The sequence below is a fragment of the Tenrec ecaudatus genome, chromosome 6 (genome assembly GCF_050624435.1).
Source record: "Tenrec ecaudatus isolate mTenEca1 chromosome 6, mTenEca1.hap1, whole genome shotgun sequence".
In the NCBI taxonomy this organism is placed as follows: domain Eukaryota; kingdom Metazoa; phylum Chordata; class Mammalia; order Afrosoricida; family Tenrecidae; genus Tenrec; species Tenrec ecaudatus.
In genome coordinates, this window is record NC_134535.1 from 45,427,984 (window position 1) to 45,500,072 (window position 72,089).

Consider the following 72,089-nt stretch of genomic DNA (forward strand, 5'->3'; position numbering starts at 1 on the left):
TGGCAGAGCTCACTGTACAGCCCTTTAATTTTGGGGAAAACATCGTTGCTGACCTTAGAGAGGAGGCTCACCTGCGAGGCATTGTGAGCTTGGTCCCAGACCACAGCAACAAAAGAGTCATTTGATTTACTTTGCTTTGCTTTGTTTTGTTTTCCAGGACATATAAAAGTTATGTTCAGAGTATATACTATAATACATTAAGTATGCAATCACATTTTGAAAAATTGACACAGAAACACAAAAATGAGTCCATGTTACTAGAAAAATGATAGACTTGTCTCAATACAAGGTTGTCACACACACACACAAATATGCGATATCGGCAAAGCACAATAAAGTGAATTGGAGTAAAATGAGCCATTTCTGCATTATGAAAGAAGAAGAAAAATCCCATCTGCCAGTCTTTGACATTAGATTGAACTCTAATACTAAAAAACAAAAAGAAATCTGAGTGAACTTATTTTATATTTCCAGAGTGTGGGTAGACACAGAATCTTTAAAAACTTGGACTCATTATATACACGGATCCTAACCCAGACATCATTCCATGTTTCTAAATATGGTTGTTCAAGTTGTTTTACTTGGAACAAGAAGCTCGTCATCAGAGCTGACTTACATAAATATGAAAACAGTCACTCTGATCAAGATTATTCAAACTCGACCAATATATATCTCGGCTTTATATTAAAAATATACAATTCAGGTCTACTATATCTAAGTAAATTAGCTTTCCTGCTAGAAATCTTTATTCAGAAATGTATAAAGAACATTTATTCCAAGGTTGTGCTGCTCCACAGACCAGTTAAGTTTCCCAGAGCCTCACAGCCCTTTGAGAGTCACTAGCAAGAAAGTATTGCCAAAGAGGAGGAAAACTTAAGAAGTTACTGATGTGTGGTGTCAGGGAACTCAAGATAAACAAGAAAAACAAAGATTTATAGAGCAACCACGGAAAGAGAATATGTCAGTGTGAAAAATAAAATTTACTCCTGAGGTTGCACTACAAATACATTACCATCAATTTTTCCAGAAAGGAGGCAGACAATTGCTTTCTGACACTGAAATGAGTGGAAAATGAAAGCAGAGACTTTGTAGAAGACCAAATGACTCTAAATCCCACCCTATTCAAAATGCTTGTCCTGTATCTATATACCTATTGGCTAGCAGCCAAGTTGCCAACCAAACTTTCCTTTTTTAACTAGATGCTGTGTATCTTACAGACATCAAATTCTATCCAGAATTTGGATGTACAATTTTCCAATTAGGTGTTTATATTATAGAACACAGAAGGTTATGGTTGGCTCATGCACCACGAATATAAAACAATCATGCAACCATCCAGGATATAAAATACAGTGGTTGCTGTGAAGATAAAATATACCTGAATATCAAGCTAAGTATCCAGTGAGCCAAGTTATCTAGACTCATTACAACTTGTTAAACAGTGTTTCTTATGTCTTAGTTTCCATTTTTGTAAAATAGACAAACTTGAGGACTATTCCCGTGAATTTGATTGCTCTGAAATTGTGATTCCAACTCCTTGTTTAACAGTAAATAGCTGTTAGACCCTTCGACCAGAGAAAAATAGTCAACCTTTTAACTTTTTACCTCGTTATTGATCATTCACAATTGTTCCCCTTAGAATATTTCCCAAAAAGAAAATAAAGAAAGCCACATTTGTTTAAAACAAAAATTAATCTTGTGTGAAATTCTCGTAAGAAGCACAAATAGAATAAGCAATCACAAAAACAGTAAATTTCAGCTTGTGGTAACCCCACAAATGGATATCAGGATCCTATAAAGCAAGTGCCTCATCCAACGATGCCTGCTCATCTCATAAATATTCCAATCTCCACTCATTGCTTCTAGACCAAAAATATGGAGCACATTTCATTATGGCTTCATTAGGTAAATAATGCCTCTGTGTGTGCAAGACGGGAGACAGGACAAGTAGATTTTATTTTCTTCTTGGGTAGGTCTATGAAAGGGAAGACCATGAGGCATTACACCACAGCAACATGATCATATCAAATAGCTAAATCTGTGTTCCTGAAATCCATTCTCCACTAAAAGAAGCCAAGTGTCTTCAAAAAAAGACTGATTTTAGGGCTGCGGAACTGACCAGATTGAAACATATTGTTGTGACATAAAGTAAGATGATACTCCAAGAATAAGGGGTATGTATCAGAGATATAAATATGTTTTTATGAGGCTAATACTAACCATCTAGGACAATTTGAGCATCAAAATAAATAATTATAAGAAGAGATTTTTAACTCAACAATAACAATAAATAAATCCATGGTATGAATTATATGAAAGAATTCATGTATTACAGAGAATAAAAACTAGAAATTACAGAATCTGTATTCACAGTGCTGCAATATATACACATGACCCAAGAAGAGAAAAATAAAAGTTTCCAATGAAAAATTTCCTTAGAACAGTATTTTTACCAAGCAACTAAAATATCAATATCAATATTAGAAAATTTTCTGTTATATTATCATAAAAAGTAAGTATTCCACCATCGTTCACACATTGCTGAAATATTCACAATTTGAGTCAGTGGTACAACAGTGATTAATGTGCTGTGGACTTTTTAGCCTTTGAAACCCGACCAAACAAGGAGGTGTATTTCCTCTTTGCTTGATGTATTTGGGTAAGGGAAGGTAGGAGAAGATATTGACGAAATTGCAGAATTCAATGGTGAATAACTCTTACCAGTATAAACTGTGATTGCCAACATTCGGAAATCTAACAAGGGCTTGGTCAACTTTCCCATCATGGTGTTGTTAGCTGCTGTCAAGTCATTTCCAACGCCCAGTGAGCTCGTGTACAGCAAAGGGAAACATTGCCTGTTCTTGTGCCACATTCAAAATTGTTATTTATTACATCTGAGCCCTTCGTTGCAGCCACTGTGTTAATCCATCTTGTCAAAGATCTTCCTCTTCTTTGCTGCCCCTCTGCTTGAGCAAGCCTTTCCTTATCCCTGAACTGGTCGCTCCTGACAGCATGTGCAAAGACGAGAAAAAGTCTCAATGTCCTTGTTTCTAAGGAGCCTTCTTCTTGCACTTCTTCCAACATTGATCTGTTCATTTTTGGGGCAGTCCATGGTATTTTCAACGTTCTTCATCAGCACCATAATTCAAGTGCATTTATTTTTCAATTGTCTTACGTATTACATGTTCAATTTTTGGGTGCATATGAATCTATTGAAAATACCATAGTTTGAGTCAGTTGCACCTGAATTGTCTATATAATATCATTGCTTTTTGGCACTTTCAAGAAGAGGCCTATTTAGCAGATTTTCCCAATAAAATGAGTTATTGGATATCTTGTCCATTGTTTCAACGAGCATCGATTGTGGATCCAAGCAAGATGAAATCCTTTGATAACTTTAATATTTTCTTCATTTACCATGATGTTATCTTTCCATTATGCTGGTTATTAAATGGCCATTGAATGAGAAAATTGGAACTATGAAGATGGGGATCACATGATGAATTTAGAAAAAACAACAACTTAGTAATAGCAAATACTTTTTTTCAACAACACAAAAGGGATTATGTACATGAACTTCCCAAATGGAGTGAAGAGAAATCAAATCGACTAGACATGATGGAGAAGCTTAATATCAGAAGCTAAATTCAAACCAGTAGCCGGCTGTGGAAGAGACCATTAATTGTCCATATGTAAGTTCGGGATAACACAAGAAAATTCAAAAAAGAAACTCCACAAGATTCAGAGAATGACCTTGAGTCTATCCCAACTGAATTTGAGAACCTCTCAAGAACAGAGTTGACACATTGAACACATGGTTGAAGACCTGATGAGCCATGGAGCCCATGAAGACTATCATTCTGGAAGAGACACTAGTATTTAAAAAGACAGTAAAGAAAGGAAATGTCAGAGTCGATGTCAGAAGACACTCTGAAACTTGCACTTAATTGTAGAGTAGCTAAAGTACAAGGAAGAAAGGATGACGTCATGAACTGAATAGAACATTTCAAAGGGCAGTTTGAGAAAACAAAGCTACATATTATTATAAAATACGCAAGGACCTAGAATTAGGAAACCCCAAGGGAAGAACACATTAAGCATATTTGAAAGTGGAACAACTAGAGGAAAAAAATTCAAGCCTTAAATTGCAAATTTGAAAGACTCCCTAGACAAAATATAGAATGCTGCAGGAAGCATCGAGAGAAGATGGAAAGAGTGCACAGTCACTCTACCAGAAAGAACTGATAGTCATTCAGGAGGTAGCATGTGAACAAGAAACAATGGTGCTGAAGGAAGAAGTTCAAACTGCACTGAGTGCATTAGCCTAAAACAAGGCTCCAGGAATTGACACACTTCCCTTTAAAATGTTTCAGAAAACTGAAAAACAAAACAAAAACAAGAAGAACCACTGAAAGCATTTACTCTATGCCTGGAACTTTGGTAGTCAGCTACTTTGCCACGTGACTGGAAGTGATCCATATTTGTGTCCATTCCAGAGAAAGGTGACCCAACAGAATGTTCTAACTATGGAACACTATCGTTGGTATCGCCTACATGTAAAGCATTAGTTAAGATTACGCAACCATAATTGAAGCAGTACATTAACAGGGAAGGACAGAAGTTCAGGCCGGATTAAAAAGAGGTCACAGAACAAGGGAAATCACTGCTGATGTCAGATGGATCTTGGCTCAAAACAGAGAATACCAACAAGATGCTAACTGTGTTTCATTGACTACGTAACCGTGTTCAACCTGGCTGTGCAGACCAAACTAAACTGCCAGTAACCTTGAGAAGAATGAGAATCCAAGAACACGTCATTGCACTCATTCACAACTTGAACGTGGATCAAGAGACAGTTGTGCCAACAGAGCAGGGGAGCACCGCAGGGCCTCCAATCAGGAAAACCGCGCATCAAGCATGTATCCTCTCACGATACTTGTTCAGTCTACGTGCTGAGCAAATCATCAGAGAAGCTGGATGATATGAAGAAGAGTGCAGCATCAGGATTGGAGGAAAGGTAACAGCCCACGGTGTGCAGATGACACCACCTTGCTTGCTCAAAGTGAGGAGGAGTTGAAGTGCTTGCTGATGAGGACCTAGGATTGCAGCCTTCCTATGAATTGCAACTCAATATAAAGAAGACCACACTCCTCGTAACTGGACCAATGGGTAACATCAAAAAACAATGGCGAAAGGCTAAAGTTGTCAGGAATTTTTATCTTAATTGGATCCACAGTTAATGCTCATGGACGCAGAAGTCAAGGGTTCAAAAGACAAATTGCATTAGGTCATTCTGCTGCACGAGGACCCTGCGGTGTCGAAGAGCAAGAAGGTCACTTTGAGGACTGAGGTGCCCCCCGTCTCGCCATGGTAGTCTCTGCTGCGTCATATGCACGTGAAAGTTGGCCATTGAATAAGGAGCCACTAACAAGAATTGATACACTTGAATATTGAGAGTTTGATGGACTGCTAAAATAACAAACCTATCTGTACTGGAAACAATGCACCCAGCGTTCTCCTTAGAGCCCAGTGTGGCAAGACTTCATTTTGCATACTTTGAACATGTTATCAGGAGAGATCAGTGCCTGAGAAGGACATCATGCTTGGTAAAGGGGAGGGGTGGCAAAAAGAGGAAGGCCCTCTATGAGATGGACTGACATATCAATGGGTTCAGGCACAGGGACAGTTGTGAGGGTGGTGCAGGGCTTTAAAGTGCTTCTTTCTGTTGTGCATGCTGTTGCTATTGGCCAAAGCCGACTCCATGGAACCTAACAACAGCAACATCGGGATAATAACAGCTATCGAAATAGGAATTATTAACCTCTACCCCAGTTTGGTACCTTCGAAAGCAAAAGCAACGAAAAGCTTTACTTGGAAGGGTTAGTCCAAGAATCCCTCCGACCCACACATATGCACAACAGAAGGACACACTGACCAGTCCTGCACCAGGCCCATCATTGTTCTTCTACCTGAGCCCCTGGTTGCAGCCGCTGGGTCAATTGTCCATGTTAAGACTCTTCCTCTTTTTTACTGACCTTCTCTCTTTACCAAGCACAATGTCCTTCTCCAGGGACTGATCGCTCCCGCCAATATGTTCAAAGTATGTGGTAGAAGTCTTGCCATCCTTGCCTCTGCGGAGCCCTCTGACTGTCCTTCCCAGAGAGCTTGGCTTAGTCAATAGCCACCATAAAGTATTCAAACACCACAGTTAGTGAAGCTGGTCCCAGACTGGAAAATCTTTCACTCTTTTGTGCCTAAGGACACGATACGTTGAAGCTGGATCAATGGCAACTAATACCAGGGAACAAGTATTCACTCTTTTAAAAATATTTTTTAAGTACCTAAAATAGGGCAACCATGTGTTTGTGCTACACTTCAGAAGAGGTTCATGTATTTTTGCTCTCATCATATTCTCAAACAATGAGCATTCATCTCTGTTTATGTAGAGATAATTTATTAACGCAAATATAGTCTATTATGAGTGCCTGCAGTATACCTTATATATTTAATTAACAAAGTCTTATCTAATAAAGAAAACAAACAACAAAACACAAACAAATCATAGTAGAAGGTATTAAAAAGATGGTAATCCCTAATAATGATGCAAATATTTCAAAATCAGCATTAGGACATCAAGCCTTTTCTTAAGAATTGACATCAGACAGTTACACTCCAGGGGATCATTTATAAAAGGTTGTATTTTCCCAATTGGAAATCTCTTATATATAAGATACAACAGTAAATGCAATAGATAATTTATAGAATTTGGCACTAAAAATCCATACCATCTATTTCTTTAATCACTCTATGCATCTGAGTAATTACTCATAGAATATATTTATCATCTAGCTACTCATCAAAAATCTGTGTGTGTTGCTAGATTTCATTTCTTATAGGTAATTGTCAATTCAGCAGGATTAAATTGATGTTCACTTGGATGTGCTGCTCAGCCTCCCCAGGAAGAGAAAGAAAGACTTTCAACACCAATCTTCTCTGATCTTTCAGAGAGTTTAACTAAGTAGCCACTGCCCTGGGGTTGACTCTGACACACAGGACAGTAGTTTACAGAAGAAATATCTGATATCTCAGGCTGCTCCAAAGTTAATCATGGCCTCTTGCTTTGACACACCCCAAAATATGGCATGCATACTATTTTAGTTAAATCACTTGCATAAACTTCAAGGAAAACCTTCAATTTCTATACTGTAAGCAATATTATTGATGTTGGGAATACAGCAGATCCAAGAGTCAAAATAGCAGTAATAGTAACAAATATTTGATTATCTATCATCTCTTTGATAACTTCTCCTTAAATATTGTCTACTTAATCCTAAAATATAAATTTTCAAAATCAAGGCACAGAAAAGCCATATAATTTACCCAAAGTCACACAAATTTAAACTTGAACAAACTCACTTCAGAACCAGGAGTAAAATTTGGAATCTTATAAGTGAAAATATAGATAAAACTTAGGTATACAATAAAATATGTAGGCCCTTTTTGTTCTTTTCTAATTAAAAAGATTCTGTGTAGGAGAGTAGAAATGATAGGGAAGAAAAGTTGGTTGTCTTCAAATTATGGAGAACTAGTATTCACATATGGGAGATACTGAGTGAATAGATATATTTTTAGAAGAGAAAGAATTTTAAAACATTATGCCTTAAAAGGGAGATTAATGATCAATGTGAAAGTAATTCTTAAACTTCTGTTAAACTATAACCTTGGCACCACTTTAGATGTGGGAGCATTGTGTTTGTTTTTAAGAAATACCATAAATCCATGGCTCGGCTCACAGATTTATAATGAGGAACAGATTGTTTTCTGGCATCTGTCAGATGTTGTGTGAACATTCTAGGGCTGGATTTATTACATGGATGTGGTTTCTGGAGAACAAACAGAATGTATATTAAAATCAATATTAATGATACACTGAGAATATGTTTAAATTTTAAAAATCTCAGAATCCTAATACTACCTATCATTTTCTATTCCCATTGCCACCAGCTTAGTTCAGGTTGCTATTGTCTCAAATGGCATACCCAATGGTGGCTGTGCCTTCAGCCTAAGCCCATTTAAACTGCTGTTTTTGTCCACAAGTCTCACCATGTTACCTTCCTCAATTAAAAATAATAATAACTTCCAATACAATACCAAATGCCTTTTAGGCTACTTAATCTAGTAGCCTAAAGGCTTTCACGAAATTCCCTGAACACAGACATTTAGGGAAAGCTACAGAATTACTATATTGTTTGTCAGCAGGATGAGTTTCTTGCCCTCTGTCCACACAAAGAGAACGTTTAGCATAGGAGAAGAGGGAATAATTGGGGACAGACATGAGCTTTAATCTTGGTACTGCCACTTAGTTGCTAGATGATTCTCTTCAAAATATTTCATCTCTTGAGCTGAACCATGGTTTGATTTTGTGTTCAAACACGTTTTAACACTTAGCTCACAAGGTTTTGTTTTGTTTTCTTAAGGATTAAAATACACGGATCCAGTAAGCATTATTGTGCTACGAGGTCTGTACTAAACACTCTGGCGGCTACAATACACATGCTCATGAGAAGGATAGAAAGCAGATTTAAAGAATTAACGTGCTCCCTTGGATTTAAGACTGAAATGCCCTAGGGCGAGAGCAGCGGATGAGTGCTCTCCCAATGCTATGGATTTGTAAATTGCTGCAATTTGGTTTGGATCTCTCGCTTTGAAGGTGCCCGATGAATGGCAATTTGAGACTTCCACATTTACTATTTTTATCATTTCATTATGGCAGATGTTAGTCAAGTGGGCATATTTGCTACCTTGTGGAAGAGAGTTATGAACAGTTTTGCCCTGTCTGTACCACCCCCCACCCCATCGTTTGTACAAACAGTATCCGGTCACATCATTTTCTAAATCCATTCGAGTCAACAATTTACGTTGGTCTACAAAACTGTCCTATGCATGGATACTTTCTTCTTTACAAATATTTGCCTCAGTTCATCAACAGGCAACTGCTAGAACTCTAACATGGTTTCAGCAAAGGGTGTCAAGTTAAGTACATCCTTGTTGACATCAGCTAGACCTTGCCGATCAGTGGAAAATATACAAACGTATTTTACTGTGCAGACAATGACAAATGGTGGTTTCCATTGTGAAGAAAATAATTCCACCCTTCATTTAATTTTCCTCATGCTTAGTCCAAGAAGGAGCTATTCCAACAGAACAGCGGGACAATGGGACACCGCACAGTTTAAAAGTCAGTAAGGTGGGTGAGAGGTTTGAATCGTTTTGTAATACTTAATCAACCTGTATGCTGAGAAAATAACGTTTGAAGAAAGACTACATAATGAAATACTGTGACCCCAGTAATGAGATTTCCAGAACACTCGTGGGACGTTTGTACTGGGTCTCTTTAGACAGCACGATTTCAGTGCATTTTGTTTAAGTTCTTGGTGGAATCCAGTAAAAACAAAACTGCTAGCACATTCTTTACTGTTGTTCCCATGGTTGAGCTCTTTGCGGCAGTCAAGACGTCAATCCATCTCCTGCAGGGTCTTCCTCCTTTGTACTGCCCTTTAGGAAATACGATGTCCTTCTCCAGAAACCGATCTCACCGACATGGCTGCCCTATGTGAGACAAAGCCTCACCATCTTTGCTTTTAAAGAGCATGCTGGTTGTGCTTGACTGGGAGAACTGAAACTCGATGAATTTTAATAATTTTTCTATTAGAAATTATCAGAGTTGTGATTAAAATAATTTTGACTGTGAACAGAGTTCACCACCTCATGCATTACTTTAGTGAGGTTATGTTCCATACAAAATGAATTTCTGGTACTTCATAAAAAAAATGGCTGCCATCAGAAGTGAGTTATTATTTTATTTTTAGTGTCCTTCTATTAAATATTTACTTTTGCTGTTTAACTTCAGTCATTTGAATTACATATATATCCCTTTACCTGTCCATGTGTTTCCTGTTTGTTGATAAAATGGTCTAAAGCATTTTCTATTTATTTCAGTAAGGATGCTATCATGAGCCCTTGTGTCACAGTGGGGTAAGCATTGGGCTGCTAAGCAAAGGTCAGGGGTTCAAACATATAGTGCTAATGAGACAAAGATAAGCATTTCTAGTCCTGTAAATATTGACAGCCTTGGAAATGCCCCAGAGCTGTTCCCTTCTGCCCTGCAGGGTCATTATGCGCCAGGATTATGGAGGCATCGAGTCAGTGCCCACATTGGCTTCTACAAAGCTCTTACTCAGTTTGTTTCATTGATCCTTTAAGTAGTCTTCCTTCTAAATGAAGAAGAACGTGGCGTCAGGATTGGACGGAGGCTTATGAACCACCTATGAGATGCGGACGGCACAACTTTGCCTCTGAAAGCCTGGAAGACTCGAAGCACTTTCTGATGAAGATTAAAGACTGTAGACTTCAATATGGATGACCACTCAGGGTAAAGAAAGTTAAAATCCCCACAGGTGGACGAATAGTCACCATCATGATCAATGGAGGTGGAAGTTGTCAAGGAATTCATTTTGTTTGAGTCCACAGTCAATGCTCAGGAAAACAGTGGTCAAGGGAGCAAGTAACACATCGCATTAGTGAAAAGATTGCACAAACTCCTTTAATGTGCTGAATAGCAATAATGATGCCACTTTGAAGACTAAGATGTACCTGAGCCAAGCCATGGTGTTTTCAATTGCCTCATATGCATGTGAACATTAAAAATGAATAAGGAAATCTAAAGGAGAATTCAAGCATTTGAATTATGATGACAGAGACGAACATTGAAAGCATTGCGGACTGCCAGAAGAAACAAATCTGTCTTGGAAGAAAAACAACCAGAATGTTCCTTAAAAATTAGGAAAATGATACATCATATTGTGTACTTTGGACAAGTTAATCAGGAAAGCCTAGTCCTGGGAAAATCTATCAAGTCTGGTCCTTTAGAGAAAGGAAGACCATCTACGGAATGGATTAACACAGTGGCTTCAAAAATAGGCTAGAAGATAACAATCTCAGGGAATGGCGCAAAATCTCCCTGCACAGAGTACCTGAGTCAGAACCCAGTCCAGGTCACTCACAGCAACCTTTCTCCGCTCACCTTTTAAGTTGTTGCTTGGCCACCTTTATATAATGCATTCTGAACTTACTGCTCCCTTGCTTAATTTCCTGCAAATATTTTCGGCATATCTATATAGCTTCCAAAATAAATATAAATTTGTTAGATTAACATTCAATGTCTATCATGTCCAGATTTCTGTTCTAAATTTCTAGCTCCATTTCCTCCAATTTTCCTAAATAAACATTTGCAGCCCTGGTGGTGTAGTGGTTAAGCACTGGGCTGCACTCCACATGTCTGGCATTTCAAAACCACCAGCAGCTTCAAGGGAGAAAGACTGAACTCTGTCCTCCCTTAAACAATTAGAGTCTCAGAAACACACAGGGGGTGGATATGAATCGGCATTGACTTGATGGCAGTGGGTTAGCCAATGACCCAGAACTTCTTGCTCTCTTCTTAACGCTGCCCTCAGCTATTGCTCCTAATACCGCACAGCCAGTTCCTGCTGCCGAGAAAGCTTTTTCCTCTCTTTTTTTTTTTTTTCAAAATTAAACTTAATAACATCTTTGAAGATTGTCTTCAAATCCCAGATGACTCATCTGGTCTTTTTTCTGTGCTCTACCAGCCTGGGGCATATTTATCTTTCTTATGGGGAAGGGACCAAAAAGTAGAGTCATATTGCCTGTGCGCAAATATTGGCTCTAATATTTATTAGTAGTATACTCTTAATAATAAGCTCATTTTCTAACTTAGATAACCTCAAATTTGGGGCATGCTAGAGAGAATCAGGCTGTCTGATAATACATAGGTATCTTTGTGAGTACAGTCGATTTCTACCAGTTCCTAATCAATATTCATATTTATTCATTAAGTGTAACTAACTCAAGCAAAAGGGATATCAAGATAAAAATTATATATAAAAAAAGCTTAAATGAAAAAAAAAAAGCTTAAATGTGCACTTAAATCAATGCTTCATGCTTGCTGAGCACATTAAGATAGAAGTAGCTTTTTTGTACATTTAGGCAAGTTTTCCTGCATAATTACCATGAAATGTTAGTATTCCTGAATAGAGAAAGATAAATAATCACATAAATCATTTCAGCATTTTCTTCATGTAAAATAAGTTCTTTAAAAAGCATAAAGAGAAGTTATTTAAAGTAAAATCATAGATACATACTTATTACATATGCATTTATAGATATTCAATACATGGACCATTGTCCTTCAAAATATGACATTATCCCTATTTTAACATAAATAATAGACATTACATAAAAACAACTACCATGATTCCAATTTTAAAGATACCCATCTCAAAAATTATTGTATTTGCAATGAACAAATTAATGCTACAATACAATAGTCCTTTGTTAATGCAAATCATTAATTCACTGGCTGCTAACCCAAAATGTTGGTAGTTCAAATCAATTGAGGAAAGCCAGGCAGTCTGGTTCCAATCCATCAGTCAGGGAAAACCCTGGGGCAACAGGAATCCCACCTGACGCAGACTGGATCTCCACAAGGCATTGTTGATTTGAGAGTAATTTGTTCTACTAGTTTCCTTTTATAGTATTCAAAAATTTTAAATTATAAAATTTCCTTAAGCATGGATCAAATTTGGAAATATATTCTACATTGATACAGACACATGTAGCCATGTTTTTAGTCAAAAGATAGAAATGGCTGATAAAAAAACATAGAACATACAGCATCCCAGTCACCTTTGTAATAAATACTAACGATTGGATGTGTGTGAGTAAATTACATCACTAACAATGGTAAGTGTGTTCATTGTTTGAAAACAAAAACTACCTCTGATTGTAACAGAACGACCAAAACCTTTCAAGATTTCTCCTGAAGTTGTTAAATTTTAACATTAGTAGTACAAAAATATGAACCCCTTGGGACCAGTGGTGAGAGTGGCGATACTGGGAGGGTGGAGGGAAGGTGAGGGAGAAGGGGGGAATAGATGACAAGGATCTACATATAACCTCCTCCCTGGGGGACAGATAGCAGAGAAGTGGCTGAAGGGACATGTCAGATGGTGAAAGATATGACAAAATAATAATAATTTATAAATTATCAAGGGTTCATGGGGGTAGTGGGGAGCAGGGAGGGAGGGGAAAAAGGAGGAGCTGATACCAAGGGTTTAAGTAGAAAGCAAATGTTTTGAGAATGATGATGGCAACATATGTACAAATGTGCTTGATGGATGGATGGATGGATGGATGGATGGATGGATGGATTGTGATAAGAGTTTTATGAACCCTCAATAAAATGATTTAAAAAAGAATTATAAGCAAGTTAAATATTTTTAACATGTCAGGGAGAACTTTATTTGTGAATTTAAATGATGAAAATTATAGAACTTCCATTAAGGGAGAATAACCATAATTCTCCAAAATCTTTGATTAAAATACTTTAGACCAATTTATAGGCAAACAGGAAGCACATGGACATGTAAAGAAATATATATGTAATTGAAATGACTGAAGTTAAACAGCAAAGGAAAACATTTAGAGAAGGACGTTAAAAATAAAATTAACAACTCACATCCAACTGCAGCCATTTTAACATAAAATGACCAGAAATTATTCTATTTGCTGCCCTATAGGTTCATAAATCCAGAGTCTCATATACTGAAACCTTCCCCAAAATATAACAAAAATTCAAGAGGGTGACCCTAAATGACATAGCATCTGAGGTAAATTCCAATATGACCAAAAGAACAAAATAACATAAATAATGTTGAAAACCAGATCAGGCATAAGGTCAGGGGATCAACTGAAAGGGTCTTAACTATTCAACACAAGATTATCATTTTAATCTTCTATACTCATCCCTTCAATACACTCTATTTGGTAACTACTTTCCTCCCATCCTTTGATTATGGATAGAGGGAAATCATTAGTGGCGTTTCTTACATAGATCCCACAAAAGTATCTTGGGTTCCCACTGCCCTCCATAGTCTTCTCCAAAAATGATTCTCACAATTCAGCCTCTCACACTATTCCCTCCTCCAACTTCAGATTAAATGTTTGCAATCCTTCGGTGACTCCTGTTTTATCTTAGTTGATATCTCACTTAGATGGCTGCTTGCTTGGAAACAAGACTTTAAGACCTCAGATGGTGTTTTATCCATTAGTGGACACCATCTAATTTCTTCACCACACTCTGCTATAGTACACATGGATTCTGTGCTCCCTTTCTGATGGTGAGTATTGAGCAGGCTATGGTGTAATGACTAAATGCTCTTAAATTGGAGCTTGGATTTAGTGTGAGCCCCAAACCCCTTTCTGGATCTATGCTTTTGATTTGTTTTGTTTTTAATCTGCTTTTGGCTCCCTTTCAAAACCTCCTTGTTAATTTATGGAAGACAGTCATAAATCATCCCTCTGGGGCATAAATATCTTCCATTAATATTGTATTTGATTAGTCCCTGGTACTAATTTTTAAAAGCACTGTTGAGAAAGGGATATTGGGTCAATGCATGATAACTACATTTCGCAGTATCTGGATTATTCACTTGTACAGAGTCAACCCTTTTATGGCTGGATGGTATTTACACAAACAATGGGAGTTGTCAGGAAAATTTACAGTAATTCCCTGAGAATTTTCATCACGGGGTTTCCACAATAATATAAATCTTAATAGAGTATGTAGGGTACTGATGCACCAAGCCCATGTTTGTCCGCCTATCAACAGTTCAACAATTTTGGTACAGCTGTCTTTTTTCTTCCTCAGACACCATGAATTTTAAGTCGTTAGTCCTCAAGTTACAAGTTTGTCTCAGGTAGAGTCTAGTCATTCAATGGATTTTCCAATTCAGATCTCACTGATGTAGTAGCTTCCGGAGCAAGAGCGGTGTCCTAAAGCGCCATGGTTTCTTTCTTCATTTACTTTAGTTACTCAAAGATTAAGAGCAAGTTTCAGAGTCTCTTCTGGCAGCCACTTCGATCCGTTATTTCATGTCTTGACCTCCTACTTCATAATGCTCTCCAGCAATTATGTTCTTGGTGTCCTCCCTTCTCAGCTCACCGAGCCTTCTGCCCTCAGAGCTCCAAGCATTGAATCTGCTCCTGAGATGTTCTTGACATTCAAGTAGGATAAACTCCACATTTTATTTGGGCTCTACTGCACTTAATTTAATTTTTTCAACTTTATCCTGCACATACCTATGAGCAAGTGATAGTCTATCCCACAGTTATCCCTTGGCCTACTTTTAGCTGCTCTTAATGAGCTTCTTCAACTTCTCTTCCCACAAATGCAGTCAATTTGTTTTCCTCGGTATGTTAGTCTGGGTAGACTAGAGAAACAGATCCATATGTGTATGACAGAGTTTTACATAAAGGATAATTGTACATTAAGAAAGCATCCCCACCAAGTCCAGCGCAAGCCCATAAGTCTGATATTAGCCCATACGTCCAATACCAGTCACACTTGATCTTAGCCAAAAGGCCGAGAAGCAGTCTGATACCAATATATCAATAAAGTCCTCTTCAGACTCATGAAACACATGCAATGATGCCGGATGCAGGACAATCACAGGCCAATGGGTAGAAAGTATTTGGATACAGTGACGTTAGTCTCTCCACACTGGCAAGGGTCTCTATGTGGCTTCCACTGGTCCAGGATTCTGTCTGCATCAGGGAAGGTCCATGTGGCTTCTCAGGGATGTCTCACAAGAAGTGAGCAAAAAGAGAAAATCTCTCCTGACTCCAATGAGAAAATATAGGAATTCCCAGATTTCTCAAGGGAAACCCATGCCCACACAGAGACTTCATTGGCTCTGACTTGATTGACAGACTAGACTCCACCCCTTCCCTCAGAACCCTCGGCAACTGACACCAGATTATGTAACTGCTCCACTAAGATTCCATCTGAAGAAGTCCATGTGCATAGTCACCTTTTGGGTTGAAAAAAGGTATTTGCTATGAACAAGTCATGGATTAAGCAGAATCCTACCGTGTGATCTTCAGTTTTGTTACTGTCACCAAGTCCACATCTTCCAACTACTGTTCTTCTCTCTTTCTTTCCAACATTTGCCTTCTGATTGCCAGTAATTACCCAATATCTCAAGTGCGTGTTTGATCAATTTCCAAATGAAGTTCTCAGTAGAATTCTTCAATACCTCGTCACTATCTTTTGTGGTTGGGGCTTACATTTGAATAATAGTTTTATTGATTGGATTTCCCTGCAGGCAGTTATAACTTTTTTTCACAGTAAGATTGTATTTGCAATATCCTTTTGGTCAATCAATTCCACAGCATTCTACTTGATTGTGTTATTTCCAGCATAGAAAGTCATAAAATTTCCTGATTCAAAATGGTCAAGACCAGTCCACTTCCGCTCATTTGTGCTTATGATATTGAACTTCATGCATTCCATTTCATTTTTGACCACTTCAAATTTTCCTAGCTTCTTTCTTTGCACATTCCAAGTTCAGACCATGGGCAGGTTTTTGCAGCCGTATCGTCTTACATTGTACCATCAGCAGATGAAGATGCTGCAGGCTCCACACCCACAGACTTCACCTGACCCATGTCACCACGGTCACCTTCACGGTGAGAAATCAGCTCCTTCGTAGTCACATTTCATGTGTCCTTTGATCGGAGGGGTCCATCCTCCAGCACTGTCTCCAACAAATATCTCCTTAAATTCATTAGGGTTTCAGTATCTAAAAACGTTTCAGACTATACATGAAGATTTCAGTTTGCCCTTCCTCTGAAGTTGGCAGTCAATTCCTTCTCGGTTGTCTGTTTTCGGTCTGGAAACTGGGTTGGAACTGCTTCCCTTGGGGTGACCCAGCTGATAGTTAAATACCAGCAGCAGAGATTCCAGCATCAGGGCAGCAAACAAGCCACCACCATAGGACAAACGGACTGACAAGTGGTGTATATATCTGGATGTGTGTATATAAGTCTCATTTGCATGTGAGTAAGGAAAAGTGGCAGAGTAAATATTTTCAATGCCTTCATATGACTTTGTGTTAATATACTTGGTGCAAATGCCCAAATATGAACTGTCCATAAAGTCAGGTATTTAACAACAGTACTGCTTATGACAGATACAGTTGTTATTAAGAACCTAATTTTAAGGATATGAAATACTTAATTCTACTTATTAATAATTCTGTTTTAAAAGTAAACCTCATAAAATTGACCTTCCCCCCATACCACCACCACCACCCTCCCCACAACCCCTCATATGCACATACAAGTGTCCCTTTTCCGTAGCTTTTCTCTCAGTCATTCAAATCTTAGGATAAGAGATGGCATTTCATATCTCACATGAACCCAGAATGGCGCCCCCTGTTTTTTATGTCATTGTCTGACTTCTCTGTTCTACATGAAGTACTCAACGCCTACATCAGCTCTACATTGTTGTTATTGTTTTATTTTAGTGGTCAGAAGACACAATATGAAACCATACAGTAGTCCCCTCAGCATTTCCAAGTCCTCAGTGGGATGCAGGTGCTCAGCAACCTTGGTTATGTCCTCAAATGACTCTGTATTCTGGGAGTACGTGGCTTTGCCAATCTGCCCAAGAATCTCTTACGTGCTGCTACTGTAACCCGAGCTTTATTTTGGACAATGAGTATTCCCACAAAATTTGTAACTTCCTATATGACATGATCAGAAGGCCAAAAGTATCTTTTCTCTTCAGATCGATTTGACTTCATCTATCTCCCTCCTTGGGTTTGGTTCAGTCTGAGAAGTGGGCACTTCACAGAGTTTCTAAAGTCTAGTGACATCACTCGCACATGCTAACCAGTCTACATCTACTAACTGCAGCTATAATGTAAATTGTTATCTCAAATTTAGAAATTCCAACAGGATTTGGCTCTTGAAATGAATGAAAGGCTCTAAGATTTTAAAGGAAAATTTTAAAATAAGAATGAGATTTTCCGTCTCCGGCTCATAAACCTTACAGTTGAAAATCAAATTACTCTAAAGCATTTTCTGTTGACATAGGTTACCAGAAGTTAAAAAAAATGAACCAGATGCCCTGTTTTGTCTTTCCTTTTTGTTTTACATTTCTCATCTCTGGCTTGAGATGAGAAATGTAAAATTTGTAGAAATCCCTCCCACTGCCCGAGTGACTGATCCTGTGAGAAGCAAGCTAAAAAGTGCATAATTAAAATGTCTAAACATTGCCCATTCCACTTTTCACTTCTAAAGAAATAATATGATAGGCCTTAGAAGATAGAGGTTAAATAGCTCTATCTATATGTGTTTTCGACTCACATTGATATTCCTTCATGTTCTTCACTTCAACTTTGCAAGTTAAAACCCATACTGTCCTCCCAGACTCACCTTGCCTGCTGCCTCTCCTGTGAAGCACATCTAGCTGAGAGTCTCTCCCTGTGCCGCATTCGAAATCAGTAAGCATATCACTTTCTTGTCTGAGGATAATGCTCATTCTAGCTGAACAATTTTGATATGTGTGTCTTATTTCCTTATTAATAAAGTTATCTAATGATATTTATTATGTTGAGTCACTTAGTTATAACTAGTGATTGACTAGAAAATGTCATGTCATTAATAAATCAATCAATAATTATAATTAACATATCATTTTTTTACTGGACAGTGCTTCTGTTTTTTTCATAGATTGCTCAATCCATTGAGTTTTACCTACATTTCTAAAAAGAAGGTTGATATGGAGGAAGGGTGACTTCGGACCTCTTCTAAGTTCAATAGTGGGAAGGAGAATCAAACTACCTACTAATATTGCCCAATGTTAATTCCTCTAAAGCTGAGACCAGGCATGTCTTCCCCACCAATCTTCTTATCAACTCAGACATAGCACTCTCTCCTTCTCCACTGGGTTCAATATATCAATGCAATAGTCACATAGAAATCACAGATCATAGTCACAATTATGGTTTTCAATAGGAAGTTAACGGGCTTCAATGTAGGTCAGTTATGTTCAGGATACATATGTTCAGTCAGGACAGAATGTCTGGGTTTTGCTATTAAGCAGGTTCCTCTCTGGCTTCCAGCCTCTTGGCCGCACTCTGCAGGGCATCATGACAAAGCTTTAAGGGCTGTGAATAAACGTCGGCAGAAAATGTCAAAGTGAAGTTCAAGAAAGCAAAGCAGAACATCATGCCATTTGCGAAGACCTAGAATTATAAAGAAGTAAAAGACAAATACACTCATCCTATCTCAAAGTGAAAGAATTGGGAGAAAAAAAACACACATAAAAAGCACCTAGAAGCATCAAGTTGCAATTTTGAATGGTTCTTTGGGCAAATGGCTAACGTCTGGTTGGCACGGCTATGTGAGTATTAGGTTGCCAACCACAGTGGCAGTGACTCTCGTGCACTAGAAGCCCTGCAGAGGAAACACGAGGTCACCCACTCTTAACAAATCGTGATGGCCTCACAAGCCCAGCTTAGGGCCACGGTGAGTTGGTATTGGCACCCAGCAGTGAATTTTAGCTTTGGCTGCTGTTATGGGGCAAAGCACTGCATGATTCAGGAAGCAACAAAAGAAAGTTGAAAGAACATGCCGAGCCATGGAACTAAAAGGAATTGGTTGGCTATAAAAGAGAGAGAAAGAGAATGATCAAGAACTGATGAGGTTGAAGGAAGGAAGAGAAAAACAAGCTTCTTTAGCAGTAAAGAAGGATTCTATGAGCAAAATATTGAAAGACAGAGGAAGCTTCTAAAACGGATGCTCCTGTGTCAGAAGCAGATGGACTATGACAAAGAATTGGTCCATATTTATCCATGCTATGGTGTCAAGTATATTTTAGAATTGATGGCATTTAAGGAAGAAATCTAAACTTCAATGAGGACATCAATGAAGAACAAGCTACCAAAGATTGATGGAAAAGGAATCAAAGTATTTCAACAAACTAGTGCAACACTGGAAGCACTGACTTGTGTGTGCCAAGAAACTTCGAAGAACACCAAAGACCTGCCCAACCAGCTCAAAGAGGTCCGTGTTTGTGGCCATTGCAAAGAAATGTGAGCTAGCATAATGTGGACTTTATACAAGAACACCAATACTATTACATGCAATAATTCAAAACAGGTACATTATTACATTGACAGAGAGCTGCCAGAAATACAAGAAATACTTAGAAGATGACATAGCCTGAAAGGTGTCATTGCTTATATCAGACAGATCTTGTCTCAAGTAAAACATTATCATAAATATGTTTACTTTGTTTTTGGATGAAGAAAAGGTATTTGACTGTATGGATCGTAGCAAAGTGTGGATAACATTGTGAAGAATGAGACTCCTAGAATACTTAATTGTGTTCATGTGGAATCTGTACATAGACCAAGAGTTAGTCATATGAACAGAACAAGAGAATACTGCATGGTTTAGAGATTTTTTTAACTGAAAACCAAAAATTTTCCTTCCATAGATTCTTATTGATAGCAACCATTTATGGGGTTTCTGAGACTGCAAATCTTTATGAGAACAGTCAACCTCAACAAAAATATCCTGAGACTTCTTTGAAATAAATTCTCTAATTTCTCATAATTCTCTATAAAGTCTAGAAATAATGTAGTCTCATTATTTGAGATGATGTGTTTAAATATAAGAAGAAAAATAACAAAAATTTCATAAATATAATCCCTGGTAATACTTTAATATATATAACCAAAGAAACCAAACCCTATTGAAAGATTATTTTTAGAGTTCATATCAGTAAAAATATTACTAATTCAATTAATCAGACAAAATGCAACCACCAAACAGGTATAATGGAAAAATACCTATTTACAAGAGGGAAAAAAGATGTAGTACTTAGAAATAAATTTAATAAAATATTAGTACTGTCTTTGATTAGAAACTTAAAACTTCCATGAAGGAAAATGACTCACATAATTTATCATTTAATGTGATGCTAATTAAAATAAATTAGCTAGACATATCACTCTGAACATCCTTTAGAAAAATGAATTAAATAAGAATATTCAGGATAATTGAACAAAAATAAGAAATGAGGGAGACTTGTCTTCTAAAATTAAAATATTATAAACTATGCAGTTTTCATAATTAAAATTTATAATGTTAACAGTGAGCTAGAGCACTGAAACAGAATAAAGCATCCAGAAAGGAGTTCTAATATATGAGATGTTCAATTTATAAATGTGAGCATCAAATTAGTCCATTTCCACAGTGGTAGGAAAATTGGATGGTCATCAATCTTTATCTCACATTATACAAAAGACTTCTAAGAAATATATGGAAATGAAATTAAAAGATCTTTTAATGTTTTTTTTTTGTTTTTTCATATGGGGGTTTTTCTCTGTTGTATTTTGTCCTTGTTGGTAGCCTTCTTGGTTCTCTGCTATGAGTGTTTCTATGTTTTCTGGTACATGAAACCCAGGATAGGCAAAGCTATAGAAATAATAAGTAAATAAGGATTCCTGTGAGGTATGGCGGGGAGGTGAGGGATAGAGGGAGCTGAGATCAAGGAGTTCAAGAAGAAAGAAAATGCTTTGAAACTGATTGGGGTAGTTCTTTTACAATGCTGCTTAATACGATTGAACCATGAAATGGTATGATGTCTGTATTAGCTCCCAAGAAAATGGTTTTGGGAAGAAAAGATAAAAAATTTCCCACAAACTTTGTTAAGTCTACCCATAGACCAGTAATATTAAAATGAATCAAATATTGAAAGGTCAGATTTAAACAACAGTAGATGCTGAGGCTGAAAAATGGATGGTCCTAATTCTATCTTGCATAACCAGAATGAGCCTGTAAGTACAGCACCTATCTTCCCCAGTTTTTAAGCTACTGGACACTTTTAAACATTTTACAGCTGCTCACTTTCATTTGAACCCTCCGCTATTTGGCTATAGTGGTGTCAAATTTTAATTCTCAGGCTAGGCAGCCAGTAGCAGTTTCCACCTAAGAATGCCAATATAAGAAGCACGCCAAAATATCACTTTGTGCAGCATAAGAAGTAGAAAAGTGAATATCCAAAACTCCTTTAGAGGTAATTACGACATGTAATTTGGGGGCAAGGTTGGGGGGATCACAAATTATGTGGCTTGAGATTGGGGGCAAAGAACCCTTCCTTGATTCACCATTCAATAACAATAACATTGACAAAGAGCCTTCGACAGAGGTAGGTCTTGTTAACTCTTGAAATGTTATTTTAATCAAGGACTATCTGAGTTTACAATGTCTGTTGCCAACATTGTCCTATGCATGTGGGGAGCGTCATTTTCTGATTAAATGCTTTGAGAGAAAGGTTTAAATGTGCTCTGTCATTGTATGTCAGTGGTCTGTCATCTCTGTTTACTGTGAACACTGAATCTTCTATTCAATTTAATAATTCTATTTCAATCTATTTCAATTCTCCCTGGACCTTTAGAGTCATCTCTCTCTCTCTTTTTTTTCTTCAAAACTCACTTAATAGCAGTTTTTGGTTTTATTTGTTTCTATTTCTGAGATATAGAATATATGGATGATGTGCATGCATTTTACATGAATTGTTTCATTAAATCCTTAAAACATCACTTAAAATGATAATACAAAGGAGGTATTAATAAAAGCTGGGATTGTACTGGCTAGGTAGGAAATTTGTAGTATGCATTTTTCCCGCGAGGAGAGCATAAAGCAACTCGCTCGGAGTCATCTATACCTTAATCCTTATCATTCCTCCTTTCCCCCACGCCCTATTTGAACCATAGTTAGTGAGCCTATCCACTTGTATAATTAAAACATTGCCATCATATCATCATTCTAAAATTGATAAAGTTTTAACAGATTAAATTAATATTATGTAAAGTATGTCTTTCAAAATAGCCTTGTGACGCCAATTTATTCCCAATTTCCTATGGAATGAGTAATGTATCCTTGAAGATGTAGAGACCAAAGAAGGGCAACATAACAGAGCAGTTAAGAACATTGATGATAAATTTATTCTACCTTGATTCAAAACTGGATCAGCTACTTACTAGTGATATGGTTCTTGATAAGTTAGTTGCTCAAGTGTTTTGTATCTCAGTTTCCCCAAGCTCAGAATTCATTATCATCAAGTCCATACTAATTCATAGTGGCCTTATATGACAAGCTATCAATGACCCTGTGGGATTCTGAGATTATAACTCTTCATCAGAATAGAAAGCTTCATTTTTCTCCTTTGAAGTGGCAGGTGGTTTCAAACTGCTGATCTTGTAGTAAGCAGCTCAGTGCATAACCATTACGTAGGCTAGGCTCTCCATTGAAATAATAAAATGTCTTGGCTAACAAAGTTTTAGATAATTAAATGCAGCAATAAACTCAAACATACCAACAATCACGGAGATGACACAGAACTGGCAATGATTTGAGTTTCAATACAAAAAAAATCATGAGCATGAAGTGATAAAATGGCAACTAAAAATAACAGATGTTTAATATTTATATTGCATGTGTATAGAACATTGCCTAGCTCAAATAAAATAAAATAAATGTAAATAATAATACATCATGGGTTTTATATTGGAATACTCCCAAGAATACCTACAAAGCCATCAGTTAGATGTCTATATCCCAAGTCTTTGATTACCTCTCAGTGTTTTTAAAAAACTAAGTAGTCGTCGGTAAGAGAAAACCAGCGTTTCCCTGGCAAGTCCACTACAGGAAATAGACTCCTCTCTTCCCTCATCCCTTCTTGTAGCACCAAGCTCTGCTAGACAGAATATGGGAGATGAAAGGGGTGGCCAATATGCGCTCTGTTTGTTGATTCTCAATGGCTGTAGAAAAGTTAGAAAGATCATATGTCCTGCGTATTCCAAGACCTATGGCCTCAATCCAAGCATGTACTGTTGCCAGAAGAATATATGAGTTTGTAGTCATAAACTAGACTAGACTTTTAAATATCATAGAATAGAAAGAACTTATGTAATCCTCTCAAGATGTCATTAAGAGAGCTTGAGATCCTAGCCAGCAGGGAAGACGATAAGCTAGTGCTCCCCTGGGAGAACTGAATAGAGAAAATAAATCCTTTTGAAGTGTTTACCGCCCAAACTTCAAACTATCCAGTCAAACTACAATACATATAACTGCAAAAAGTTTGATATATGAGGCAGGTTGTCCAAATATATGGCTTTTTAGTTGAAATACTCCTGGTACAATTTCAAATATTTTCACCAAGTAAAACAATAAGTAAATAGCATTGATAGAAGGCGGCAGTCTTAATGTTTTATGTTGTAGTTTATTTTCTTTTATAAAAATAAAATTCTGAAATTAAAAATGACTTTTGCCCAACAAAAGTAATCCCATTAAGTCATGGAATGTCTACCCAGTGATATTTATTTCTTTATATACACACACAGAGAGATATATACACACATACGGGCATATATTTTGAATTTATATAATTAAATATTATTTTGGTTTAGCCTTAACAACAAAAATATTAACTAAACTCTCACAAGTAAACATTGTATACACTTTGGATTAGTGAAGTAGACTACAAATAGGGTAACTAGTTGGCTAGTAAAAGACAGTGTGGATGACGAGCTACCTGATGCAGTTTAGAGAATACGAAAACACCTTTTCAGATTTAGTAACAGACTCAGATTATTTTGCCATTTTAATTTATTCTCTCTTCTGTAAAGTTGCTATTGACAACATTTAGGAATTAAAATAATTAAACTGGGGAAATATTGTTTCAACCGATAAACAAGCTTATACATGGATCAAACTGACATGTAAAACATTTAGTATCTGTTATTATTATCATTGATATTACATGTGCCTATAAGGCAGATTCCTTAGGCAAAAGGTTCTGCGATCAATGGCAAGTTGATTATGTTAGATCAATCACATTAGTGACACCAGGTAGTCTCCTGACAGATGCCAATGCCAAAAGCATTATTCAGAGAGTGGCCCAAGAGGGACTCTATCATTGTGGGTCACCAAGATATAGTCCTTTAGATCAAGAAACACACTTTGTAGCATACAGAGTGTAGCAATGGGTCAAGAAACAAAATGTTAAATGGACGAATCATGTTGTGTACCATTCTTAGAAAATCCTTTGATAGAGAATCGGAATGGAGCATTTAAACATCTGTTATCTAAAACAGTTATAAAGAGCTTGCGCACACACCATCATGATCCTGTGTTCTGCCTGAGAATGCGAGGACAAAGGCAGGATCGTTAATGAAGAGATCGCTAAGCTTCTCGGGGTGACTTAGCGAAGAGGAGGTGGGGAAAATGATGGTACCACTGTACAGTTTCCCCCCATATCACCTAAAATTGCTTTCCTCGTTCCAATGCGGTGATTGCAGGAGTTGGGAAGCAGCTGAAAGTGCTGGAAGCCGGCCTGATCACTAAACAAGAAATGGTAACTCTAGCCTTGAGCCTGTATGCCAGAATTCCCAAGAGCCTGATGGAATGGATTGTATCTTCCCCTCTCATTTGGTAAGACACTGTCAGACTGCCCCTTCCATTTATTGATTTATGAATTTATTCTGTCATGTATAGCCTTTAAATTGCTTTGGAATGAAATAATTTAATACCTTAAACGTTAACCAAGTTTGAGGCCCCTTCCTTATTCAACTCTATAAAGAAACAAACAAACAAAAAAACATTCCCCAGATTCCAATGGAAGTCATGAAAGAAAGGGATAAGAATTAGACATATCTACAGGCATTTAGGTCTCATATTTTAGTTCTGGGTAGTAGCTTCAACTATACATGGGTAATGTTTGAAATGAAAAGTAGTGCACGCTACCACTGTCCTATAAAATCAGAAATAGAATAAAGTCATTTCTATCAGAAATGGGATAACTATGAAAACTGAGGTGATTCTGATTCACACTGTAGTTAAATAATAACTATATAAGTATGCTCAGTAAAATCCTCCTCTCATACAAAACTACAGCTATTGTTAGGGAGTAGTGCTTTCTTATGTTAATGAGAAATTTGTCAAAAATTATGGGTAGTGGTTGTACAACTTGGCTAATCTAATTGATACCACGTAGTTGTCCATCTTAAAGTGGTGAATTCACGTTATGTATTTGTGTATATGTATATGTAATATGTATGATATTATACATAACATAACAATTTTTGATGAATTAGTGGGAGTCAGTGGTGTGATGTGGAAGTCAATGGCGTGATGTGGAAGCAGATCAACATGATTAATTAAGGGAAAAACAGTGAAAACAGAGCTACAGATATTACGTTCATATGCATTCAAAGGGCTCTCAGATGTAGACATATTTGTACTTTGGTTAGAAAAGCAGCCTGGTGGCATAGTGGTTATATTGGGGGCTGAGAACATCAAGGTCAGCAGTTGAAACCACCACTTGCTCCACGGGAGAAGGATGGGGTTTTAGATTCCTGTGAGGAGTTATTGTCCCTTACACCCACAGGGGTTGTTCAACCCTGTCCTATAGAGTAACTATGAGTAGGTTTGCTTTGGCTTAGTCAGAATAAGTAAAAATAAATCATTATCAATTGGTTATAATGGAAAAAATACAAAATTTAAACTGTAGTTTTATTTAGTCACTTATTTAAAAATTATGTACTCTATACTGTGATGTTAGTATAGAGAACAAGACAAAGATCCCGATTCATTAACTTACATGCTAGCAATCCACATTTTCCATTAAGAAATACCACATAATTTTAGGTAGTGATGAGGAATATTAAGAAGAGCTTTATAATAGATAATATACTGACTAGTGCTACGTGGTAGGGTTGGCAGAAAAGGCCTTTATGAGTGGATGGTGTATTCAAGGATACATAAATGAAGTCTTGGGGGAAGCGTTAAGCTTTGAATAATGTATTTTAGCAGGCAGAACTGCAAAATATAAATGTCTTGGCTTAAAATGTGCTTCATTGCTGGAGACACAATGGATGCACAAGCAAATGTAGTGAAGAAAGCTGATGGTGCCCAGGCATCAAGAGATATAGCATGTAGGGTCTTAAAGGCTTGAAGTTAAATAAGCAGTCATCTAGCAGACAAGCCACAAGCCCACATGAAAGAAGCACACGAGCCTGTGTAATCATGTGGTAGGTAACAGAATCAGAAGATTCAAAACAAACTAACATACAAACAAAAAGCCATTGTTGTTGAGAATGAGGGGGGTTGGAGCAGACACCCAAAACCCATCTGTAGAAAAGGGGACATCTCCTCACAGAAGGATCATACTGAAGGGGTGAGTCAACCAGGGCACAGCATAGCACTGAAGAAGGATAGAATATTTCTCTGCTTCCTTGAGGCTGCCCCACCCCTCCCGCTCCAAACTATCATGACTTCACTTCAGTCCTGCCTTTCACTTCGGGCTTGACCAGAGCATGTACCAGGGTACAGGTAAGAGCTCACAACACGTGGAATCCAGTTCAGACAAACCTCTCAGGAACAGGAATGTGAGTGGTGATACCAGGAGGTCAGGTAGAGAAGGGCAGGAGGATGGAACCAATCACATAACTACTACTACCATGCACCCCGCTGAACCCCTGAGGGAGTCAAATAACAGAAACTATAGATGAAGGGAGACAGCAGTTCAAGGTGTCACGAGGGTGGCAGGTCGGAGAGTGAGGAGGAAAAAGAAGAGCTGATACCAAGGGCTCAAGCAGGAAGCAAATGTTTTGAGAATGATGATGGCAACAAATGTACAAATGTGCTTGATACAATGGATGGATGGATGGATGGATGGATGGATGGATGGATGGATGGATGGATGGATGGATGATGAATAGATTGTGTAAAGAGTTGTACAAGCCCCCAATAAAATGATTTAAATAAAACTGTTGACAACTTTATAGTGGATTACTAATTTGGTAGATTGCCAGATCAATGGCACCTCAAACTTTCTTTTGGTGATCCCCGCTCAGAGAACTACTAACGTTCATGCTAATATTCTGCTAATTAAGCAACTGATTTTAGTACATTTTAGCAGAAAGGAAAAGCACAGAAGGAAAATAACTTCAAAGGAAAAATAGACATCAAAATTTAGCAGGGTTTTCATATGCAGAAATGGATGGAGAGAGAATATTTATAGCAAATATCGTAGAATTCATAACACGCACTTTAATCACACCAGTAGATCCATAGCTAAACTTTCATGAATTGTTTAATGTATTACATATTGTCAGGAGAGTTTTAAAAATGTGCTCTACTGCCCATTAATGTGGTATGGAAAAACAAATAAAATGGCTTGATTTAATATATTTTCTTAAAATGTTTCTTTTTATCTTCTTGGCAAAGATATTCACATAACTCTTAACTCTGAATATTTTTCTATTATACCATAAAGCCAGAGGTTCTATTTTTGTGAACTTGTAAATATGTACATATTAAACAATTCTAATATTTTTATTTGGAAAAATTAATTAATATTTACCTTATGTTATTTGTACATCCTATTGTAAACCAGTTGAATCCTGCACCTTTTATATAATGATCTTATAGAAAGAAAAACCCAGAAAATTATATTTAATAAGAAAGCAAAAATGATAGTAAAATGGTAATGCATCTTATTAATTTTTTACTTTTACCAACAATAGTTGTGAAAGGAATAAATCAGTTTTATTTAATTATAAGGAAGATTCTTTTCAAACAATACATTTTAGTTACAAATTCACTCTAGTAATATTTTAACAAATGTAAAACACATGTACCACTCTAAAGACCAGGCACGTAATAATCAAACTACTTTGTGGTTTTACTCTAACAAAATGATTAGACACTTGGTGCAGTCAGGCCATGCCTGGGATTTGGCTCTCCCACAACTGGAGCCCGTCTGGTCCCCCTGCCAGAGGGGTAAAGCTTACCTGTCCTTCGCAGGAAGCGGACCTGTAGCCATCCCTTTGATTGATTTCAAAACAGGAGAGAAAAATAATAATTACGTACGTTCTCAATCGTGACTCCTGTACTCTATGCGATTAGAGGCTTCTCCTGTACTGCTTACTACTCAATGACATCTGTATGAGTGATCACTGTCATGAATTCAGGAAATTTGTATCCAGATTGCTTCCATGATTACAGCAATAAATTAATCTAATGTACTATGATGGGAATACATTAATGCATTAAGTTCACACTTTCAATTGTGCTATACTGCAATATAGAGTAACTTCCTATAACCTGAGCTGGTGGCCTTTCCAAGCTCTTATGTAGAAATATACAGAAATTTGCTTCATTGTATTAAAACTTTTAATTTTACTAGCAAATCATTTCTACAAAACAAAACCAACTCAATGTATAATGTGACTATAAAGTAATTATTCTCCTGTGCTCATCTTTTAAAATACTCTGTTTACAACTATCCAAAAATCCAAAACTAGATAGTGTGAGTCATACACACTCTGAATTAATTATGCCTTTAGCAGACAACAAAATTCTGCAAAGATGATCTGCACTTACAGCTTTAAGACTTTGAATTTTAAATTGCATTGGATTATATTGATAAATATCCTGTTGATAACTTTTAAGCATATTTACAGTTCCCAAAATAGGGTGAAAACTGCTAGCTTCTGTAATAGCATATATTTTTAAATTCAGTAGCTTTATAAAATAAAATTACATTACTTGGGCCTATGCAGATATTCCTGTTACCAAAGTCTTCGACCAAAACATAATCTCTACACAACCCTTTACTTTCCTAAATCTTATTGAACCTAGAGAGAGAAGTGTTTTTTTTAAAATGAAACTTGACGTGGCACACAGCGAACCTCTTTGGCCCCTTTCATTGCGCATAGCTAGGAGAAAATGGGGAGGGTTAGCCCACACGTATCCCAGCTGTAAAAGATGAAATCATTTCGTCTCCCTCACATTCTTCAGAAGACAAGGTGAACCTGGGCAGCAGCCCTCAAAACTTAATAGGTAAGTGTTTGAGGGGAAAAAAACTATAAATATGAACAAATCAAAGCTCGAAATATTGTTTTGTAATGCTGTGGGCAATTGTAGATGTATGTACTTTAGTCTGGTAGGCATGGTTCCCCCTTTATGAATGAGTGCTATTGAAAGATTTACCCTATAACCAATTACTAACATTTGTATGAATAGTGTCCAATCACTTGTAAGTTTCATCTGTACAAGCCAGCAATCTATATTTTGTAGGCTGAAGTCAGCTTATACTTGCATAATTTTCTTTTCGCAACAATTTTTAAAATACTATACCACTGGCTAAATTAATGAGATTGTCAATAGAATTACTTTAAGCTCCAGAGGGGATTACTTATAATGTTCTCTATAATAAAATGGCAATGATGTCTTCAAAGAGAACCAGAGACATACATAAATAATAGATATATGAATGGATTTTAGCTTCACAATTTTAGCCCAAATTTAGGAACAACTGGTTCTTATGGCATTGCCCTACTCGACTGGTGCTATAGCTAAATGTGGGGAAGAAACTTGATGGTACCTTAATATCAGAAAAAATAGCATCTGGGGTCTTACAGGTTTGTCTTCAACCAAGCAGCCATCAACTAACTCCACAAGGAGAAAGAATATCGGTATGTGTGAGGCAAGGATTGTAAATAATAAAATCCAAATTCAAAAGAGGGAATGGTATCAGAACTTAAATTGTGAATACCCTGTTTGCAAACGGTTATGGATGGCAGTGGAAGCCCAAAATCCATCGGCAGGATCCACACATGGATTAGGCTTCTGGTGAATTCTCTCTGACCATATACCAGGCAGATGTAAAGCTAAAATGGAGCATCTTATTATTTGATCTCCCCTTTGACCCATTTTAATGTTATTTCAATTTTTAATATGTTCTGCTTTCTTTTCAACTGCTGTTTTCCTATGTTTTGTCTAGTCATTATGGATGACTTTTTGCTTTGCTTGCTTCCTGTTTCAGTTTGACATGATTTTCTGTATATGAAAACCAGGATCGGTAGGTCCACAGGGACAGTCACTGGATGGATCATTGCCCAGGGATATGACAGGGAAGTATGGGGAGAAATGAGGCCTTAAAAGCAATGAGTATGAAAATACAACATTCTGAATGGGTTGTGATGATTTTGCAGAAATCTTCTTAATATAATCAAATGATTAAACTGTATGCTACATGAAGTGTATGGCAATAAAACACTATTTAAAACAGTGGATGTATGTTTTCATGCTGACACTGGCATTAAGTTAATCTTTGTAAATATTGATCATATTAACTTTAAGTCTTTACAATAGTAATATAAATGGGAACTAGTTAAAGAGACCCAACTTGCTTTTACTTCTTCTTCAATCATATCCATCACTTATTTTCCCTCCTAAGAAAACATTCCTTTTTTTGTGTACCTTAACCTAATTTCTTCTAATTCAAGCCTTGTAAATCCTACTTCCAGCATTGTTAAATACAGCTCCTAAACTTTCTTAATAGATAATGATTTAGGCTTTATTGTTGAGTTAACTAAAAAAATATGCAAAATAGGGAACAAGCCATGCTGTTTTGGCAAGGCACACAAATTGAATGCATAAATAGATATCCTCAGTATTTCAAATTAGATATCTCAAAAACAATGTGCAACATGCAGTACAATACTCAGCATAAAACAGTTCACAGTAAATATTGCTAATTGAGCTTTATAATTCCATTTTTACCTCAAACACTTTAAAAGTATGATTTCTTCCAGTAAATTGGTGTGTTTTAATGGCATAATTTAATATTCTCCATGTTCATTTTAATTATAGACATATTACTCAGACAGATGTTACCAAGGGAAATGTTTATTTCAATATTAGCAGAGAAACATCTGCTGTTGGAAGAAGAAAGATTGGCCATTTTATTTTTCCAAATCTTACATGGACCAGTAATTCATTACAAAAACAATTTCCATTCATCTTGGACAAATATCATATTTATATTAATAGGAATGGGTAACAATTTCCTTGTATTTCTTGGAATCACAACTGTTTTCTTCTTTTATACATGAAAATGTTTTTGCAAATCTATAATGCTATTTTTGCATGCATATATATAGCTTTAAATTGGTAAAGATGGGGTAAAAGTCTTAAAATTCAGTTAAAATTATTTTTTTAAGATTCAGCTAAAACTACAACTTAAAAGTCATTTTAATAATGGATGTCTCTGAAAATAACTTCATGATTGGAAGATATTTTTCTCATTATGAATTAAAGGTTAGAAATTCATCTGGTGTTTTTTTGAGTCCATAGAGAAATTTTATCTCGATCAGATTTTATCTTACAAAAACTTTTATAGGAAATAAAATTGCAAAATCATTGGTATAGACCTTTGTATTACTGCATTTTAGGAAAAGTCAACTACATGAGCTTATTTAGAAAATACTTTGCAAGTAATACATTTTTAAAAATAAATAAAATATGATGTTCCAAACCCTATTACATGATTGCTAATGCTCTACTGAACAATGGCATCATACAAAAAAAGATAGCAGTCTATATGATCATCACTTTAAGCAGCAGAAAAACTGGTTCTATCGAATTAGTAACATAATTTGTGCAATGCTAAAATTATTTTTCAAAGCAAAGTAAATGTGATGATTATATCTATTTACTCAATGTATTTTTTTCTCCTCAGAGTTATGACTAACACCACAAAAATCCTACAGATGAACTTTGAAATAAGAGATTAACAGCTGTTTCAAAGCTATTAAGAGGTCTGAGCAATGACTCTTTTTACTCCGGTGAATTGATGACTGTAGCAATGTTAACAAGAAATGGTTCTCAAGTTCAATGACCTTCATTCAAATCCCAATGCAGCAGCATTGTAGTTGTAAGGGACGTAACCACTTCGTTCTCAACTTCCTTATCCAAACAATGATAATTATAGTAAATAAATCATATGTCCATTGTTAGTGCTGCCGTGTTACGGCCATTCAACAATGGAGGGAAACGGCCTGCTCCTGCGGAATCCTCACAACGGCTTAGGTTTGCGCTTATTATTGCAACCACTGCAGTAAGACATCTTGTCGAGAATCTTCTCTGTTTTGTTTTTCTCAGTCCCTCTACTTAACTCAGCATGATTTTCTTTTCTAGACACAAGTATCACCTGATAACATGCCCAGAGTTTATGACATGAAGTCTCATCATCCTTGCCTCTTAAGACCATTTTGGTTGTACGTCTTCCAAGGCAGATTGTTTGTTTTTGGCTGCCCAGGCTACATTCGATATTCTTCTCCAGCACCATAACTCAAGGTCACTGATGAAATGAAGTGCTCAAGCCTTGTACCGCCAGGAGAGCTCACGTGGTCGGGGCTGTTGTTAGTTGCTGCACAGTGGGTTATGACTCACAATGACTACACGGTCCAATTCACTGAGCAACAGAACTAAGCTCTGCCCCTCCGTGTTCCATGCTCAACATTCTTATTATTTTTTGAGAGCTTCAATGGAGAGACTATGTCAATCCATCTCATTGAAGGCCTTTCTCCTTGGCACTGCCCCTCTGCCTTCCGGAGCATGATGTCTTTTTCCAGGGACCGGTCTCTTCTGGCAGTATGCTTGAAGTACTTGAAATGACATCTCATCTTTGCCTCAAAAAAGCATTCTGTCTGTATTTCTTCTGAGAGAGACTTGTTTTTCTTTGGCTGTCCATGGTACTTTTAATATTCTTTTCTAGCAAAATAAGTCAAATGCATTTATTCTTTTTCAGTCTTCCTTATCCAATATACAACTTTCACATGCATACGAGGAAATTGAAAATACCATGGCACACCTTAGTCCTCAAAGTAACCTCCTTGCTTTTCAACATTTCAAGAAGTCTTGTGCAGCAGATCGACACAGTGCAGCACATTCACTGATTCCATGACTTTTGATTGTGGATTCAAGCAACATGAAGTCTCCATTGACAACATCAATCTTTTCGCCATTTACAATGATGCTGCCAACTGGTTCAGTTGGGAGGATTTTAAATTTTTTATATTGACTTATAATCCAAAATGAATGCTGCAGTCCTTAATCTTCTTCAGCAAATGCTTCACATTCTCATGTTCAGCAAGGTTGTGTCATCTGCATATCACAGGTTGTTAATAAGCCTTCCTCCAATCCTGATGTCATGTTAACCTTAATCTAACCTCTCTGATCATTTTCTCAGTATATAGATTAAATAAGTATGGTGAGAGGATGCAACCCAGACACACATCTTTCCTGATTTTAAACCGCACAGTCTTCTCTTGTTCTGTTTGCACAAAAACTTATTGGTCCAGATTTCACCTGAGAAAAATGTAGTGTTCTGGAATGCCCATTCTCAAGGCTATCCAGAGTTTGTTATTGTTTACACAGTCAAATGCATTAGCATCGTCATAAAACCCAGTAAAGATGCTTCTGATAGTCTCTGCTTTGAACCAAGATCAATCCGACATCAGAAATGATATCCTTTGTTGAAGGTCCTCTTCTCAATCCAGATGCTACCAGTCAATGCACCGCTGCAACTGTGTGGGATGATCTCTAGCTAAATTTTACTTGCATGTGATATAAATGATATTGTTCTATAATAAACTCTATGAGGTCACTATTCTTTGGAATGAGTACAAATATGATCTATATTAGTTGGTGGGCCAAATTGCTGTCTTCTACATTTCCTGGTCTAGAGGAATGTATTCTTCCAGCACATCCTCAGTTGTTGACATATTTAAGTTGACATTCCATCAATTTCCTGAACCTTGTTTTTAGCTAATGCTTTCAGTGCAAACTCAACTTCTTCATTCAGGATCATTGGTTCTTGTTCATATGCTACCTCCTGACATGGCTGAATGTCAACTAGTTTTTTGGGGTACAGTGACTCTATATTCTTCCCCTCCTCTTTGGATGCTTCCTGTGTTTTCAATACCTGCCCATAGAAAGTTCAAGGCATGCCAAATGTATTCTTCCTTTTTGGTTTTATAACTCTAGCTCTTTGTGCATTTTATTACAATATCTTAGTTTGTATTTTCAAGCTTCCCTTAGAGATTTTCTCGTCAGCTCTTTGACTTCATAATTTCTTCTATTTACCTTAGTTGCTCTACAATTAAGTCCATTTAAGAGTCCTTTTGGTATTTCCTTTCATCTCGTTCCTTCCTGTGATTTTAGGCATGCTCTGATTTCTTCCCAAATGATGTCCCCGCTCATCAGGTGTGATGCCATTAGTGCTCAGAGCACCGGAAACGATCCTGAGATGCTCATTCGATTCAGGTGGGATAAGCTCAAAGCTCATGTTTTCATTTTTGCCAGCATCAATCTGATCTTCTATGTGAGCAATGATGGTCTGTTCCACAGGCAGCCTCTGCCTTGGTTTTAACTGCAAGGTAAGGAAGATTAAAATCCTCACAACTGGGTCACTAGATATCATCATGCTAAATGGAGTAAGGTTGAAGTTCTCAAAGATATTGTCTTACTTTAATCCACAATCAATGCTCATGAAAGCAGCAAGCAAGCTGCTTTTTATTGCATTAAATAAATCTGCTGCACAAGACCTCTTTAGATTGTTGAAGAGCAAGGATGTTTCTTTGAGCACTGAGATAATCCTAACCCAAGCCATGGTATTCTCCATTGCAATGTATGAATATGAAAGTTGGACATTAAAGACCATAGATGAATAGATAGATGAATTTGAATTGTAGTGCTGGAGAAGAATATTGAAAGTCTCATGAATTACTAAAAGGACAAACTGACCTATTCTGGAAAAAGTAAGGCCAGAGTACATCTTAGAGGCAAGGATGGCAAGACTTCATCTTACACGCTTTGGACATGTTGTCAGGAGAGACTAGTCCCTCGAGAAGGACATCATTTTTGGTAAAAGATGCAGCAACAGAGGAAGGAACTCCAGGAGATGGACCGACATCATGGCTGCATCAATGGGCTCAGGCAGAGGAACAATTGTGAGGATGTTTCAGGATCAGGCCGTGTTTCATTCTGCCCTTCATAGGTCACAGAGCCACCTCGATGGCACCTAGCAACAGCGACAACCAAATTGTTCAATTTGAAATGGATCGAGTATGCAATGGAGCTATATTGATTATTATTTGAGACTTTAATGTGAAAATTAGAAATAAGCAGGAAGGAATAATAATTGGAAAATATGACCTTCTGATAGAAACAAAATTGGAGATTGTATGATAGAGTTTTTCAAGACCACCTACTTCTTCATTGCAAATACCTTTTTAACAATATATATTGTAAATATGCATATGGACCGCTTCAGGTGAAATATATAAAATCAAACCCACTATATCTCTGGGTAGACACAGGGAAAGGTTAGAGAAATGGTAACACTACCTTCAGAATTGTATGAATGCAGATCATTGATGCATCAAGAAACAATAGTTAAAAATATGAGTACCATGCATACTTGAGTATAAGCTGACCAGAATATCAGCCAAGGCACCTAATTTTACCACAAAAACTGCATTAAAATGTGCTTAAAATCAGCTTATACATGAGTATATACAGTGTTTTTATTTTAAAATGTTGTCCACTTAAAATGTATAATGGGCACATTAATGATGTTGTTTGAAAGGGTAGAGAGGGTGGATTGTAACCAAATTTCGCATTATTGTTACTCAGAGAATAATCTAGCAGGCCAAATTATAATTCAGGAGACAAAAGTAGATTCAACATTCCTTAAAGTATGCACAAGCACACTTTTGTAAAACTTCTCATAACACAGATGCATTTCTCCTTTCAGCTGTTCGTGTACTGTCAATATTCTTCTCCCACAGCAGGATTCAGATGCATCGATTCTCCTTTGATGTGTCCTTACATGTCCTGAAACTGTCCCGACCTTATCATAACATGAACGTAACCAGTTTTGATTGCTTATTTATCTACTGGATAACGATTGCCTCCTTCATGAAACACTATTAAAGTTTATCTCTGTAGTCTGGTCCCTTCATATTGGAGACGATTAGCTGACATTTTAATGTTGAGCCAACAAATAACTGAGGTGCAGAAAAAGAAATGAAATGCCTCACAATCTGCCCACTTAGAATTTGAGGGCATTCATCGAGTTCTAGCCAGAGCTTTGATTTATGCATCATTCAACCAACCATCCACAATCCTCCATTTTTGAGTAACTGTTACATTTTTATTCTCTTACGCTCTTTTTCTTATCTCTGGAACCTGGCAACATAGTACTATGGACGGCTTCAAGAAGCAACAGTGAAAATAAAGTTGAATGGCTGGCTCTACTTTGTGGTATATTCCTAGATGCGTTTTTGTTGTTGTGAGGTGCCATCGAGGTGACTCTGCCCCACAGTGACCCTGTGCACAACAGAAAGAAGCCCTGCATGGACTTGTGCCATCCTCACAGTTGATCCTGTGCCTGAGTTCCTGGAGGCAGCCATTGCGTTAATCCACCTCGCTGAGAGTCTTCCTCTTTTTCCTGGTCTCTTCTGGCAAGATGTACAAAGTAGGTAAGACACAGTCTTGCCATCCTTGTTTCTAAGGAGTACCTGGCCTTACTTCTTCCAACACGGATCTGTTTCTCCTTTCAGCTGTTCGTGGTACTGTCAAAATTCTTCTCCCACAGCAGGACTCAGATGCATCGATTCTCCTTTGATGTGTTCTTACATGTCCTGAAACTGTCTCAACCTTGTTATATTAAACATCTATGGCATACTCAACACTATATCATCTGTAACACTTTAAATAATACCCTAATTAAGTTAAACCCACTTACAAAATTTATGCTGAAAAATATATATATATATATCCCCGGCAAATGTGTATATTTATGATTTCTCTGCCCCATGTAACATTTTTTAAATTTCTTACCCCAAACTCAAAAACTAAATTCAATATCACTGAGTCAATTACATCTTGTAGTGACCCAATAGCACAGAGTAGACCTGCCCCTGTGGGTTTCCTAGACTGTAGCTCTTTATAAGACTAGAAAGCCTCATCTTTCTCCAGCAGACTGGCTGATAGTCTCAAACTGTTGACATTTCAGTTAGCAGCCCAATGTCTAAAGACTACACTACCAGGACTCAAAAATTACCATTATCAAGTAGATATCAACTCATAGCGGCCATTTGTAGTAGAGTATAACTTCACCTGTGGGTTTCTAAGATTGTAGATGTTGACAGGATCAGTAAGTCCATTTTCTCTCAATAAGGTTCTGGTGGTTTCAAAGTGCTGATCTTTGGTTAACAGACCAATTCTTATCTCATTATGCCACCACGGAATAGACCTCCATAAAGGACTTATGGGTAAAGTACTGATTCAGAAAGAGAATCTGAGTGTTCCAAAGATAGGGACTTCTGGAAACATTCTGCTTTGATAACACTCTAAAGATAAATAAGGAGCATGATCTAAGTATATTAAGGTAATGAGACACCAGATCAGATGGTTTACTCTTTTAGCTCCATCTGCTCTCAACTAGTTTTCCTCACTGAGCCTACGAGAATCAGAACACAGCTCCTGCTATTACTGGAGGGTGACATTTTGGTTTCTCCTTTTATTTAACCAGTTTATTTCTGATATTAAACAGTAGCCTAGTTTTAGTTTTGAAACTCTTTGTTTTATTTGCTTAAAAGTATTTTTATAGGTAATTTTAAGTCTTTCTTATTTAAGATAATAATATTACTGCTTAATATATGCATTTTCTAGCATTCACACTCTTAATTTGTAGCTCTGTTCTAAAGTTCTGGTCATTTATGTACTGCCCAATGTCCTTTTGATTTCTCTTTGAAAAGTAATTTTTTTTCTCTCTCATAGTACCAAAAACTTTTCATGTTAAACCAGTGTTTAAGTCATAATTTGACTTTATCATCTCACTTCCCAAATAAAATACCAAACAACAAATTATGATTTGTCATTTGTTTCCTTTTAAACTAATAAATTGGCGGGGAAAGCAAATGATCAAAAAATGCCATAGAATTTAGAACTAAATATTGCTACATATTTACAATGCTGAGAAACCTGTAACTCATAAAATCATATTGCTTGCCATTAGTTCTATTTCAGGGAATATGTAATCCTATTGAAAAAATATTTGTATTTTTGTGGCAAATGTTTTACAATAATTAACTCCCTACACATATATGCATATAATTTGAGTATCATAACATTTTTCCCACAAAAACAAATAATCAAATCTGTCCTAAATATGCTCTTCAGCAACACCATTTTCTCTGCTTCAAATTGTTTATTAATTATTCCTTCTTGAAACAGTTGACAATATTTTTGCCCAGTAAATTCCAACCCCTCCCCCCAGAAAAAAACCCCAAACTCACTGCTATCAAGCCAACTGTGGCCCCCAGGGACTCTATAGCAGAGGGGAAACTGCCACAGGGGGTTTCCAAGGCTATCAATGTTTGCACAAGTATCAAAGCTCATCTGTCTCCCACAGAGCAACGTGTGGCTTTGAACTATTGACCTTGCAACCAGTATAACAGAGCTCTTGTTTCAGTAAATAGGGTGGATAAACTTAGAGCTGCAAGGTTAGGTAAATTTGTAGCTTTTAAAACCTGAAGGAACAATTTATAGTATTTCATCATCTTATATTCCTTCTCCCTTCCTTACTTATGTAGAAATTGAAACCTAAACATTTTAATAAGATTAAGGTATACCAGTTCACAGGAGCCCTGGCAGGGTAGTCATTACGCATGCAGCTGTGATTGGAACCACCAGATGCTCCTGGGGGAAAGATGGGCATTTTAATCCCCCATTCTACTCCCATGAACAGTTACAGCTCGGAAAGCTGAAGGAAACTCACTAGGAGTCAGTACTGAGTCATAACGGCGAGTCTGCTTTTTGGTTTGGGGTGCCAGTTCATATCTAGTCATTGGAATTTCCATAATGGCTGTCGTGCCTCTTTATGCTCCGGCTCTTTCGCACTCTTCCTGCAAGGCTCACCGGCAAAGGGACCATTGTAAGGATGGCACAGGACCATGCAGTGTGACCTTCTGCTGGGCATAAGCTTGCTATGGGTCCGAACTGACCCAATGGCACCTAACAAAAACCAGTAAATAAGGTATTTCCACTTACTGGGAGTATTAACTTCATATTTTTGATACTGACTAAATAATGATTGTTTGGGCCCCTAAATAACACAGAAATAATAAATGTAACGGTTTTACTCATTCCTTTCAAAAACAGTCCAAAACTTTACCTTAGTGACTAGAATGTGGAAATTGGGTATGAAGAGGAAGAACAGTACTGGAAAAATACTTGGTGATAGAAATGAAACTGGAGATCACATAATAGAATTTCACAAGATGTGAAATTTATTTACATTATTATTAAGCCATAGCAAGGTGAAATTTATTTTTTGCATGAGTAAAGTGATTAAATTCTCATTTTTAAAGTAAGTAAGCAATTTAAAATACACTTAGATTCCCTTATGCAATGGTACAAGTAAAACAAACAAACACAAACCCCCTAAATCCTATCAAAATATTTAACATTTCAAAAAAAGGAAAAGGTCAAAAAATCCAAATTCAAAAGACATCCTACAACGGTACCGTGGAGAAACCACTTACACTTTAATAATTTAGAAAGGTCTGTCTCATTCATAGCAAGTAGAAAGTCAATAATAAACTTCCATGCTGTGTTCAAGAAGAGCACAGAAAGCATTTTATACACTAAATACTGCAATAAGCAGGCAGAAATCCAAAATTTATAAGAAATCTCTCAAACAAGAAAACATAAAAACTTAAATACAAAATTAAAATATTTTGTTACTGAGAGGCTCAGTGAGCAAATTATTTTGCTCCAAGAAAAGAAACAAAGTACGACAACATGTGATTTTTAAGTTTTCTTTAAGGATTCTCCTTAACTGATAGTTTTAAGCTAATTAAAAATGGGTTCATGATTTAAATTTGGGTAACCTCAAATTAGGACCTGGTCATTAAGGGCTAGAAAATAAATATTGTTAAAAGAATAACCCAAAGATATTGAAACAGTGCTTACACATTGGGCTGTTAACCACAAGATCTGCCTTGTGGGTCTAAACCCCCAGCCACTCTGTGGGGAAGAGAAACTTTCTACTCCTGTAAAGAGTTACAGCCTCAGAAACGGCCAGGGGACAATTCTCCCCTTTCCTACAGGGGCACTAGAATCAGCATGGACTCGAAGGCAGTGAGATGGTTTATTCCAAGCACATATACACACAGACCATTCCAGGCCAGGAAGAAAGGAAAAGGCTCCAAGTGCGCTAGTTACGATGAGACTTAGGACTACAAGGGCACGGAGAAGGTGTCATGGAAGATCCACACCTGGCTAAGCGTAAAGGGATGGACTGCACCCTGCCTGTCCTAATTTTCTGAAATGGACTGAAATTAAGTGATTTCATGTCTGGCAGCTAGTAATTTGACCCTCTACCCATGTGAAGCATTGAGTCTTTTAAGGTTGAAATTGGGAGAGCCTGAAATCTTTTCTCATTAAATCGGCAGGTAATAATGAGTTAACCATCCTTTGCTAGCAGGATAAGGTAAATGTACTTAGCTAGAGAGAAATGTATGGCAGGTGTTGGCAGGCTGGTCATCCTTTTTATGAGTAATATTTAGTGTCCTTTACAAAGAAAATCTTCCCATGAAAGTAAAATATTTGTTATTGCTTTTGTCTTCAATAATGTGAAAACCTGAACACACAGAAAATAACAAAGGGAGAAAAGAGAAATATAAGGAACACTGCCATTGAGAGTTCAAACAACAAACAAAAGGAGACCGGAGGGAGAAGGAAGTAGCAGGGAAATTTGAGGTCAGAGAAAAGAACATAAGTGAAGGAAAGTAGAAATCCTAGTGGTGTAGTAGTTCAGCAAATCCAAATGATGAGCTTCGTAGCTTCTAGACTCTCCTTGGCGATTGCTTGCTTGTGGCCATAAATATTCTTCGCTGCTGTCAAACTAATTCTCATTCACAGCAAGTCTGTCACACACAGTAGCACTGCCTCTGGGAGTTTCCAGGACTGTAAATTTTTATGAGAGTAGAAAGCCTGATCTTTCACCCATTCAGGATCTAGTGGTTTCAAACTACTGAACTTTTGACTAATAGCCTAACTCATAAGTCACTTTGTCAAAGGTTTACAACCTTGAAATTCCAATGAGAAAGTTCTATTTGACCTTATAGGGTCACCTTGTCAAAGTTAACTCAATTGTAACCAATTTAGCTTTTTGGTACTTAATTAAAGGAAAACAACTCCTAAAGCCTGAATAACTAGAATCTCAAATATTTTAAAGCAAACAAAAAGGTAGAGATTTTCAAGTAGAAGGAGCTTGATACTAACTTTCTCATAATTTGGTTATAAAAGAATTGAAGTTTGCCTTGAGTTGAAAAATGAACAAGCCTCAATGGAAATGCCATTCAAGACAGCTTTCCTGAGTGTTCTATTAAAATTTCCCTCAAACAAAACTTCCTCTTCCTCCTTATTTGCCCCTATGGATCTGATTACCCTTTTGCATACTGTGTATTTTATGTATTCATTTATTATTCCTGTCTTGTAGAGTATAAAATCACTGAAGCTGTAGAATTACTTTTTTGTTCACTGTGTGTTCATAATATGTAAAAAGCATGTGGTACACAATTGGAATTCAATAAATTTGTGTGGAAGGGATACATCTCTTAATTGTAAAAGAGAGAGTATTGATAGCTAGAGCAAAAACTTGCATTGAGTGTTGCTGGACGTTTGTAAAATTGTTCACCTGCTCACATGCAAATGTTGACAAACCCAGAGTGAAATTCAGAAAGCAAATGGGAATAAAGTGAATACTTGATCTTGAACTGTCTTAGCATAGAGTTGTGGGTGTGGGATGTTGACTATGGGAAATAATAAGTGCAGGAAATAAATGCAGAAAATAACCTTGAACTCAGGACACAATAGCTCCCTTTTGTAAAGAATATCTTTATATGAATGAATATGAATGTAGTTTGTCAAATGCTGTTAGAAAATCTGTAAGAAAATCTATGTATATTATGAGACAGATGATGTTTAAAAATATATATGATAGGGAATAAAAAGGTGCTTTACCAGAGATGTAAAAGAGTTAGAAGATTGAAAACAATAGTTAATAAATAAGATTTTTTGCAAGCTATTTGTAATGTAAGAATGAAGAGAGATTTAACAATGCCTTTATTGGTCAAGATACTAAGTGTGGTAGGCTGGGTTGTTTAGATAAACAAAACCAGTGTTCCTTACATATGTATAAGGAAGAACTTTGTATCGGGAAGCGATTTTATATCAAGAAGTCATCCCAGCCCACTTCCACTCAAGTCCATGGGCCGTAGGCTAGCCAAAGCTCTCTTCTGACTCATGGAGCAGTGGGCCAGTGACTTGTCTAAGTGAAGCAGGAAGTGGGGAGATCACAGGCCAGCGAGTTGCATGTATCCTAGTTCTGGGGGGAAATGGCAGGACACCAATAGCTCTCCAGTCAGTGGACCGTATGGGCCCTCCCTGAAGGTTAGCACAGAGCCCCACTGAAAAGCCAGATGAGGCGAGTTTCTTACTCTCTCTTCTCAGAGACCACACATCCAGGAGGCACTGGCAGCCTGTGACCTGCTGGACACACAAGAATTGACCTGTACACTTTCACACAGATTCAAGTTGAATTAAAATCTAACTGCCACACTAAGTGCACATCTTTGCTGTTGTGATTTTGTCATTATCATATTTTGCTATTGGAGAATTTCAGATAGCTTCGTTAATGAAAACATGCAACATTTAATAAAATGCTAAAAATAAAACTCAAAAACTTGAAACAGTAATTCTATCTGCATATAAGGAAGTCATTCTGATTTTTTTAAAAGCAAATATCTCAAAATGTTCTGTTTTTTTGCTGTTATTGTTAGGTGCCATATAATCACTCTGACTCATAGCCACTGTAGGACCAACAGAACAAACATTACCCAGTCCTGTGTTGTCATCACTATTTTCCCTATGGTCAGCCTCTTGTCACAGCTCAGGTGTCAATCCATTCCACTGAGGGTCTTTTGGTTTGCCACTGACCTCCGATTTTAATAAACTTGATGTCCTTCTCCAGACATTAGTTGTTCATGAAGACGTCCAAAATATGTGAGTCCAAGTCTCACCATCCTTGTTTTCAAGGGACATTCTGGTTATACTTCCTTGAATACAATTCATCTGGTTGTCCATAAAACCTTCACTATTCTTCATCAACATCATAATTCAGATACATTGTTTCTTCTCTAGCTTTCTTTATTTACTGTTCAGCTTTCATTTGCATATAAGGTAATAGCAAATACCAGGACTTGGAAAAGAGAAAGACAAAGCTCTCTACTCCAATAAGGAATCATAGTCTTGAAAACACACAGAGGTGAATTTACCCAGCTCTATAGAGTAGCTACGAGTCAGAGTACACTTGATGGCAGTGAGTTTGGTTTGGGGAGGTTAGTTATCGCTAAGGAGGTTTGGGTTATATGGAAAGCTAACAAAATGTACACAGGAATGAAGGAAATGTTCTAAAATTGATTGTGATAATGATTGCACAACTCTTTTTTAATATATTTAAAACTGATTTGTTATGTTGCATGAATTCCTTGCCAATAGTGTTTTAAAATAAAAGAAAAAATATAAGCATAATATAAGATATTATTTCACCTTCATTAAGATGGCTAAGATCAATGAAACAAGAGCACATTTGGGTAGGGGATGGAGACATGAGACCTTTCGCTGTTGTGGGTTGGGATGTGAAATAGTACAGTCAGTATGGAAAGTAGTTTGGAGACGTGGGAAAGTGAAATCTCTTAACTTGGCTCTTCTACCCAAGTCTTTGTAACTCCCACCAACTGCCTGGGTGTGACAATGCAAACATACATGAGTAACATCAATAGAAAAGGTTGGCCCTTTTTTTTTACCACCCTCCAGCTATCATTATGAGCCATCATTGAAGTAACAAGAGAGAAAGAAAGTCCAAGACCCTTAGAAGGGCACATTCCAGATCTGTAGTGGTGGAGGATAAGACCAAAGGCACCAGAGACTGGAGCTTGGAGAGCATGGGACAGAGCAGGAGAAGCAGCATTGAGACCATGGGAATCTGAAACAGATCCCCAAGCTGGCTTCCTGCCAAGGGGCCACATGCCTGAGGGGCTGACCACCAGAGGGAGATTGTTGCTTGCTGAGGAGAGATGCTGCTATGGACAAACGACAGCATCCTTACCATTTACTGCTCCTGACTTGGGGTAAACTATTAACTACCCTGCCGCATTGAATTTCAACAGGGTAGTTAATAGTTTACCATTTCAGATCAATATTAGCAGCTAAAACAGACATTGGGTTCATTCTATAACACAATCAATTAAAGGAAAGATGAAGTAAAGATGCTGAGTAGAAAATTTCAAGAGACAGCTCTTGAAGACAAAGACAATTTTTCCAACAGTTTTTTTGACAAGTAAATTACATATCATATAATTCAATAGTTCAATCATTTAATCATACCACAGAGAATTGGACTATCAGCCCCACATCAATATTAGAGTATGCCCACATAGTTAAATCGCCTTTAAGATGATTTAAGCAATCATAATACGTTCTAGTGCTCCCTTCCCGCTCCCACCTTCATTAGTTACTACCGAAATCCCGTTACACTCCTTATCCCACCCCAAACCCCTATGCTCCCTAGATCCCCTTCTATCAATTATCATCATTATGTATCCACTCCTGTGCTTCACAATTGGGAGACCCAACAGGAAAAAAAAATGCTTTTAATCACACTAAGGTGGTAAGGCTAAAAACATGAGTATAGGTACAAAAATATTTAAAATGTGATGGTGACAGCAATTGTGCAATTATGCTTGATATAATTGAATTTGTATTGCTATAATATCTGTAAGAGCTCCAAATAAAAACATTAATAAAAAAGAAAGAAATGCTTGCACCCAGAACAAATTCAAGCCACATCTAGAGGTGGTCAACTGGCCAAGTGAAAGACAAATATCATAACGAAATGTGCAATGACCTAGAATTAGAAAACCAAAAAGGAAGAACACAATCAGCATATCTGAAACAGAAAGAACTCAAGAAGATGTTCAAAACTCGAATTGAAATGTGAATGATTCTATAGAAAAAATATTGCATGATGCAGAAAGCATAAAAGTAGATCGAAAGAATACACGGATTCCCTGTCAAAAAGAACTAGCTGATAGTCAACTATTTTAGGAGTAGCATATGAGCAAGAACCAATGGTGCTGAAAGTAGTTCAACTGCTGAATGCATTAGCCAAAAACAAGGCTCCAGGAATTGACAGAGTACCCACCGAAATGTTTCAGAAACCTGAAGGAAACCTGGAAGCACTCACTCATCTATGCAAGGAAATTTGGAAGACAGTTACTTGCTCTCTGGCTGATAGAGATCCATATTTGTGTCCATTACAAAAAGGTGACTCAACAAAATACTTAAACTATAAAATATTATTATTAATTTCACACATGAGTAAATGTTGCTTAAGGTGATCCAACAGTGGATTCACCAGTACTTTCACAGGGAATAGCCAGAAATTCAGACTGGATTCAGAAAAGGACACGGAGCAAGGGATATCATTGCTGATGTCAGATGGATCTTAATTGAAAGCAGAGAATGTTTATTTGTGTTTCACTCACTACGCAAAGACACTTAACTGTGTGGACCATAGGAAACTAGAGATAATCTTGAGAAGCATGGGAATTATGGAACATTTCATTGTGCTCATGTGGAATTTGTAAATGGATCAAGAGGAAATTTGGTGAATAGAAAATAGGAATACTGCCTGCCTTAAGTCAGAAAAGGTAAACATTACGGTGGTACCCTCTCACCATACTTGTTCAAGCTATATGCTGAGCAAATCACAAATCATCAGAGAGGAAGGATCATTTGAAGAAGATCAAAGCATCATGATTGGAGAAAGATGTATTAGCAGCCTGTAGTATGCAGATGATATAATTTTGCTTTCTGAAAGTGAGGAGAAATTGAAGCACTTGTTGATGAAGAGCAAGAGTTGCAGTCTTCAGTATGGATTACAACTCAAGGTAATGAAGACCCAAATCCTCCCAGCTACACCAATATGTAAATGGAAAAAAGATTGAAGTTGGTAAGGACTTTGTGTTACTTGGAGCCAAAATCAACTCTCACAGAAGCAGCAGTCAAGAGATCAAGACATGCACTGCATCAGTTCACCTGCTGCACATGGCCTCTCAGAGCACTGAAGAGTAAGGGCAGTATTCAGAGGACTAAGGTGAGCCTGTCCTAAGCACTGCATTCTCCATTTATCATGTGCACATGAAAGTTGGACTCTGAATAAGGAAGACCATAGAGTAATAGGTGCATTCGAATTGTGGTCCTTGAGAAGAATATTGAACATACCGTGTACTGTTAAAGAGACAAACATATCTTTATGGGAGGAAATATGGTCAGAATGCTCTTTAGAGTTAAGTATGGAAAGACTTAATCTTATATACTATGGACATGTTGTCAGGAGAGACCACTGTGTGGAGAAGGACATCATGTTTCGTAAAGTGGGGGGGCAACAAAAAAAAGAGGAAGGCCTTTGATGAGATGGATTGACACCATGGATATAGATAGGCTCAGGCATAAAAGAGATTGTGAGGATGGCCCAGAACATTCCATTCTGTTGTACATAGGGTTCTATGGGTTGGAAGTAACTGGATGGAAAATAATATTAGCTTCCCTAAAACATCCCTTTAATCATGAAAAAATACCATAATCTTTATCAAACATATTTTAGTCCTCAAAGTGACATTTTTGCTCTTTAACTCTTTAAAGATGTCTTTTGAAACACCTTTGTTGTGATAGGTAGGTTTAGTGTGCCAACCTGGCCAATGAACTCATGTGGGATTAATAAGGTCACTGTTTTATTGAAGGACAAAGAGATAAATGGCTCTGCGAACCTTGTCTTTCTGTGTCTTGCTCTCTGATGATCAGACCAGTACATAGCTGCCTTAGCTAGTTCTCTGCTTCAGCTTGCAAGCTACACTCCCTGTAGTGGACTGTGCTGCTATAGTTTGAGGTTCCTTCTAGGCCTGCTTCACCACACTGCTGGTGTATACAGCATTTGAGCTGGGGGTTGTAGGACCCTGTCATCTGGCTGACTATTGGTGACCCACCCTGGTGTCTGCTGCCTGTGGCTGGACTGCCTGTATTGCTCTACAGAAGACTCAGCTGCTTCTTCCTTGACTTGCACCCAGCAACCCTTGTGAGTTGAAAGACTGCCAGTATGTTAACTGTCTCACAGAAGTGAGTTGAACTGAGACCTCTGTACTGCTCTGTGGAAGAATTAGCTGTTTATTTCTTCATTTTTATAAATATACACATATATTCATAAAGTCCTGGTTTTGTTTCTCGAGAGCAGCGGTTCTCAACCTGTGGGTCGTGATTCCTTTGGGGGTCAAATGACCCTTTCACAGGGGTTGCCCAATTCATAACAGTAGCAAAATGAAAGTTATGAAGTAGCAATGAAAATAATTTTATGGTTGGAGGGTCACCACAACATGAGGAACTGTATTAAAAAGGTCAAGGCATTAGGAAGGTTGAGAAGCACTGCTCTACAGAGCCCTAACACATTTGTCATACATTGTTTTTAATACTTTAACAGTTTTATTGGCACTTAGTCCACATATCACACAATTCCATAACTGCATATCAAGAAGAGTTGTACAATCTTTACTACAATAAAATTTAGAATACTTTCTCTTTTTTTTTTCAGGATGGCTGAATCATTTTTTAAAGGAGTTATGTTCGAGTTAAGTTCAGCTCTAGTGCTCCCTTTCTGCTCCCACATACATTGTTTTCTTCCCATCCCCCTCACCACCCCCCTATTTTCCACCTATGCCTACCTCCCCTATAAACTCTTAAATCAGTTCTGATCTCTCTTTATTTACTCCTCTGTACTTCACAAACTGGAAACCCAACAGAACAACAACAGAAAACCCCAAAACAAAATAAAATGGTAAGGATAAAATACCATATATACTCGTGCATAAGCCGAGTTTTTCAGCACAAAAAATGTGCTGAAAAACTGGGGTTTGGCTTATACAAGGGTCAGTGGTACCCCAGCAAGGTGTATCATCTCTCTGGGACCCCCCAAGGTAACAGACGAGTGCCCATTATCTCACAGGTGATTGCCATTTCTCCACTGTTCATTCAAAGTTCCACTGACACTGCAGGGCTTTCAATGTTTGTTTACTCACATCTAACCAATCAGAGCCGTTCTATGATGTGGACGGCTCCAATTTGCAGAAGCACCCATAGTGATTCACTTGTGCCAGCAGCTGAGCTGGTAAGGATGTGTCTGTGGCTGTGCTCCATCTCTCCCCTCTGGTCTCTGTGTTAATTTCACATCCTGCATTCCCCCCTTAACAGGTCGTGGGTGGGGGGGCGGGGAAAACATTACCATGAAAGTTCTTTTTCAAAGTCTTGTTTTTGTTTTTTATTATCCTATTAGAAATGGATACTCTTGAACCAAAATAAAAACGCTGGTCATATGACACTGGTTTCAAAATGAAGGTTGTGTCAAGAGCAGAAGAGAGCAATAACAGTATTGCCAGTAGGGAACTCTGTGTTAAAAAAAAGCAAGGGAGGAAGCAAGTGACGGAAAATGAATGCTGACTTGGAACACATTCCAAAAGCTAAAAAAGCTTATCGTGGTTTAACATCTTTTTATGGGGCTCTAGAGAGTGAACTGCATACATGGGTTATGGAGTGTCGTCAAAATGGTTACTGTGTAACATGCATGGGAATCCACATACATCCTCTACAAGTGGCTAAGGATGACAAAGATAAAGCACCAGGCACTGAAAAATTTGCTGTGCCAGCAGGATGGTGTACCCGCTTCAGGAATAGGTTTGGCCTACTATGTTTGAGACAAAGAACAAAGACTTCCCAGAAATTGCCACAAGACCTTGAAGAAAAAATTATGTCATTCCAGTCATTTACTATAAAAAAGAAGGATTTATAATTATGACCTGGCAGAGATTGGGAATATGGATGAAACTCCCATGATTTTGATCTTCCAAGCAACAGAACGATGGCAAGTTTAAGAGAAAAAAAACATTTTTCTCAAAATCACAGGAAATGAAAAAATACACTTTACAGTTGTTCTATCATGTTTGGCTAATGGAACTAAGCTGCGTCCTGTGATTATTTTTAAAAGAAAGACCTTGCCTAAAAAGATCAATTTCCCACCAAGAATTACTGTGTGTGTACTTGTTAAAGGCTGGATGGATGAAGACAGAACAAAAAAATATGGCTGGAAGAAATTTGGAACCGACGACCAGGAACAGCCTTAAAGAAATGCCATCGTTACTGGTTTGGGATATGTTCAGAGCCCACCTATCGGATGACATAAAAAAATTAACATTATTTAGTAAAGTTACTTTAGCCATTATTCTAGGTGGGCTTACATCTGTACTGCAGCCTCTGGAGGTATCTTTGAATAAGCCTTTTAAAGACTGCATGTGGGAAGTATGTGACATGAATGGATGTCATCTGGTCAAGCCTGACTAACAAAAGGAGGAATCTCATGAAGCCTGACATAGAGTTAATAGAAAAGTGGGTTCAAGATGCATGGGAAGACATTCCAGAAGACATGTTGTGACCTGCCTTCCAGAAATGTAGTACTAGTCATGCTATGGATGGCAGTGAAGACTGCACTTTGTATGAAAATGACAGCAGTGATGGTGATGACGGCGATCTCAGTGAGGACAGCATCTATGATGACCTCACACCAGCTGAAGCTCACATTGGGATATGGATGATGATGAGGAATCCAGTTTTGAAGGATTTTAACTCTTTACATTTTAGCTTGGTTGCTGATTGAGCTCAGGGAAGAGTACTCTTAAGGTAACATTGTTGATACCTTATTGTTTTGTTGAGCCTATTTCCACTTACTGTGCTGGTTTACTAATGTTAAATGACTTGTTGTCCTTTTATTTATGTTTTTTATTTAAAATAAATATTTAAATACATTACCCCACTGATGTCTCAATTTTTAGTAATTTTATTTTCATTTGTTTTGATTATTGAAACTCACCAATAGCTTCTGCATTTTCCACCCTAGGCTTATACTCGAGTCAATCAGTTTTTCTGGTTTCCCAGGTAATAATTAGGTACCTTGGCTTATACTCAGGTCGGCTTATATTCGAATGGATATGGTAATAATAATAAAATAATACAAAGAGAAAAACACAAATAATGAGTAAGAAAAAAAAGACCACTGTGAATATTTAAATGGCCAGGGAAGACATTTTTTGTCATGGAACTAGCAAAAAATACTTGCATCGAGAAGAATTTCAGGTTGGGTCAACAGGGAGCTCAACTGACTAAGTATCAAGTTCAATCCAATATAAACACAATCATAGTGATCCCTACCTGAGAGTTAAGCTGTTCAGGAGACCATTGCCTATGGCTATTGGGATTTTGCCAATGGTTAAATGTGACTAGATACGCTGTAGATGGGTTTTGGATCCCCAGTGTCCCCCATTGCCTTTTTAAACTGGGTGTTTGCGATTTAGCTTCTGATACTTTTTCCTTTGGCATATTTGTATTTTGTCCCTTGTCATCTTTGGATCACACAGGCTGATGTGCTTCTTTGCTGTGGACTTAGTCCATGCCGCACTTACAGGCTGATGCGCCTCTTTGATGTGGATTTAGTCCATGCCTCACTTAGATGGCTGCTTGTTTGAATACCAGCCTTTCAGACCCCAGTCAGTACTCTACCTGATAGGTAGGCACTACCTTATTTCTTCACCACACTTTGACACAGCTCCCTTCCCTTACTGATCACTTCATGCAGGTGAGTATCGAGCAGGGCCATGTGATCAGAACTCACTGCTCTTGGATTAGGACGAGATCAGTGGGGCCCAGGAATCCATCTGCTTGTCCCTGGGCTATGCATCCCTCAGGTTGACTTTGGCAGTCATATGAAAAGAAATACAAAACCCTGTAAGACCAACTACCCCAACAGCAGCAGCAAACCAACTAGAAAGACAACAAAAGACAAGCAAACCTAAACAAGCAAACTAAAGGCAAGAAAACAAAAAACCTATGGAGGCAAAAAGTAAAACTTAGTTTTGTTTTGATTGCTCCTTTCAGGGGCATTGATTAAGGACCCAAGTAAAATTAAACTCTAGACAACTTCAATATTTTCTTCAGTTATCAGGATGTTATTGATTAGTTCATTTGTGAGGATCTTCAGTGTGTGTTCATTTTGAAGTGTAATCCATACTGAAAGCTGTAATCTTTGATAATCATCAGTTAGTACTTCAAATACTGTTGGCTTTCAGCAAGTAAGCTTGTGTCATTGGCATGTCACAGGTTGTTAAGTATTCTTCCAAAATGGATGCTTCCTTCTTCTTCAAATAACCCTGCTTCTCAGATTATTTAGTCATCACACAGATTGAGTAAGTATGATGAAAGAATGCTACCCTAATGTACTGCTTTCCTGATTTTAAATATTGTAGTATTTTCTTGTTCTGTTCAAGAGATTTCCTCTTGGCCCATGTCCATGTGACCCATGAGCACAATGAAGTGCTTTGGAATCCCCGTTCTTTACAATATAATCCACATTTTGTTATGATCCACACAGTCCAATGTCTTTGTGTAGGCAGTAGCACACAATTATCTTTCTGGATTCTCCATTTTTATTCAAGATTAATCTGACAGCAATACTATCACACATTTCACATCTTATTCTGAATCCAGCTTGAATTTCTACCAGCAGCTCCTTGCCAAGGTACTGATGTGATAATTTTTTTATAAGTGTCTTCAACAAAATTTTATTTGTTTGTGACATTAGTGATATGATTTGGCAATCTCCACATTCTGCTAGTTCCGCTTTCGTCTATTTGAATTATTCCACATCACCAAATGAAGGCCATGCTAGTTCTCTTCTATCAGTGTCGTTGTCAAATCTACTTTGAACAGGCAGTTGGTCCCCAGTTGTATTTAATGCAACTTCCAGTCTGAGAGGATCATCTTCCAGTATTATGTCAGACTATCAAGTGGCACTCCACTGTTCTAAGGTTTCCAGTGGCAAATTTTTCAGAAGGTATATGCCTATTTCTTCTTTCTAGTCTGTCTTACTATGGAAGCTCCACTAAAATCTGTCCACCATATTTCCTTGCAGTGGTATTTAACATGCCACTGACATAACTTCCCACATTACAGCAACATGAAAGATGCCATCCTGGGACAATCAGCAGTGAAAAGGGTAATTCTGACAACACTTACAGAGGAAAGAAGAGGTCCAAGAATAGAAGGTCAACCACTGACTAATCTTCACAAGGTTGAATAAACCCAGACCTCCTCGTTTTCGTGAGACGGACTGATGTTCAGTTAAAAGACACACATTACAGACAGCATGTCTTTGGAAATTAAATTAAGTCTGGCTTCAAATAAGAAAGGAAAGATTAGCAATTTGGAAAATGGACAAAAACCTCTCCTAGCAGGATTTTTAATGGTTAACTTTTTTTTGGGGGGGGGGTGTGGTTTCAGAAAAACCTCAAAATCAAAATAAGAGTTCTTTTACTATTTTTTTTTCTTTTTGGCAAGAAAGAATGGACTAAACTTTTATATGTGGAGCAGCTTCAACGGATTTGTGGGAAAATGGAATTAAAAGATAATGGAATTTTCACATACTTTTTGAATCCCCCTTTTACAATACTTTTAAACAAGGCTTTGTACTAGTTTATTCTGATTCGATCTCCTGCAGAGAATTGTATGTTCACTCACGCAACCAGAAAACAACTCATTGCTCTCAAGTTAAGATGACTTGTAGTAATTCTATGAGACAGGGGTGAACTGCCCCTGTGGAGGTCCGAGATTGAAATTGTCCAGGAGTAGAGAGCTGCACCTTTATCCCTCGGAGCAGTTGGTAGTTTGGACTGGTGACCTTGTGGTTAGCAACTCAATGCAAGCCTACTATGCTAAAGTCCACTAAATCACAATCTCCATCTTAACAAGATCCCAGGTGATTCTTATAGATTCCATGGAGAACCCTGAACCTTGTAAAAATATTGATTCTGATTCACTATATCAGGGAGGCAATGCAAGTTCTTAGCAGGGTGTTGAACAGGAACAAGCCAGCTTGAAGTCCTGTTTTCATATTGCTCTATATTGTTTTCCTTCACAACTGCTTTTGTGTGACCATCTATTCAACCACCATATACATTCCCTTGGAGGAAATTATGATTGCCATTGCTGAGATACAAAAAAAATTATTAATAGCCCAGTAATAAACTTGATTTAGAAAAGCAGAACTTCTCAAGAAAGAAAAACAGGAAAAAACTCAACAATGAAAATCCAAAGCCCCGTAAGAGAAGAGTATTAAATCTACCAGTAAACATACTTTCAGGAGGTGTAGAGCCATATTCTCCCATAACAGTAGTGCTCCTTCTAGCTAATAGGGCAGGATGACCGATAACGCAAAAGGAGATCTCCCGAAACATTCTTGCTTTAGAGTGGAAATAGTAGTGAGATTGCTTAGTTTCTCTAATATCCAGCGCTAGCTACACTAGAATCTGTATGAGGACAATATTTCCTGCTCTGAAGTTACTGAAGTACTTGCCCCTTTCAACACCTTACTATCTTCATTTCTTCTTCATGATCAACTCTATTGATAAGCTTTCCTAAAGGATGAGGCCCTGATTATCATAGGGAACTCCTGAAGGTGAAGGCAAAGAGAAAGCTCCATCAACCCCTACATTTTAATGATAAAGAACAGAAGTGGCTCCGGGGCCCACCCACACCCAAACATGGACAATATACATTTTTTTGAAAAAAAAAAAGACAAATGTGAAAGATGTTAGGAAGGCAATTAATGAAAAAGCAAACCCAAATACCCAGCCATATAGGCAACGGCCACCTTTCTGTCAGTGTGTCCTCTTGCGGTTGTGGGTGGTCGTGATACTGAAGGCCATGTCACTGGTAATTCAAACGCCAGCAGTATGGTGAAAAGTGAGCGAGCGTTGGCAGCGTTTCCAGACTAGGAATAGATCATGAAGGAAGACGAGGCGAGCCACTCCGAATAGCATCGAACCTGGTCAGTCGCTGAAATCTAAAGAATAGAAGCTGAACGCTGTGAGAGAGAGTGCCAGCGACACGTGCCTCAGGTCCCAGGCTCTCACCATGCGATGCAGGAAGAGCTGTCTGCAACGCAGGGTCTCCACGTGACCGTGACGTGGTGGAGGGAAGGCGATGGATCTGAGGGAAGTCTGCGGCACCTTCCTGTGCTGCTGCTGCACGTGGCACAATGAGCAGAAACAGCCGAAAACACCAATTAATGATGGGAACTTATAATGTACAATGTATGAATCTAGGAGAGTTGGAAGTCAATAAAAATAAAGATAAATGCATCTGAATTACAGTGCTGCCAAAGAATATTGAAAGAGACATGGATTATCAAAAGAACCAACCAATCTTGGAACAAGTATGGCCAGAGCATTCCTTCAAAACAAGGCTGGCAAGGCTTTATCTTGGATTCTTTGAATATTTGTCAGGAAGGCCAGTCCTTTAAAAGGACATCGTGGTTGAGAAAGCAGAAGGACACTGACAAAGAGGAATGACCTCCATGAGACGGGTCTACATGGTGGCAACAGCAGCGAGCTCACTTAAGAACGATTGTGCGAATGGCATGCAACAGGGTAGTGTTTGGTTCTGTCGTGCCCAGGGTCACTGAGTTGCAAACAACTGGACAACACCTAACAGCAACAGGATCAACAACATATGGGAAATGTCAGGCAGACTCCACGGTGGTTGACACGAATGGAGGTGAAATAAACTGCAGAAAAGAAACAAGAAGAGAAAGAAAATAACTGTGTTCCAACAATATTTTATCAATTATATTGAGTTGGTCATTTTAAAGAGTGATATTATTGAATGATGTAGTAGGTTTACGCTCTGGGATAAAAGAAATTTCTAGAATCATTGAAGAAGATCTGTGAGTGAGAAGATAGGTTGTAAATAAAGCATGATTACCAATGTCCAATGAATGTTAGGTCTTCTAACTTATGGTTTCAAATACCAATTAATTACCAAATTATAGCAACAGTCACTTAATTTCTTTTCCCAGCAACAGATGTCCTTGTTATTTGTGAGTTGCCAAGACACATGACTCTGTTTTGATAATAATTGTGAGCTTATTTTAAAATATGATTTGTTTTATTGGACGTAAACTAAATATTTAAATGTCACTAAATGATTTTTTCCAAAAAAATATATAACTACAGAATTCTAGTGAAATTACTCACAGTTTCCCATCTGGTACAGGAAAAAAAAGGCTTAAAAATTTGAGTATGTGTAAATACTTGACTTGCAGAATTTGCCTATATACTGTGATTTACTAAATTGTTACTTAAAATGCACAAAAGACTAAAAGGAAAATGGAACCAGCAGGAATAGACAAGTTTTATTAGCCCAGGGAGACGCTGTACAAAAATGTCAAGCTGACCACCTGCTGAAAACTGTGGGAGGCCCCGTTTCACTCAAAATGTCACCAACTTGCTCAAAATAAACACCAAAGAATTGAGGTGTTAGCAACCTTAAATATATAAGTTACATATATATATATGTATATATAAGTTACTCACTCGTTTCTCCTATAAAGTTCAAGTAGCAATGGATTTTATTCCGATCTTTCCTAACAGGATGCCACAATGCTTTTGTGTGTACTAGATGAACTTCCTTTAGCTCAGGCTCCTTTCCTGCACCTTTAAAATGTTTCAATCCCCAATCCATCCACAAACTGGGAAGTGCATAATATTTGAAGTCAGATGGCTTAAATCTGAATTGCTTTTTGCTTATCCTTGGCTATGATTCTTGGGTAATGATCATGTCTGGATCTGTCTGAATTAAAGTTTCGTCCTCACAATATGTTGGTATTCTAAAAACAAATTCCTTCCATTTTAAAAAGTCTGAGATTCAAACCTGTTGTAGTAGTAAGGTGCCATTAGGTCAGTTCAGACCCACAGGAACCCTACGCACAAGCGATTGAATCCCTGCCTGCTCCTTCAGCATCCTCGCAGTTGTTCCTGTGCATGAATGCATTGTTGCAGCCACTCTGTCCATCATCTTGTTAAGAACCATCCTCTACTTCACAACCCCCTGCTCTACCCAGGATGATGCCCCATCTTGTTGAGAAACCGTCCTCTTTTTCACTGGAACCTCTGGTCTACCAAAGATGATGCCTTCTCCCCTGACTGGCCTCTCCTGAAAACACGTCCAAAGGCATGTGATGTAGTCTCCCCAGTTTTGCCTCTAAGGACTCTTCTAGCTGTATTTCTTCCAACACAGATGTGTTTCTTCTTTTTGCAGCTCATAGTACTTTCAATATAATATACCAATGCCATAATTAAAATGCCTTGATGCTTCCTCAATCTCCCATATTTAATGTCCAACATTCACATGGACATGAAGTTATTGAAAATACCATATCTGGGTCAGGCATTAGACCTCAAAGTACCCTCCTTGATTTTCAACACTCTAAAAAGGTCTTGTGCAGCAGATTTACATAATGCAGCCTTTCTTTTAATTTCTTGACTGCCGCTTCCATTGATTGTGGATTCAAGCAAGAAGAAATCCTTGATAATTTCAACCATTTCTCAATTTATCATAAGTTTTTCTATTGGTGCATGTGAGAATTTTCAATTTCATTATATTTAATTGTAATCCATACTGAATCCTTTATTTTTATTTACAAGTGATTGAATTCCTACTCATTTTCAGCAAGCAAGATTGTATCATCTGTTTATTGTAGATTGGTAATAGGGCTTCTTTCAATCCTGATGATTCATTCTTCTTCATATGATCCAGCTTCTTTGATTATTTGCCCCACATACAGACTGAGTAAATATGGTGGAGAATACAACCCTGACTGTGTTAGTCTGGGTACTTTAGAGAAACAAATCCACAGAAACTCATGTATAACAGAGAGAGTTTTATATAAAGGTTAAGTGCACATCAAGAAAACATCCCAATCCAGTGCTGCCCAAACCCACAAGTCCAACAATAATCCATAAGTCTGACACCAATCCACAAATTCCTCCTCCATCTCACAAAACACATGCAATGATGCTGACTGCAGGAGGAAAGCCAAACCAGTGAACGTGTAAGCATCTCAGGGCTGGCAGGGGTCTCTACATGGGTGCTCCAGCACCAAAGACTGCATCGGGGTAGGTCCATGTGACTTCTCAGGGATGTCTTGCAGGAAGTCAGCCTTGCCAGCTGAACCAGGGAACTGGCTAAGGCAGCTGCACCATGGTCTGACCATCAGAAAGCAAGAGACCCAATAATTCAAAAGGAGAGGCTCACTGAGCCAGTTATCCCTCTGCCCTTCAATTAACCCCACATGTGTTTATTGGACAGGTTGGCACCCCTTTTCTGAGTTGAAACCGTGTAGTATTGCTTTTTAGTGTTCACACACCTCCACTTGATCCATGTACAAGTTCTGGATGAGCACAGTGAGGCGCTTTGGAATTTCCATTCTTAAGGCTATCAATAGTTTGTTATGATCTATACCACCAGTTTCTAACACGTTTCCCCTTAAAACTAAAAGCAAAGCACACAGAGGAATAATTTGTAGCAATAATAGATTAAACAATAAAATAAGGTAAAGTGGGACACCAAAATCTTACTAAGAAGGTAATTCAAGACTCCAACACCAATATATTTTCTACCAAATGTTCCCATATTTTTATTTAGGATTCAAGTTCCTTTTATTTTAAATCGTTTTATTGGGGACTCATACAACTCTTATCACAATACATACGTACATCAATTGTGTACAGCACATCTATACATTCATTGCCCTCATCATTCTCAAAATATTTGCTCTCCACTAAAACCCTTGGCATCAGATCCTCATTTTATCCCCTCCCTTCCCACTCCCCCCTCCCTCATGAGCCCTTGATAATTTATAAATTATTATTCTGGCATATCTTGCCCTGTCCGGCATCTCCCTTCACTCACTTTTCTGTTGTCCATCCCCCAGGGAGGAGGTCTCATGTAGATTCTTGTAATTGGTTCCCCCTTTCCAACCCACCCTCCCTCTACCCTCCCAGTATTGCCACTCTCACCACTGGTCCTGAAGGGATCATCTGCTCTGGATTCCCTGTGTTTCCAGTTCCTATCTGTACCAGTGTACATCCTCTGGTCTAGCCAGACTTGCAAGGGAGAATTTGGATCATGATAGTGGGTGGGGGGGAGCATTTAGGAGCTAAAGGAAAGTTATATTTTTCATTGGTGCCGCATCGCACCTTGACTGGCTCGTCTCCTCCCCTAGACCCCTCTGCAAGGGACTCTCCAGTGGCCAACAAATAGGATTCAAGTTCTAATTGGGTGAGACAATATCCTGTATCCTTAATCATTTCATTTAATAGAGAAGCAGTGTGTGTATGTATATACATGTACCTAGATTTGTATGAATGTATAAACACACATCCTAGAAATGATCTTAGCCATTTATTGAAATTAAAGGCACTCACAAAGTACGGAGTTTTTAATTGACATTTATCCTTAACAGTCTTATTGACACACATATTATATTAGACAATTCAATGGCTTAAATATATTTAAGAGTTGTGCATTTTTTCCTTGACAGTTGTGCATTCATCAACACAATCACCATTTTAAAAGTCTTTTTAGTTTCTATATCCCTTCTGGTCACACATGATCTATATTCCATTTCACCCCAACCTCTTACAAAGAAATTCATATTTTAAAATCCTAAGAATAATGACATAATGAAACACAGAAATACTTCAAGTCAAAAGAGTGCAGAAAATGATAATAACCAGAACAAGTAACAAATGGGTCAAAAAGGAAAGCTAAATTTTACCCTAACTACATCTGCAGTAATCCACTTGCAATGTACTCTCACTGCGGACAAGACTATTTATATCTTTGATCAATGGACCTATGTCAATGTTAAGCTTACTTATTTGTTAAACTATACTCAATCATACGGTTTCCGGGAAAGTAATCACATAAAACCACTGGATATATTATTTGTATAAAAATGTTCTTTAAGTTAATCACAATCATAAACCTGTGCCAAAAACTTGTAGTGATCCATACTATTGCAAAAATTATCAAAGTATATGCCTTTTTGTAAACTGCAATAACTGATCATTAACAATTACTGCTTTTTTAAAAATTCTAGATTAAAATTATAAGCTCGGCAGTAAAGGGGGCAGCTCCTAGCGCTGCTAACCACAATGTCATCATGAGTCAAGAGAGCTACTTGAGCCCTGGGCCAGAGGGTTTCATGGGGTAGTAACTGCCAGCTACTCTGCAGGGAAAAGATGAGGCTGTATACTCCCTGCGTTAGTCTGCGGAAACCAGGGAAACAAATCCACACAAACTCATATATGTATAAGAGACAGTTTTATATAAAGGGTAAACTACATGAAGAAAGCACCCCAACCCCGTCCAGTCCAAACCCATAAGTATGACAGCCTATATGTCCGACACCGATCTCCAAAGTCCTCCGCAAACTCACAAAATGCACACAATGACGCTGAATGCAGGAGGGTCACAGGCCAGTGGGTAGAAAGTCTTTGAATGCAGTGACCGTGTCAGCATCTCAGCGCTGGCAGGGGTCTCCGTGAGGCTGGTTCCGGACTTAGGGCTGCATCGGGGTAAGTCCACGTGGCTTCTCCTCAGGGATGTCGGGACCATAATTCAAATGCACTGATTCTTCTTCACCCTTCTTTAGATAATAGTCAACTTTCACATGCATTTGAGGTTATTGAAAATGCCATGACTTAGGTCAGTCACACCTTGCTTGCTTTTCAATACTTTAATAATCTTCCTTGCTTTTTAATATTTATCTAATGCGATGCATCATCTCATTTCTTGACTGCTGCCTCCATGATCATTAATTGTGGGTCCAAGCAAGACGATACTTGATAATTTTCCATCTTTTCTCCATTTATCAGGATTTTCCCTATTGATCCAATTGGGTGTACTTTGGATTTCTTTACATTGAGTCCAATCTATGATGATAGCTGCCATCCTGGATCTTGGCCAGCAAGTGCCTCAAGCCCTTCTTACTTCCAACAAGCAAGAATGTGTAATTTGCTTATTTCAGTATATTAATAAGCCTTTCTCCAAGCCTGGTGTCACATTCTTCCTCCTATAATACAGTTTCCGTGATTATTTGCTCAGAATAGAGACTGTATAAAGTGGAGGACACAACCCTAACACACACTTGTCTTGATTTCAGAGCCTGCAATGTTCCTTTGTTCTGTTCACACAACCGCTTCTAGATCCACGTACAGGCTCCAGGTAAGTACAATGAAGTCTTCTGGAATTCTCATCCTTCACAGGGCTACCCAGAGTTTGCAATGGCCCACATTAGTCAAATGCCTGTACGTAGGCAATAAAACCATATGACAAGGGTGAGTCCTAAATCCAAAATTCAGAGTCTCTAGGGAGGACTGTCTTAATTCATCTTAAAGCATGTCCTTGAACTGCCGAATCATAAGGCAATGAAAGATGGCAAAAAAGGTCAGGCAAGAGGACACTGGCTTAAGTGCCAAAACAGGAGATTAGGTAGAAGCAAGTAAGATACAGATCTAGCACAGGAGAGCCAACTGTCCAAAATTCTTCCTCATGAGTCGAGAGCTACTTGAGCCCTGGGCTAGAGGGTTTCATGGGGTTGTAACTGGCATCTGATTGATGTTCGTCACCAGGTGACTCGGCACTAGTCTTCTGCCCACGTTTATTCAGGGGGGAGGTGGGGTGGCAAAGATGGCATCTTGCCCATGTCCATGGCTCTAATAGCTTTCTGATATCAAAAGTTTAGGTGGAGGACATGCTGGTTGTTTCTTCAAATTTAGTCTCAGTCTGGCCTATGACCCTAAAATCCTGTTTTTCTTAATTGGGCAGGAACTGGTGGCTTGCTTAATCAGAGAACTATGTGATTTCAAATATTTGCTCTTGTTTTAACACAGATATCAAAGGTGATAGATAATCTGTAAACAATACAATCAAGGAAACTAAGAATAGTGATCTGAATCACACCTTCTAGTAGAGTTAAGAGTCAAAATATACCCTACCTTAATCTTGCCTAATTATTTTAAGAGATACTGCAAAATGGGACTATAACCACAGGTCTAGAGGCTAGAATTTATACCACAGCACAAAGTTCAAAACCATGGCTAGAAAGGTCACATTGAGTAATTATAACATACTCCTTAATATTTCATCTTCAGTGATTTAATATGTCACTGTACTAAGAATGTATTTTAAGGCAAAATTAAAAATTACAAAAAAATGTGTCACTTTTGGAGCTAGTAAATGCATAAAAATTATATATAAACCTGAAAAACATTTTTCCTTAGGTTACTAAGACTAAATCAACTAGAAGAAACTAAAATCAATCCCACAAATTATTTTGTGCTGATAAGATATTGATTAAAGCATTGTTTTAGAATTATAGGTGCTTTACATACTGAATTATCTTTTAGCATATTGTCTTCAGTGTATGTGTTTAGAATCATGGGGTTCCATCAGTAATTGACTTGACAGTAATTAGTTTCCTTTAAAAATTCTTTTGCAATATTGCATGTTAATTGCTAAAACCTTTATGACATCAATAGAATGGACCAGATTTTAAAAAATTCATTAACTGCAGAAAATCTCAACAAGGAGCCATTTATATCACAGTATTAACTTTACTTTTCCATTATTTTAGAGTATATAAATGCTGAAAACTTTCAATATTCTCTATCTCACTTGAAAGTCGGATATGACATGTGAATTGCAAACACAGCGGCTTAAATTAATAATCCAGGAAAGGTGGACAGGCAGCCACAGTGCCAGATCCTGCTACTTACAATTCAGTGACCTTTAGTGGCTAATTTTAAATATCTCAGTTTTACTGTAGGAATATAATGTATTAGACAGTTTCAGACCTCTGAGCAGCAATTCCAGTTTTTCCAGGACAGTGCCCCATGATTAGTCCTACTCTAATAACTCTCCAACCCAGTGGCACTGTGGCTCTGTAATTAGTCCTTTCACTTTCTCATTTCTCTTTGCTCAGCTCAGATGACATGATCCACAACTCTAATCTACTTATAATTAAACCTTGAAATGTGTTGCACTTGCTCACTCACATATACTGACTTGAAAAAAAAACCCAAAACACACTCAATTTTATACAACTACCTTAGCATGCCATGCCTGAACACAGGGTACTCAATATGGCGAGAGAAAACATACAAATATGCAGTATGATCTATTTCACATTACACTTGATCAAATATCTCAACCGGACAAGGAGATGTGATAGCCTAGTGGGTTATGAATTGGGCTACGAATTTTAAGTTAAACAGTTCAAAATGACCTCAGGAGAAAGACACGGCTTTCTACTCCGGTGAAGAATGACAGCCTGAGAAACCCACGAGGGGAGCTATGAGTTGGCATGGACTCAATGGCAATGAATTTCAATGTTTTTTGTTTTGTTTTGCTTTTGTTTATGTTTATATCTTGGTTTTTATTTACTAGTCTTTAATAAACAGTTTCATATTTTTTCACCTTAAAGGTTCTACCTCTAGCTATGGTTGATATCTGGCTTGCTCTCAACTCCTCATCAGCTTTTTAAAAATTAAAGCCTCTTTTCTAATATACAGTTACTGACAGGGAAAAAATATTCCAGAACCTGTATACCCTGCTCCTATTAATTTCTATTTTTGCATAATTTCTCCAAAGTTTGTATTATGTTTGATATTTTCAATTAATCTATAACACTGGGATGCCAACTATTCCCTGAGACGGCTTTGTTCACGAATAATAACAACTTTACATTCTCTACTTAGTCTTCATCTAGCCATATTGGCACAGACTTACCTTCTTTCTTGAAACATTTCCTTCGCTTCAATTCCAGCAGCCCCCACTTGCACAACTCTATGCCCTTCCAGTCTCTTTTCCTTCTTAGGTTCCGTCTCCGATTTTTCTTTCTGTTACATAGAAAAGCCAAACTCAAACCCTGAGCACTTCTACAATTGGAGTAATTAGACATGTTCAGTGGAACAGATACAGCAACAAAACCCAAACCAAACTCACTGCCACCAGGTGGATTCTGACTCCTGGTTACCCTCTAGGAGAGAGTATAACTGTCTCTGTGGGCTTCAAGGGCCATAATCCTGATGAGAGCGGAAATCATCATCTGGCTTCCTCAGAGAGGCTGCTGAACGGAATGGCTGACCTCACAGTCAGCAGCAATACAGGGACCCCCACGGGTTCTTAATAAGGATAACGACGGACAATGGACACACTATAGTTTCATCCTCTCCTCTTTTCATATTTGAATATATTCATTGTTGTTCTTTGCTGTAAAGTCAGCTATGACTCTTAGAAACCCTGTATGACAGAAGAGACATCATGATTCCGTGGGCTTTAATCTTTATGGGGCAGAACACCAGGACTTGCAAAATGACTGGTGTGTCTGTGTGGTGAAGTGATATTTCTTGATCTGACTCTTCCATGCATGATTTTGTAACTCCTATCACATGATCGGGTGGGGCCGTGCATGGAAAATGTGTAAACCCATTCCACTCATTAGCTCAGAAAGAGGAACAGAGAGAATACCATGATTAGCGAGAAAGAGGTACCACCAGCAGTGAGCCGGCGAGATCCGGTCAGAAGTGATGGAGAAAGCAGGTGCCTCAGTCATGAGACCGAGACAGAAAAGAGGAATGGTGCTAAGACCAGCAAACAGAGCAGAGGAGCAGCAGCAAGATTATGAGGCAGAGTGATGGAGAGGCCAAAGGCCCCACAGCTAAGAGGCTGAGGACCAGGGAGGGATATGCTTGAGCTCGGTTGAGAAGACATACTGCAGCCAAAGGGAGGTATCCTTAACAACTCGTAACAGTTGTAACCTGGTAGCTCTACTAACACTCTCTATCATTCTGACGATGATCTGTGAATTCCATGTGGCTAGTGCAAATATGGAACCCAATAGAGAAATAGAGAACTGAAGTGGTTAGTTTATTGTGCCAACCTTGCTGATAAACACATGTGGGATTAATTGAAGGGCAGAGAGATAAATGACTCGAGTCCCGCCTTTCTTATCTCTTGCTCTTTGATCATCAGACCAGTGTGCAGCTGTCTTGCTGGTTCTGTGCCTCAATTTGCAAGCTACACTACCTGTGGGACACCTAATCCATGGAGTCTGTCACTGTAATTTGAGGTTCCTTCAAGACCTGCTTCACCACACCATTGGAATGTACATCTCTTGAGCTGGGGACTGTCGGATCCTGTCATCTGGCTGACTGTTGGTGGCCTGCCTTGCTGTTTGTTGCCTGTGGCTGGATAGCCTGAATTGCTCCACAGAGGACTATCCAGCGACCCTCAAGACTTGAAGGACTGCCAGTGTCTCACATCTGTCTCATCAGTGAGTTGCGCTGAGCCATTTGTACTGCTTTATAATTTGATTAACTGTTTATTTCTTATGTTATACATTTATCAATCTGTATAAATATATATATAATTATTAGCATTCTGCTTTTGTTTGTCTAGAGAAGCCTGTCTAACACAGAACCTTGGGAGGGATGTGTGGTATCAGAATACGAGGCAGGTCTGACCTCTGTTTTATGGGAATCAACTTTAAGCTGGTGAAGAATTGCATTTTTCTCCTTTGTGCAGCCAAAAGAGTATAGACATTGCTTTCACCCCTCTTCTTCCTCTTGAATTGTCAGACTTTTGGTTAGCAGTCCAATATTTAACATTGCTCCCACACAGACTATTCAGTAAGAGTTCCAGTTCGATCCGAAACATATTTTACACAGTTCTTTGTAATGAGTGGATGGCTACAGACATGTGCTCAGTTATTTTTTTTTAGACTCAGTAAAGTCCGGTTACAAAAAAAAGGCCAAAACAGTTGCTTCTGAGCGGCTCTGCTGGTCTTATTTATGAAAGTCCATGGGGGGGTTGGGGGGGCTGGCAGCTCACATTATTGAGACTTTTGTCCAATTCATGATGGGCTTTCTCAAAGACGCAGGGATACTAATTGATCATCAGGGCTTCGTTGCAAGAAGTTTTAAGAAAACTGAAAACTGCAATGGTGAGGAAAAGCCGAAAAGTGGTGCTGAGAAACCTTTCTTCAAGGATAGCAAGGACTGCCTGGTGAGAATTTCATAGGGAAAACTTACCACATCCAGGCTGCGCACTACTCTTGTTCCTTCGGACTTCTCTCTATTCCCCAAATGCAAGACTTTGAAAGGAGCTCTAGGGGGAAACAACTCCCGGACAATTCATGGTGACCTCTTTATTGCGCCTTAAACAGGACAAGGACAAGTCATGGACGGGGGAGACCAGCAACATGGAGGCGCGGTGGAGTCACATCCACATGGCTAATTAACTAGGGTGAAACCCAACGGAACTGTCATCAAGTCATGGTTGGAAGAAGATCACGTTATCGGTAGGATTACAGAAGCAGAAAGCAACCAGGCTTGGTACACACACACTATTGCCGATAAGAAAAGTCTACAGGATTGGTTCTGAGTTCCTCACCCCATCTCGGTCAGAGTTTGGCTCGACTCATAACTATAGGACCTGAAACACCCCAATGGGCAGCCCCAAAGGTAAGAAGTTTCTGCGCAGCAGCTCCTTAGACATTTAAAGAAGAATGTGCTCATTAAATAACACTTGACTATTCAAGAGGTAACCATCCAATTCCTGTGATGCCACCTTTTAGAAAAAGGTGAGGATTCATTTCTAAAGCCAAATTCTGAGTAAAATTCACATGTAAGTAGAAATTACCCAAAACTCCCCATCACTTATACCACATGTGATTTTCTGTACATATTTTCTGAATTATCCCTATAGAGTAGTTCTTCTACATACTAACATTAGAGAAAGCCCGAGATTTCTCAAGAAGAAAACATCATCTTTCCTCATAAGAACTAACCATAGAAAATGGTTACAAAACTCAAGCATTTTTGGCTTTAATATAATGAACATATCTCATGTTTCAAATAAATGAGAACTAAAAATATCTCTATGTGCTTCACTGTGTTTTTCATATTATTATGGTTGTTGTTAGGGGCTATCAAGTAAAGTCTAACTCAAAGCAAATCATAGCATCCTTTTATGATAAAGGAGAACTGCCCATGTTGTTAGATATGGTATCTAAAAGGACTCTAACGGGTTACTGACCTTTTGGTTAGCAGTGAAACACTTAGCCATTACACTACTGGGGCAGGTTTTGGGGTTTGTTTTTTCATATTAAGCCTCTTAAATTTTATATTTTAAATGTGCATGTCTTGAGAATTTTATGAAATATATGCTCCCATTTTAAAAGGTGAGATCATTCCTTCAGTTAGTTTGATATAAAATAAATGTATGAGGAAATACACATGATAGACAATTAACATTGAACAACATAGGTTTGAGATGTGAAATCCACCCCAGCCCCACCCCCACCCCGCCTTTCTGTTTCTGTTGCAATGAGCTCGTGTCACGAGCATCCACGTAAAATATTCTATGATAATGATTACCTCTGAGAGAGGTCTCCTGGTACCTACTAGTTGGTCTCCTGGTACCTACTAGACTCTCATATTTGCATCCTCTCTAAATGGAGAGTAGAATTGCTCCCAGGGCTGATTAGTGTCACAGAGTGCTTTAAGCACATCCAACAGTTGAGCTCATTGTAATTGCAACAGGAATTTAAATTCCACATCTATGTAGTCCCACATAAATCAAACCTGTGCTACTCAAGGGGACTGTAAAGTACACAGATTGCTGGCTACAAGCTAGTCTGGTCCTCCTAGTTCCAGTGCCACCCCAGAGTCACTTGTGACCACACCCATTGAGTTCCTTAGGAAGACTTCATCCTAGTGTCTTAGGCTGGGTTCTCTAGAGAAGCAAAACCAGTGAAGCTTCTATATTTGTTTGCATACATAAATATTAATCATGAGCAAATGGTCCACAGAGTTACAGAGGTTAACAAGTACCTAGTGCATGGGTCAGCTACTAGGCTGGAAGCTGCTGCTGACTCACATAATTGTTATTATGTTGATATTTGAAATGTAAATTCAAAGTCAGACATCATAATTGTCATACAAATGAAGAATTTTCCCAAATCCAAAATATTCCCCATACATAAATGAGAGGATTTTGTAATAAAGATTCATGTAGGAGCAGTGCATGTTTTAATGTGGCTCTTTAACCCAGGTCTAATTCCTACCACATGTCCCTTTCCTGGGTCTGGGTAAGAAGGTAGGGGAAGATATTGATAGGATTCACTGAAATGCCATGACGTTGGGTAGAAAGTGAACTGCCTAAGAAGCAAAGAAAGGGATGGCACTACCAGCAAGAACTGGCAGTGGAGCACATCCTCTAGATCTTGGCACTGTGGACTTCTCGGTTCTGAAAGGCAGCTGTACCATCAGAAGCGCAGCAGCAGATCTGGCTCCAGGGCATGAGAGTCGTGGATTGTCAGGCCACCGAGCAAGGAAGGGAGATGGATCCTTCTTTCTCTTTTTGTTCAGAATTCTTTTCTTGTTTACATTTTGTGCAGAAACAGATTTGGATTAGAAGGTTTAAGATGGGAAATTATGGACATATGCAATTTAGCAAGTTTATAACACTATATTTAAAATAGTATATTAAAGAAAATAGTAATTTTTGTAGTTCAAAAATGTTTAGAATACAACAGTATATAGATCAACCTAATTACTCATTCCTTTTCCCATTTTCAGCTATTTGTGTAAAAGAATGTTCAAGTGTGCTGAATCCTGTCTCAGTTTCACCTGAGGCTCGATTGAGTCAGACTTCTTTCACACCCAAGTCAAGCCAAGTTTATGAAAAGAACATAAGAGAATCTTCTATGACTCAAGGCCATAGAGCAATATGGAGGACATTTATATAACTAAAAAGGAGAAAATCAAGATGAATAGAGATTTATTTGTAAGAGTTATGTTATTATTACGAGATTCTACTTCTAAGTCCAAGCTTAATAAGCAAGGCACAGAGGATTGCTGCTCACTCTAGTTTAGGAAATCCACATGAGGCTATGGTGCGGGTTCGACTCTTGTTTCTGAGGGATGAGGCCGTCTCTGATAGATAAGGTCAACATAATGTGTCTGCTGGTGGGAGTTGTCTGTTAGTGGAGGTCGTGTAGCAGGAGAAGAAGGCATCAGCCATTAGAGGTTAGTTAAACATGGAATGCGGACATATTTTTTCAGGCAAGTAAATGTCAAACTATTAAGAAACATGGACCTGTCCCCATAAGGCTACTTAGAGGAAGCGGAAGATTCTGGAAGGAGGTGGGAGTTAAAGTAGAAGTTTCCCAAGGGCTCCATGAATCATCTGAAGAGGTCCTTCTCCCCCGAGGAGGAGGACCCAGAACAAACGTAAGAAGAAATCCAGAACTCAAGCCAGAGTGCCAAAGACAGCATGCTGGCGACCAGGTCAGATTAAGGCTTCTCTCCTGGGAGTCGAAAGATAGAAGACAGACAATGAATCTTAAAGTTCATTCTCCTAGACAACATGATTTCCTCATAGCAATGGTGGAGGTAGGGTCCTGATGAAATAAATAATAAAAATATCATGCATGCAAGTCCATTTCTGAGTAGAAATTATATTAAATGTAAAGCAACTTTGTCTGAGTAGGAAGCCCTTGGATGAAGCTTCCTGCACTGGGAAATGTGGGGGAATGGAAGCAGTCAGAAAGAAAGTAGGATTTGATAACGAGAGGAGTTGGGCTTATTAGGCAACCTGGTTTACATTTATAAAGCAAAAATAACAAACTACGATAAGCTTATCATTGCCTAATGACATGGTTTCACTGCCAGTGAGTCATTCCCCATTCATAATGAGCCTCAATAGGGGTACTGAGGCTGTGTATATCTTTGGAACGGCAGATAACCTCCACATACCCTGGTGGAGTGGCTGGAGGGTTGGTTAACTGCTGACCTGTGGTTAGCAGGTCTAAGCCTAGCCAAAATCACCACCAGACTTCTTAATTTTATAAATATGTAGATATAATTCAGCATTTTCCCTAAATGATATTTTGGGGATGTGTTTTTGAGTATTCACAAAGAAAGCGCACACAAAAGCATTTTCACAAATGGAAGTCACTGTCAGCAAAGGCTCCATTGGAATTAATTTTGAAAAAGAAAACTGCAATCATTAAAGGTATAAATAATGGTAATATTGAGAGTCACAAATTAATTTTCCTAAATTATTTTTAGATGACATTATCATAAAATATGTTTATGAATCAAATTAAAATTCCTATCTTCCAGAAGATTTAGTATGGCTTAGTTTAAAAAGAGACCCACGGCCATAGAGTTGATTATAATTCATAGAAAGGTTTTGTATCATAAAATAGGCACTAGGTAACCCAGGGTGCTAAGAACGGAGTGGAGGGGGCACCTGCCATCCTCTGCTTTCACAAGAAGAAAGAAGACTCAAACTCAACATTAGTCAGAGGTAATTCCTGTGAGATTTAGTTCAGAACTGCTTCCACCCTCCTTCTTACCAGTTCTGAAACAAACCATCCTCCCACGGAACTTCTGCTCAAATTCCGGGTTCCATGAATCATTACAGTGGCCACACCGGACTCACAGACAAAATTCATGACTATGGTGTTTATGAGGGAAATTATTTGGGGTCAGAAATGCCGAGGATAGAGTTTTTCTGGTCGGGAATGGCTCCTCTCAGCTACGCCCACACGCAAGCTTCTTCTCTCTGGTGCTGGACCTCTGCGTCACCAGGCTCCTTGGTTGCTACTCTGCTCAAGCAATGTTACAAAGCTCTTTTAGTGCTGTTGATAAATGCCCCAGAGACACACCACTCACCAGGGACACTCAGCGCTACCTTGATAGTTCTGCAAATCTAGCTCCCCTGATAAAATGCCGGGAGGAATTCCACCCTACTAGTGACACTCCTACCTAAAGGCCCTTAGCTTTATTTAATTCATGGACCATCTTGTTCCTCCGCTGCATCTGCTGCTGGTGCTGCTCGAGCGTCACACCGCTGTATCCTGGATTGAGGAGGTTCCGTCCTGCAGAAATCTCGGGATCCTGAGGACCCACTCCCCTCCTGTCTCTTGTTTCTTGATGTTATTGAGATCTCCCATTCCTGTTTCTGAGATGGCTCCTTTTAAGCCTAGGGGGGGATGATAAAATCGACCAATCCCTCATTAGATTTCTATATATATTATTTGCATGACCCACCAAGTCAGTGGTTGAGCATTACAAAGACACAGGTAGAAGAGCGCGTCAAGTAGTTGACTGCTTCACAAGAGTGGAAACTTCATTTGTTGGTAAGCTATAAAGTTCTATGAGTAGCATAAGTACAGATTTCAAGCTCTAAACTTGAGTGATGTACAATACTTTAATCTTATATTTTTCTGCAATCAGAGCCATTGTGTGTATGTATGTAAAGTTCTCAAATAATGCTTAACATTCAATCATTCATTCTGTAAATATTCTGATTACCAATTTACATTGCAGATAGTGTCCTAGCCTGTGGTAAATAATGATGAACTAGAAATAAATGTTCACCTCTCTCAGAAAGTGTAGACTAATCCATTAAAAGTACAGCAGATGTACATAGTGTTAGAGAGAATAATAAGGGCTTCATGGAGGAATGTGTTGTCTTATCATGGAGTGAGTTACAGCAAAGAATTGGGAGCACAATTAGAAGTTGGGTTCAAATAATGCTTTAAGATGACAAAACAAATATAATGCTGATAAAAATATAACTTTTGGGGGGAGTGTCTATTTCAATCTTTTTTTGTTATTGTTGCTATTTTATCCAAGTAACTGCTGTATTTAAGACCAACATTTAAAATGAATTATTTTATTTCTCATTCTATGTGAGGACACTGAAGTTTTATTATTATAAATGCAGCTATGTAAACATAGCTCATCCTGGAGATTATCTTAAATAATCATTCCAATATTGCCCAATGCTCCCCTGTTGCTTTACTTCTGAGTTGTTTGCTTTTTTCTCCCCTTAAAGCACCTAAACACATGCCTGTGATTAGTACAATCTATGCATCTCAATGGCAGAGTACGAAATGAATAAAGCCCTAGATGACCAAGGAACCGTCTCTAAAATACCCCACAGGAGGTATACATTTTAAAAATATACTGAGGGACAGGAGCAGTTAGATTTGAATTGGAAAACACTACTTCAGAAAAGCAATATGGTTTGTGTAGAAGAAAAAGAATAGGGAGTTAGGGGCAGAGTAAAGCAATCTACTAGGAAAATAACAT